Source organism: Choristoneura fumiferana, chromosome 27 (assembly GCF_025370935.1).
Source record: "Choristoneura fumiferana chromosome 27, NRCan_CFum_1, whole genome shotgun sequence".
Classification (NCBI taxonomy): Eukaryota; Metazoa; Arthropoda; class Insecta; order Lepidoptera; family Tortricidae; genus Choristoneura; species Choristoneura fumiferana.
In genome coordinates this window covers 362585-434601 of record NC_133498.1, presented here as the reverse complement: position 1 = coordinate 434601, position 72017 = coordinate 362585, and the positions used below count along the sequence as shown (strand labels likewise).

The following is a 72017-nucleotide window of genomic DNA, read 5'->3' as shown; positions in this document are numbered from 1 at the left end:
TGCGGATCGGAAATGGCGGGAAACAAACTTCTCGCTTTTTTTTTTTTCCTGCTAATTTGCTGTCACTGCTGTCAACTTTTTTTTTTAATTATCGATTAGGCCATTTTTTGTCTTTGATTGTCAAGGTGGCCAACATAACGCGTCTAATCAGTCTATCAGCGGCTCAACAACTAGCAGACTGCTAGCAAGCGTTTATGAATCATACTTCTTGACAACCGTCTAACAAGCTTAATCAGTCTGCTAAGTAACAGACCGATCAAACCTCAATTAAGGATTTTTTTATGAATAAGGCTGTTATTGTTTATAAACGCCGTTACTTACTTCACTTACCAACTACTTAATGTCTTTGACTCAAGGAAAACAACGTCTCTGGTCAATGGCATTTAAAAAAAAACGAAAGTGTTTGTCTATGCTCACGTCATCTCTCTATACAAAGCAATTTGAACTGAATTTCAATTCCGATAAAGTAGTTTATTAATTGTTATGAACAGTTGAGATTAATTCACGCGAAAATTTAAATTGGACGTCTAATTTAAAATTTAAACTTTCTATTGTGAGTAAGTCGTTGTACTTAGGAGCTGTGGAGTGCGGAAGTGTTTGTTTGTCTCTAACGTCAAAACGAAACAACTTTTTGATGTGATTTATGAAAATTCGTATGTATTTACTTAGTACCTAACCTACTAATATTATAACTGCGAAAGTTTGTGAGTGAGTGAGTGAGTATGTTTGTTACTCCTTCACGCTGAAACGGCTGGACGGATTTGGATGTATTTGGTATGTAAATAGCTGGACATCTGGAATAACACATAGGCTACTTTTTATTCCGGTATTCCCACGGGATAGGGATAAAGTCTTGAAAAAACATCCGCTGGGCATAGAGTCATGAAATTTGACATGATTGTTTTTAATGTAACGTCAAGAAAGCCACGATTTAATTTTTGGTAATTCCCACGGGATTTTTAAAAATCCCGAAATTTCAATTCAGCGGCTGGATCAAATGATTTACGCGTGCGAAGCTGCGAGTAAACACTAGTTTACCATATAGTTAAGCTCGTTTTTTTTCATTTTTTTTTATTCGACTGGATGACAAACAAGCAAGTGGGATTGCAGATGCGTTGCCAACCTAGAGGCCTAAGATGGGAATACCTCAAGTGCCAGTAATTTCACCAGCTGTCTTTCTCTCCACGCTGAAACACAACAATGTAAGCACTGCTGCTTCACGGCAGGACTAGCGAGCAAGATGGTGGTAACAATCCGGGCGGACCTTGCACAAGGTCCTACCACCTGCAAAAGTTTGCCAACTCGAGTTTAGGCGTGCTACTGAAAAATAGTCCGGACAATTAGATACTGATTTAAAAATATATATATACTTAGCATATTTTACAAATAAATTCTTGTGTAGGGTGCGTATCTGTTCGGTTCGCATAACTTTTGAAGGTCATAATGAAACTTAAGATTGGTTTTTTGGAATCTTTTTGTATTTTTTATTTCAATTCCAAATTTTTACTTGCCGAAAGATGGAGTGCCGAAAGTTTCTCGATGAGGGCTACGGTATAGATGTCGCTAGCGTCACTGCTTAAGTTGCTAAATAAAGAAACAAATAAGCTGAGATATGAGGTGCATAGGGGAAATTCGTGTCTGTACCGTTGACCAGCAGTGGTGTAGCGGTATAGCACGCGGTACGGAATACCGAGGACCCGGGTTCGATTCCCAGTGCTGGTCTTATTTTTCTGGTTTTTCTGTGTATCTTTATTTCAGTTTGTATTTTCATAATGTAACGTTTGTCATAACATTTTCCCTGCCGAAATAGCTTATTTTTCACAACTTTTTGTCATTTGTAAAAGTCTAAGGTTTGGTTAGGTTTGTTTTTAACAATTCAAAACAATTAACTCAGAGAAAAAAGAGTATACCTACTTAAGTAAATTATGATGAGTGGTAGGTACCTACATTTTATGTTAGGACAAACAATACATTATGACTACTTATTAAATTACTTTTGTACTACATAGCTATTAGCTAGTACCATTTTACACCAGGAAAATGCGATTATAAATAAATAAATATCATGTGACACTTGACACTTGACCTAGTCCCAAACTAAGCAAAGCTTGTACTATGGATACTAGACAACGGATAAACATACTTATATAGATAAATACATACATATTAAACATCCAAGACCCGAGAACAAACATTCATATTATTCATACAAATATCTGCCCCGGCCGGGAAACCAACCCGGGATCTCAAGCTTCGTAGTCGGTCTCTAATCACTTGGCCATCCGGTCGTCACTCTAACTATCACTACTACCTATATCGTCTATCTAACTTACATATATAATATAATTTCCACCCAGATCCGCCTCATAGTTTAGTATCTAGGTGTTGATAAACAGAAAGACTCGCATAGAAAAAATATTTACGCATTTCCGCAGAAGCGTTTAGTCAAGAACATAACTATGTTATTGTCCTCATATACTAATCGATTTTTAATTACCTATGAGGAAAAAAAAATACAATGGCAATAATTAATGAGACACTAAGAAGGACTTACTTAGGGCGGGCACATACACTCGGAAATCCGTTTCAGAACTTTATTTCGATTCGAAATATCGATTCGGGATATCGAACGCAGTAAATCCATACAAATCTATGGATTAACCATATATTATATAGACAGTAGTTTTCTGTTCGACCTTTTTCTGATTCGGAATTCCGCATGGTGGCTGTGCGCTCGGAATTGAAATAAACATATTTACTCGTAGCGTAGGGGGTAGGAAAACCTTCGTCAGTTATTAAATTGATTCCTTTACAAGTCATAGACTCTTAGTAGGTACGTTTTTAAAACAAAAGTACTAAGTAGACAAGTGCATATCAAACTTACTTGACATGATAACAAGGGTCAAAATAGTATACACCTCTAACATGTATCTAATTTCATATCGATACAAAACCTTTTAATAAACAACTTCGTAAAGTTTCAATCAAATAAGGTTCTATCTATTTAATTGTCAGTGTTTGTCAGTGCCAAAGTGGTAGTGGTAGGGTTGCTATGGTCACCTGATTATGTTGACAAGTTGACGCAGTATGTCCTACTCAATCGGTAAAGCAGATTATCGCTCATACTGAGCAAAGGAAAATAGATCTTAGAGTGACGACCCTTTTTTTACTCCGACGACTGTGATGTATTTACGGAATACCGAATCGATATTTCGAATCGAAATTCCGAAACGGAATTCCGAGTGTATATGACCGCCCTTAGGTAGTATTGAGTCATCCATACCTATTATACGTCCTACTGCTGGACATAGGCCTCTTCTCAGAAGGAGAGGGCTTGGGCCGTAGTTTTTACGCGGGCCAATGCGGATTGTAACTTCTCACACCATTGACTTGTTTCGCAGGTCAGTGTAGGATTCCTCACGATGTTTTCCTTTACAATCTATATAATTATACTTTTATCATGATCATTTTATTTGCAATAAACAGTATTGGCAGATTTTCATGTCTCAACAGGTTTGGTATGCGAATATATACCTAGAAAATGAACATGCATAGATTTATCATTACAAATTACTGTTTACTTACTAATGTATTTATTTTTTGTTCGAAATTCAAATTTATTCCAATAAAATTACATTATCTATTATTATGTATTTTAAATGATTAGTAAAGCGTAAAGTTGGCGGTAAATTCCAAATGTACTTAATTTAATTACATTTAAGATATTGAGTAATTAGTTGCAATTGTTTGCCAGTTTGCGATATCCTTAATTTACATTTAGGATCTGTCCTAATGTTAATTACTACGAGTTATTCCTTACGAAATCGTCTAATTGGTGAGATTAATTAGACTTTAGCCAAACTTGGGAAAATAGTTCTGGTGACCTTGTGCGTACGAGAGGACAAGGTCACCTCCCCCAGCACGCTTAGTATCTGCCGCTTACTTTTACACATTATTACGGAAAGTAATTAAATTTAATCATCTAAGTTTCTAAGTTAAAGACCAAGGTACACCAAAAGATTAAAAAAAATGTAAGTATAAATAGTATAATTAAGAGGAGTACTTATTATTTTACTTTAGATTAATTTTAGGTTTCGGCGTCGGCTCTTTTAACCATTCATTACGTTTTTATTCTTGTTTCTGTTGTCATGTCAATCGTTCAAAGGTTAACTGGAAGAGAACTCGATGAGATAAGTTCGCCATTTTTACGAACATATAAAATACTCTTCCTTCCTTAAAATATACCTTTTAATGTATTATAGGTACCGTAAGCTTAAGAGAGGTTCCAAAGACGCGCTTATTTATTTTTACGGATGGTTTTTGGCAAATTTAGTGTAAAATCTTCTGTAAAGGCAGTACCTATATGTCTGTGTATGAAATCTAGATGTGACCTTAAGGCGCGGAAGTACAAATAAAGTACGGGTGAATCAACGATGCAGATGGCTAGAATGGTCATGAAATACGAAAAATTCATACGTCCAATATGCATATACTAGTGCCTATCACAAATGTGAAAGTATCTCAGTTAGCTGTTTGTATGTTACCTCGTCTCCACGCTCAATCCGCCAAACTGATTTAGTTAAAATTCGGTAGGTGTGTAGATAAGTACCGAAGTACACAAGACAGTGTTAACCTGGGAAATTGCATAATGAGGGCTATCGCGAGTGAATTCGCCGCTAAGGCGCTAGTGTAGCGTGAGTCTCCGAAATGTCAAATCTCATAGTTTTGGGTGAGCTCGCGGGTTTATTTATAATAAAAATTTTTTGTGAATATTTGCATAACTGAAATTAATTATGGCAATTATGCGTTACGGGGCAATGAATGTCTGTGTTTTGAGACAGTTTTGTCTTCGGAAACCTTCCTTCCCTTTTTTCGAACAAAACGGACTATGCAACATCGTGGCATGCTCGATATTTATATGGTACGTTTTAAGGTGTATTAAATATGATTTTAATCTAAATTTGTTTTCACGCCCGTAATAACAGACTTTCAAAACCATACTTAAAAACTTCACGCAACAGTGCGCCATCTAGTGAGACAAAAAACGATAGCCCTCATTCCCGCGGGATAGCGAATAAACGAGTTATTAAAAATTATTAAACTTACCAACAGAAGTATCTTCAGATTTTGAATCCACATCCAATAATTTACTACCATCATAAACTTCACTTTGGTTAAACTTAGAATTAAATTCGTAATCACTAATATTTTTGGTATTATTTAAACTATTTTCTAATTCACTACCACTCACTAGACTCGGAGATAGATTGCAAAATAATAACAAAAACAATAATGTCATCCTAGCGTCCAATTTTAGGAGAATATGAAAACACGGAATGAACCACTTGATTATTTCTCTCAAATCCATTTTGAAATATTATTTTTCAATTTATTTTAACACTTTAACGTATTTCACACGCTTCTTTAAATTGTTAGTATTTAATTTCATCGACTCGTCCTTTCCCGCCAAAAGTCGTGACCAGACTGACAGTTCGAATAAAATGGCGTCCCATTTCTTCTTTCACTGGCCGCTACACACGGCAACGGCATAGACAACTAAAGACTGTAAGACTGACTTTCGCTTTTTACATTGGCATGCATGTCCGGACTCATTGTACGCATTTGTTTATTCAAAAAAAAAACCTGCCAAGTGCGTTTCGGGCAGCGAGCAGTGTAGAGTTCCGTAGTAGGTAATAAGCATCAAATATTTAGGTAGTATTAAGTTTTCACTGTCTAACCTACAAATGTCTTCTTTCTTTCTTCTTGCTTTCAAATCTGTGATTGTTTTATTTTTATAATTATTCGTTATTTTAACTTAAAAATTTTTAGCTGGTAGAGGTTTTTCATTGACTCTTGGCAATAATTAGCACTTCGAAGTATTGTATATTAATTTGCGAGCGGATCGGGGCAGGTCATACTTATATGGGCACGGAGAACAGGATAGCCGTTGGGGCCGAAAAGTTCTCGAGTGGATACCGCAACTAAGGTCTATAGGGGAGGCATATGTCGAACTGTGGACGTGTGCGGCTGATATGATGATTATAATGATAATTATGAGGATATCCATGCAAAATTATTGCTTTCTAGTGCTAACAGTATTTAAGTTAAGCCGCGGACGGACGGACACAGATGAGGGTTTCTAGCAAGGACTATGAAACCCTAAAAAAGCGTTACAAAATCACACAATATGTTTGCAATTTAAAACTAAAGTAGTTATTACCATAAATGTGAAGTAGAAAGTTAAACTTAGTTTCGTCTGAATATTTTTAGTATTGTTTTAAAAAAATGAAAACTACACTCGTCACTATATTATCATATTTGCTATTCCAAAGTAAAAATACTAGCTCAAAATGACGACGATTTTTGACTTTAAGCGCCTAAGGTCAAGATACAAATTAGAATGCGTATTAAATGTTTAGTTACAGCTTTTTAAATCTCATAATGATGTCATTGGTGCTCTTTGTTTGTATTCATTTCTTAATGGGAGTTTTAAACAATAGTTAACTACACGGTATTATTAAAGGGTTTTACTTGACCAGTTTGCCATAGTGCCTAACTGTGAAATTAAACTATTTGTTAATGGTCTGTGTGTGGTTTATACAAGGTAGGTATTTACGACGGGAGATGTCTTATCGTTTCTTTGCATTAAATTTAACTAACATTAGACTTTGTCTAGTAATGTATGTATTTATAGCACAGAGTTCTATTGACAGTACAAATTAATAAATTAAAATGTTTTAAATACTAGATTATACAGCGATTGGGCACTTCTCATATGGCATAATTTTGCTTGCCCGAAACTCACTAAGGATAACACGTTACTTATTTATATAGTTTTTTAGCAGAATAATGGGGTATCTATTTTAGGCAATTTACAGCTTTTTAAGTTATTTTAAATATAAACTGAAACGAATTAAATATTAAAACAAAATAAAATTAACCTAAACTTATAATATAACCTACAAACTAAGACCTAAACTACAACCTAAAAACCACCATTCCGCGTCGTACCCGGCTCAAAGGTGCCCATAATGCCAGCCGCATTTCCCCGCTGTATGGCCAGCGCCACCTGCTGAACCAGGTACGACCCCGAGCGGGGGTCGCAACCCCTGTCCCGCAGCCGCAGAATAATTACTTTTTATACCTAAAATTTACTTGGCATAAGACTCAGTTCGCATACTACACAAGGTGTTAGACTAAACAAGATTTATGCGATATGGATATGAATTTCGTTCAAACGAGGTCAATTCGATATGAATTCCAGCGATACCATACCTATTAAATGATATTGTAACGGATAACTCACGTCTTAAACCGAGTTTAGCTCGACATGTTTCGGACTATTTCGAAGCCCTTCCTCTCAGGAGCACGCGACCTGACCTGACCTGCACTGCTCGCTCTGTTGCGGCAGTCGCCGAGTCGCGTGCTCCTGAGGAAGGGCTTCGAAAAACCCGAAACATGTCGAGCTAAACTCGGTTTAAGACGTGAGTTATCCGTTACAATATCATTTAATATGAGTGAGTCTCACGGTAGTTTCATGTTCAAGATACCATACCTAATTATGTCAAACGATACCTACATGCAATGTATATTAAGAATGTCAAAAAATTACGCCAATAAAAGGTAAAACCCCCGACCCGAGCCGCAAGCAAGGGTTAATGGTTAAGACGAGGGATAAACTGGATTTATGAGAATGAGTTATGTCACTCTACCTTTCACTTAGTTTGCAAGGAAATAAAACAGCAATATTGCTAATATTGTGTATGCAGAAATTAGTTATATCGACTGGCGTAGCCCGATTTGAATAATAATTTTCTTTGTTTATTATTGTATATTTTTGATTCGCATTTGAAGCTTTTTCCAAGATCAAAATTATAACACCCTTCTTTTTACGTCAGGGGTTAAAAATAGAACATATTGAGTGACGGCAGGCTTGAGATTTTTTAAGAAATATTTATTGTTTTTAAATTTACCATAATTAAATACTTGGAATAGCCACCGCTATATGACGTACGCGGGTATTTTTAATCATTAAATCTATTAATTGGTGTCACTATAGTAAACATACGTGTCTAGTAAACTTCCGTAAAGTGATTCATGATTATAAATAAGTATTTAAGAAGAATTAAGAAGGTCGTTCACCTGGTGCAAATTATTTAGTGTAGAAACAACTTCTCATATCATATAATTAGTAGTCAATGGTAGGTACAATCGCCATCAAATAATTCGGAGTGGTTAGTAGTCAAAAATATCGGAGCATGCACTCTATTTTCAAGGCATTAGAGTTGATGTTTCGATATTATCAAACTGACCCTCAAATGTACCGCATTAATAGGTCATTTTGTATGTAGTGGGTCAAATTTTGTGTCGCTGAGTATATTTGCGCACGTTTTGTTGTGTGAGATGTTTGTGCCGATGACTGTACTGTGGCCGTGGGTGGTAATCACTCAACATCAGGTGAATCCGCATGCCCGTTTGTCAGTTTTCATATTATAAAAACCTTCTTTTCAAGAAATTGTTATCTGTTTAATAGTAGGTTGATGGTTAGTAGGTAGGCTAGGTTTAATAGTAAAGTTAGGTTTATGTAATAAAATATGTCCCAATCAATTTTTTTTAATGACGTGCGAAGAGAATTAAGATTATTCGCAAAATAAAAGTGAACTGTTTTCTGTTTTTTTTTGAAGATCTTAAAATAGAAAATAATAGCGTAGTTGGGAAAAAAAACCGGTCAAAAGCGTGTCGGACACGTCCAAAATAGGGTTCCGTAGCCACTACAAATAAATTAAGTACTTAATATTTTTCTAAGGATTTCGTATTTTGTACGGAATATTCCAAGTTTAGGTATATTTTATACCTTAGGCTGCTATTTACTCTTAAACTACTAATAATTCTCAAGAAAACTTAACCGTTATAGTTTTCCTTGTAAGTTTGATATACTTACTACCATCCTGAATTTTTAGGGGGGGGGACGCTCGATTTTAATAAAAATTTGCACTTTAAAGTCCCTGAATGCAAACAAATCACTGAATAGAAAAATCGTTTTAGCAACCCCCTAATGGTTTTAAAAGACCTATCCAACGATACACCACAACATAAGGTTGGATGAGAAAAAGAAAATCACCCCCACTTTACGTCTATGGGACGTACTTTAAATTTTTTATTTTTATTTTTTATTGTACCATTTTGTCGGCATAGTGAAACTATAAGGTTTTCGTTTTTGCCATTTAAGCTACGGAACCCTAAAAATGGGTAGGTTAGGGTTCCTTTAAAAAATTCTGTTTTTTTTTGGAAGCGATTGTGCGCTTATTTATTACATAAGCTGCTGCTTAATGAGCATGACCTCGTGATTTTATTTACCTATCGTTAGGTTGTTTGTGATAGTTGAGTCTGTGATTTTTTGTTTAGTTGAGTTTTTGCATGAAAATGAATAAATGTATGTGTCGCACGCGCGCAACTGTCTAGCACGTGTTGTAGCGGAGTAGAAAGAGAAAGGTGAAAAGCTGTACTTTATGTAATAAACTGTCAGTCCCATATCTGTTTGTAATGACCAGTATATCTTCGAATGTATAACGCCTCAAGATATATCTCGAGACGCGTCTGCACGCCAATCGCCGCGTGCGCAGCGATAAAGTACAGTTACTCGCTTTGTACTGCGAGTGTAGGTGGATTAGTACAGCTTCTACAAATGTGCGATAAAACGCTTGTTTATCCGGTTTGAAGGACCATGACTTAAAGGGTAGGTATAACAAAAAAGTAAAACCGACTCCAAAAAAAAAACAAAAAATGGGACCGACTACAAAACCCTTGAAAATATTTTTCTAGGTACCTACTAGCTCGAAGTCGGTGCCTCAGCACGAGCCAGCAGGATGGATTGAAACCCATAGTATGTAGCTGAGGTAGACGAGTATTGATTCCATTCCTATTCCATATTTTTTTGGAGTCGGTTTTACTTTTTTGTTAAAAAAAATCTTTAAGTATTTCTCACTTTTTAGTGATTCGTAGCCAAAGTATATCTCACAACGATTCCATTAAGCCCAAACACGACTTAGTTACGTTGTTTTATAACAGAGTTCCGTTGCCTACCTTCTGGCTTCAGCATCAGATCAGTTCGAAAGAATCATTAACTTAAAGCTTGTTCTTAGTCGCTTATCTAGGGTATATTAATCATGATCGTTTATAGTCAAACGAGCATTACTTAGCTTTGATGAGTTCCATTGGTCACCACGGTATTCTTCATCAGGTACAGGTTACCAAATGATACTTTCTCATTTTAATGCTAAAAATGCCAAAATCGCCATAGGTGTGCCTATAAAATTTGAGGTTTGTCCTCGATTTCCCTAGGATCCCATCATCAGATCTTGATTTGGTGACAATAAAACCACCTCAGAAGATTAAAAAAAAATTTTGAAAATCAGTCCACAATTGACTGAGAAATCGGTGAACATACATAAAAAAATACAAACATTGGAACATAGAACCTCCTCCTTTTTTTGAAGTCGGTTAAAAACTTGATATGACAACAAAATAATGTAACTCTTAACATAGAGCGTTTTCTTTTTAAATGTCTGCGCTGTATTTATCTGCTTTCCGATGACCGCTAGCTGTTCCAAGAAGGTAGTAATTTTACTTCGATCGAAGCGAGCGTCGGTCTTATTAACAAACTTTTAAGTATTTCTTGCAATGTTCGTTTGTTTGTATGTTTGTTAACATACTTAATGTGGCGAATTAGCCACGTAGCAGTTTCACAGCAAATGCTGCGGGCCCCGCGCATCAATGATTTCTGATCGTAAAAATATTAATTTATTTCATTCTTCTATTTAGAAGCGAGAAAATATTTTCAAATCAATGTAAGTACAATACTATCACCACAAAACAAACACGAAACCTCCGCCAAGGAAAGAGATGGTATCAAAATGATCGATTATATAAAAAAATTAAACCGCCGAAAAAACTGAAAAGCAAAAAATAATAAACCTTTTTTTATTTAACCTTATTTCTTTAACCTTAATCTAGGTAGGTACCAGTTTTTTTCGGCGGTTTAATTTTTTTTATAAGATTTTATTTTATTTTTTGGCCACCCTTGGGGTAGTTTTTTTTTCAAATTTATGTAATACCAACTTCAAGGTCACGGTATACCCTATCCTATAAAAAATAATTGTTAAAATCGAGCCACTCTGTAAAAAGTTATGCCTTGGTCATACTTACAGCACAATCAGTGACTGAACAATCAACCATCACCTGTTTTCCTACCCTTAGGGTAGGAATATTTTTTCCAAATTTAAATGGGACCACCCTCGGAGTATACCTACGCTTTCAAATAAAAAAAATGATCAAAATCGGACTTCTCTGTAAAAAGTTATGCGTGGTTATACATAAAAAAAATATTATACGCGTCGACTTGAAAACCTCCTCCGCTTTTTTTTTCGTCGGTTAAATAACTAGCGGACCCGGCAGACGTTGTCCTGCCCCGAAAAGCAGCACTACATTAAATACGATAACTCACCGACAGCAGCGCCATCTACCGCGTGGAATTGTATTTTCAAGCCATCCAGGAACCTATTGAAATATACACACAAAAATTCATCTGAATCGGTCCAACCGTTTATGAGGAATTAGGTGACAAACAAACGTACCTACAGAAGAATTATATATATTAAGACTAGCTGTTGCCCGCGACTCCGCCCGCGTAGAAGTATGAAAAATAGTTTAAATCCTATTCTCAAACCTACCGAATATACACAAAAAAAAAACATAAAATCTGTCAAGCCGTTTCGAAGGAGTTTGATCACAAACATTTTTGACCCGAGAATTTTATATATTAGAAAGATATACAATATATGATGTATTAATATATGATGATGATGACCAAGAACATAAAGCTAGTCATCTAGTACTTAAGTAAGTCTGAGGATAGCAACGGTACGTCCTAGATTCTAGATACTTAACACGTGCAATGCCCTGCGCAGGCGTCGAACCTGTTGGGGGCTGGTTCGTGACATAAGACGACAAAGACTTAACAGGCACACTAGTCCTATAATTATATTTCGTCGCTTAATTCTTCAGATATAAATTAACCAGGTAGTCCTTTAAACCTACAAGACAGCATTGCACGTTTCTTTATAGAAAAAATAAAAAGTAAAACACCGATTCATATCCTTGCCTTGCTCTATTGCTTAGTCTGTGGTTCATTCTTTTTCCGTGCAAGACAGCGAAGCGGGCGCATAATAGGCCCTCCGTACGTTTTTTACAATGCCGAAGAGACTTTCAGATAGAGAATCTCAAAAAATCCTGAAATATCAACAGAAGATAAGGAAAATTCAGAAATCTTCTTCAGAGGATTCATCCGGTAAGTATTGCAAAGTGCTCGACGACCTAAACTATAACCTCGTATGACGCCATTGATCACCTTGTTCAAAACCGAACATAAACACGCCGGGGGGTTGACCGTGAGTCAACACGAAGGCAAAATAGCATGTAAGGCATACAGTTCGAAATGAATGTATGCTAAAATGCACCATAGCATAAGTACATAACCATCGGCCAAACATACCGATCGTATTGCGTGTAACAAAATGGCTTCCATTTTTAAGTTCAATTTTTTCTTTTGCATGTAAGAAATACTATTCGAAAGGAATGTATTCCAAAATGCACTCTATTTAACTCACTTTCCATACTTTCTTTGTAGATAGTGATGGCAATGACCTGGTAGAAGTCTTCGTTGAAGAACCGTATGAGGAACCGGAAATAGTACATGAGGCCGACCCAGGGGCGCCGACAATTTCAGTTTTAAAAGAGCCGGATCCGGAACCGCAATTGGACCCGGACCTGCTCACGGCACTCGGAGAAACGGTGGATGATAGCCCTCAATACGGGCCACATATCCATACAAATTTGGCGCAACGATGGCAGCCCATATTAAAAAAGGGTCTCCCAAAGGAAACCAAAGAAAAATTATTGAAAACTTATCTCATACCAGAGAACTGTACATTGCTGCAAGCCCCGAAGATAAATGCTGAAATTTCAGCGGCGGTGCTGGATGTGGTACGAAACCGAGATAAAAAGATAGAAGCTGCTCAGCAGCAACTGGGTGCTGGAATCACAGCTATCAACAAGGGACTTACTATCCTACTCACGAGCGAAGACAAAGTAACAGCTACAAAACATCTTAGCGATGCCTGTCGCATTTTATCAGACCTCCACTATATGGAAACGCAAACTAGGGCAAAATTGGTCACACCAGCTCTATCAAAGCAATTCCTAAATGTCATTCAAGACTGCGAAAGAGATGAGACCCTGTTTGGGGCCAAGCTACCAGAGAAGATTAAAGCCTCTAAGGCTATTGAGAAACAGGGATTACAAATTAAAAAGATTGTCAAAAGTACAACTGGAACAAGCAGCGCCCCGACAGCTCCACGCGCTGGCTATCAGGGAAACTGGACAGCCCCCTCGCGCTACCCGTCGAGCAGGGGGGGCGAGGAGGCCCGAGGCGAGCAGCACCGGCGCCGCCGCGCAGGCCGGCCGCCCTGCCGCAGTCGAGGCCGGCGGGCCAGAGCAAACCACGTGCAATGCAGCACTAAACAAGGTACATGCAGGTCGCATTCAATATTTTTACAATTGTTGGTACAACATGACATCTAACTCTTTAGTATTAAGCTGGGTCCTTAATGGATTTAGTATACCATTTATAAGCAAACCTTACCAAGGAAATACACCTATAAATTGTTTTAGTCAAGCAGAGAAAGCTGACATGCAATTAGCTATTCAAAACTTAAAAGACTTGGGAGCCATTACTATTTGCTCACCTTCAAGAGATCAATATTTATCAAAAATATTCTTGACTCCCAAACCCAACGGAGCCAAGAGATTTATTTTAAATTTAAAAAACCTGAATAAATTTGTTGAAAAAGCTCATTTCAAAATGGAAGACTACAGGACCGCGGCCAGGATCATACCAAAAGGTGGTTTTATGGCCACTATTGACTTAAAAGAAGCATATCTTCTTATACCAATAGCCAAACCTGACCGCAGGTACCTCCGCTTCCAATTTGAACATGAAAATTTACAACTTGTAACTTATGAATTCAATGCAATGCCTTATGGGTTGTCAGTAGCACCACGAACTTTTACTAAACTAATGAAAGAAGTAGTAACTCATTTGAGGTCACAAGGATTTAAATCAGTTTGTTATTTAGATGATTTATTATGTATAGGCAAAGACTATACAGAATGTGTGACAAATGTTCAACATACTGTAAGATTGCTGGAATGTTTGGGGTTCATCATAAATTACGATAAGAGCTCTCTCAAACCTCAACAGTGTAGTAAATTTTTAGGTTTTATATATAACTCGCAAGATATGACCATCTCTCTCCATGTGACAAACAACGAAAAATTCTTCAGTTAGTTCAAAAGTTCATGCTGCTCCCAGATTGTACCATTTGTGATTTCGCACAATTAATTGGTGTCTTAGTAGCGGCCTGCCCGGCAGCAAAGTATGGGTGGCTTTATACAAAGATATTAGAACGACAGAAATTTCTAGCATTACAAAAACACCATGATTATAAAGCGAAAATAAAACTCTCCAATTTAATATTAGAAGATCTGGTATGGTGGCAAAATCATATAAGTTCCATTTCTTGGTCAATGGTACCTCCAGACTATTCACTTGAGATATTCAGTGATGCTTCCCGCACTGGCTGGGGTGGTTTTTGTGCTGGAAATAGGGTAAATGGGGCATGGAAAACACAGGAAATGGAATATCACATTAATTTCCTAGAATTATTAGCCGTTTTCCTATGCTTAAAATGCTTTGCGGTTTACCATCTTAATTGTGCTATCCTATTACGTATTGATAATACAACAGCTATAAGCTACATTAACCGCATGGGCGGGGTACAGTTCCCTCACCTCAACAACCTAGCTAGGCAAATCTGGCAATGGTGTGAGATGAGAAACATTTGGCTCTTTGCGTCATACATAAACACTAGAGATAACACAGAAGCAGATGAAGAGTCCCGCAAACTAAACCCTGATACCGAATGGGAGCTAAGCGATCTTGCATTTCAGAAAATAATAGATCACTTTGGCCAACCTGAAGTGGACTTGTTTGCATCTCGGGCTAATGCCAAATGTCAAACATATGTGTCATGGAAAAGGGACCCCGAGGCCTTCTGCATAGATGCATTCACCATTAACTGGTCCCAAAAATTCTTTTACGCATTTCCTCCATTCTCAGTTATAATTAAATGTGTTCAGAAGATTCTTTATGATAAAGCCACAGGTATCATAGTGTTTCCAATATGGCCCTCACAGCCGTGGTATCCATTATTAAAATCCCTAGCAACCTCGGACATTTTATATATGCACCCAGATGAACACTGTGTTCAATCACATTACAGGAGCCGGCACCCGCTGCACGCGCGGCTTACCCTGGGTGCTGCAGTGCTCTCCGGCTCGCGTTCTCGCGGCTCGGCGTGCCGGCCGTCTCTCAGGAATTGATGATGGCCTCGCTTTCCAAAAACACTCTCCAACAGTACAACGTCACGCTTAAAGCCTGGTGGCATTATTGTTTAGAAAATAATCTTGATTTTTTTAATAGTAGCATTTCGCGGGTCATATCTTTCTTATCAGAGCAATTTAACAGAGGAGCTTCTTATGGTACTTTAAATAGCCACCGATCAGCAATTTCCTTATTTTTAGGAAATAATATTGGTTCAAATGCATATGTAAAACGCCTCTTAAAAGGGGCTTATAAGTTGCGACCCAGTTTGCCTAAATATAGTCACACATGGGATCCACAAAAATTATTAGATTATATTGCTGATTGGTACCCTAACACCAGCTTAACTGTAGAAAAAATCACCAAAAAATTGGTCATTTTACTCGCCCTCTGTACAGCCCATAGGGTTCAAACCCTGTCTCTGATAAAAATTAACAAAGTCAGCATCGGTCCAACGGGCGTGAAAATTATAATTACAGATATCATTAAGACATCGGCAGCTGGCAGAAGTCAACCCATCTTGTTTTTACCTTACTTTCGAGAAAAACCTAACATCTGCCCTGCAACCGTTCTTCGAGATTACATCGCGCTCACGCGCGACATAAGACCGGAGAACGCGCTCAATCTCCTATTGACTGTGAAGCGGCCCTTCAAGTGCGCCACAGCACAGACTATAGGCAGATGGATCAAGCAGGTGATGGCAGAGAGTGGTGTAGACGTGGCGGCGTTCGGCGCGCACAGCACGCGGCACGCCGCCACGTCAGCCGCGGCCGCCGCGGGGGTGTCCGTTGACACCATCAGGAAGACTGCCAGCTGGACAAACAATTCCCAAGCGTTTGCTAAATTTTATCACAGGCAGATTATAGATGAAGGCAGTTTCGCTAGGGCGGTCTGCCATATCTCAAATGACATAAACTTGTCATTGGAATAATTTTGTAAACTTTGATTAATAAGTGTTAATGCCAGGTCAGACAATTCTGACCTTTGTGAACATATGAGACTGATTAGTGATTAACCTTTGTTATGATGAGACTGATTACTGATTAAACTTTGTTATGTAAAACTGATTACATTAGAAATAAAACAAGTTTAGATATTACTTATATTTTATTTCCTAAACTAAAGCAGTGCAGAACTTCACTCTGAACATCTACCTGGTTAATTTATATCTGAAGAATTAAGCGACGAAATATAATATATGATCAAACGAACTTCACAAGTGAAATTCGATCAATATTATATGAGTCGCTTAATTCGAAGATATAAAGACCCACCCTCCCAGAAGCCCTGTTTGAAGTTCTGCAGAATACATAAACCAATAGTGAAATGAATTATCTATATATCTCTAAAAGAATGAACCACAGACTAAGCAATAGAGCAAGGCAAGGATATGAATCGGTGTTTTACTTTTTATTTTTTCTATAAAGAAACGTGCAATGCTGTCTTGTAGGTTTAAAGGACTACCTGGTTAATTTATATCTTCGAATTAAGCGACTCATATAATATTGATCGAATTTCACTTGTGAAGTTCGTTTGATCATATATTATTGTGGCAACTGTGGTAGCAACCAGCATAAGCACATGGGTATTAACTGTACCGTACCAAATTGATGATTTCCAACATGGAATGGAAATTGCTTTAAACATATTCTCAGAACGTCAAGTGTGGGTTGAACTAGTTTTGCAACATTTTAGAAAATAGGTATAAGTACTCGTTTTTAGGGTTCCGGAGGCAAAATGGCAAAAACGGAACCCTTATAGTTTCGCCATGTCTGTCTGTCCGTCTGTCCGTGCGCGGCTTTGCTCAGGGACTATCAATGCTAGAACGCTGTAATTTGAGTAAACTATGCCGACAAAATGGTACAATTAAAAATTGAAAAATATTTTTTTTTTAAGGTACCTCCCATAGACGTAGTGGGGGTGATTTTTTTTTCACACAACCCAATAGTGTGGGGTATCATTGGATAAATCTTTTAAAACCATTACGGTGTTGCTAAAATGATTTTTCGATTCAGTGATTTGTTTGCGAAATATTGAATTTTAAAGTGCAAATTTTCATTAAAATCCAAGGGCCCCCACCCCCCTTTCCCTCTAAATCTAAACCGCGGGTGAAAAATTTGAAAAAAATCAGGATGGTAGTAAGTAGGTATATCAAACTTTCAAGGAAAACTATAACGGCTAAGTTTGCTTGAGGATTATTAGTAGTTTATGAGTAAATAGCAGCCTAGGTATAAATATACCTAAACTTGGAGGATTCCGTATAAAATACGAAATCCTTAGAAAAATATTGCTTTTTTTTCGTAATGGCTACGGAAACCTATTTTGGACGTGTCCGACACGCTCTTGGCCGGTTTTTTTAGCTAGTTTTTAGCATTAGGAAGAAGGTAAGCGATCTTGACGTGTCTTTTTATTGAAAAACACTATTTAAAAATAAGTCACAGCAAATATGTAACCATTAGCAAGGAAATGTGATCATTTACATTATTTTGGTACAATTTGGAATACCTAGTTACTGATTTTTTTAAAACGTTTTTCAATAAAAAGTCTCGTCAAGATTGTTTACACTTTTTCTAATGCTAAAAAAACGAAGTAAGTATAGTAATGTTACTGAATGACTTAGTGACTGACAGATGGCAACAGTTTATATGTTTACATGTTTATATGAAGTTAATCCGAAATATGGGGGAGGCCTATGTCCAACAGTGGATATGATGATGGTGTCATGAGACCTGAAATACGTCCTGAGTAGTTTACAGTTTCAGAAAAAAAAAGTTCGTCCATTTGAAACAGTTGGGAAATGAATTACAATTTATTGGGAAAAATATTTTGTAAAAAAGTCAGGATCACTTAAAAAAAAAACAATATTTTTTTTCATAATCTATTGAGTCAAAAAACGTTTCGTTAGTTTGAAACTGAACCCTAAAGTTAGTCATCAGTTCAAGTGAAAGCGCAATGAATAACCAACGACCAAGTTCTACGTTATTTAGGAACGATTAGAAAAACGGTTTTCCTCGTGAATGTTTGTTAATTTAACATCCGTGTGCTATTATTAGCCATACGTATTAATTACGTATTTTTCTAAGGATTTCGTATTTTGTACGGAATCTTCCAAGTTTAGGTATATTTTATACCTTTTAGGCTGCTATTTACTCTTAAACTACTAATAATTCTCAAGAAAACTTAACCGTTATAATTTTTACCGGTTTAGATTTTAGAGGGGGGGTTTTAATGAAACTTTGCATTTTAAAGTTGAATATTCTGCAAAAAAACACAAGAGACCAAAAGACCTATCCAACGACACCTCACACTACAAGGTTGGATGAGAAAAAAAATCACCCCCCCACTTTACGTCTATGGGAGGTACCCTAAAAAAAAATTATTTTTTATTTTTTATGGTACCATTTTGTCGGCATAGTTTACATATATATTCGTGCAAAATTACAGCTTTCTATCATTGATAGTTCCTGAGCAAAGCCGCGGACGGACAGACAGACAGACATGGCGAAACTAGGGTTCCGTTTTTGCCACTTTGGCTACGGAACCCTAAAAAGCCGTGGCGGCCTAGTGGTTTGACCGGTGGCCTCTCAAGCAGTGGACCGTGCGTTGAAACCCCGGTCCGCGCGCTTTTCGAATTCATGTGCGAAATTATATTTGAAACCAGCACCAACTTGAAAAGCAATTAGTTTTTTTTTATTCGACTGGATGGCAAACTTGCTGGGTCTCCTGATGGTAAGAGATCACCACCGCCCATAAACATCTGCAACACCAGGGGTATTGCAGATGCGTTGCCAACCTAGTGCGTGTAAAGTTCCCAATCCGCACTGGGCCCGCGTGGGAACTACGGCCAAGCCCTCTCATTCTAAGAGGAAGCCTGTGCCCAGCAGTGGAACGTATACAGATATGATTATTAATTGTTTCAATGTAAAATTCGAAATTATAACTCTAAGCACCATGCAGTGAACAAATTGCCTAAGGCACGAAGAAAATTCAAAGTAATTTCTCTTTCAAAACCGCGTTAAATAATCGGAGGCGAGTAGCGTGAACGTTTCGTGATCTGATGACTATCTGTTTATTAATTAGGTACTAGCTTTTAGCTGCGACTTCGCACACTTAAACTATGATTGGTTATTTGGAGTCTTTTTGTATTTTTTATTTCAACTCCAAATTTGTTATTTTTACGGGTATCCCGTGAAACCAGTACGCAGCAGCAGCACGCAGCACGGATTGCTGAGGACCTGGGTTCGATTCCCAGCGCTGGTCTCTTTTTCTGGTTTTTCTGTGCATCCATGTCTCAGTTTGTATTTTCGATATGGTTTCACGGGATACCCGTAAAAATAACAAATTTGGAGTTGAAATAAAAAATACAAAAAGACTCCAAATAACCAATCATAATTTGATTGCTTAGTAGCGACATCTCTTGTCTGGGTGAGCGGTTGGTTCCGAAAGAATGTGACGTCTCTCGATGAGAGCGGAACATAGATGTCGCTAGTGCTGCTGCATAAGTAGCGTAGTAGAAATAAGCAACCTGAGATATGTATGCATAGGAAAAATTCGTGTCTAAATTCCTGTCCAGCGGTGGTGTAGGGGTTATAGCACGCAGCACGGATTGCTGAGGACCTGGGTTCGATTCCCAGCGCTGGTCTCTTTTTCTGGTTTTTCTGTGCATCCATGTCTCAGTTTGTATTTTCGACACTTAAACTACGTCTAGCAGTTGAATTAAAATTCCACGATTAGGCACATAAGTACGCCAAAATTCCCCTACTATGTGTGTCTGTGGCACCGTAGCTCTTAAACGGGTGGACCGATTTGAATTTCAGTTTTTAGGATGGTTCTTAGACAAAAATTGGTTCAGCCGTTCTTGAGATATTGAACTTTGAAGTGACAAAGTCGAGGGTTTCCCAACCTTTGTCGGTCAGGTTAGGTTATGGCATAATCTTGTATCGCATGGCACCGTTCGGCACAATTTCATCCCTACTAATATTATAAATGCGAAAGTAACTCTGTCTGTCTGTCACGCTTTCACGTCAAAACCACTGAACGATTTTGATGAAATTTGGTATATAGGTATTTTGAACCCAAGGATCAACATAGGATACCTTTTACTCCGGTAGAGGCGCCACCGCGCGATAACCTAGATCCGCGCAGACGAAGTCGCGGGCTTAAGCTAGTACCTTATAAATGCGAAAGTTTGTAAGTCTGTTTGTTGTTACCTCATCACGTCTAAACCGCTGGACCGATTTACATGAAATTCGGTATACAACTAGTTTGAGTCCCGGAGAAGGACATAGGATAACTTTTATCCCGAAAAATTGCTTAGTTCCCGCGGGATAGCGATAAATGAATTCTACGTGACCTGTGGTGTGGGTGCGAGTTTTGTGGGGTCGGATTCTGACACAATACCATACTTAGCCGTATATACTATACATCTGTCCCACAGCTGGGCAGACATCCTCATCTCCCTATCCAGATCTATATTTGGCCACTAGCTCAATTTCGCGACACACACACACATACACACTCAAAAACATATTAGTTAGCCTTGGTAATGGGCGGGCCACATCGCTCAAAGAACAGATACCGTTGGGGAAAGATCCTCGAGTCACCACGAACCGCCCACCAGGTGGACCGACGACATTGCGAGATTGCGGGCAACCGGTGGATGCAAGTGGCGAGTTGTACTATCCAACGTTATGAAATTCACGATGTAATTTTTTGGGAATCTGTATGGGAATTTAGACAAGTCCAGAAATTTTAATTCAACTGCAGAATCTAATGACATCGTGTGCAAAGCCGCGTGTAATGACTAGTACAGCCAAACAAACTAATTCATATAGATGCCAGAGTTGAACCATTTAACCTTTTCGACGGCAACGACTCATATATACGTCCATTACTTCAATGCAAAAGAAACCTTCGTTAAATTGTGTTAAGGTTCAATTTTAGGCATTGGCGTATGGGTGCTGTCTTTTGTATTTGACGTTGCGGCGAAAAGGTTAATAATCAAATTTCACTATAATTTCCTTGACAAAAGTATGTGATGTCAATATGACATTAGTAGCGCAAAGGTTCCACCCTAAATGATTTAGTCTGTCCGACTGTACATAATAAAACTAAAAACTCCAAATAACCATGTTTTATTATCATTATTTATAAATTACAACATGAAACATTAAAAAGTTTACAACTATACTAGAAAACCGTTATTTCGGATAAATTATTAAACTGTGATCTATTAAAATATCTGACATGCATAAAATGAACAAGTAATATTTTCGGATTTAATAAAATAAAACTATAAGGCACCTGTTTCACTGGAAGCGAAGCGACAAGCGGCCATAACTTTACTCGCTCGATCGACAGAACAATTTGTATAAACTTTTTATATATATTATGGTTTCGATGAGAGCGCACCCTAACTCGCTATTCGCTCGCTCGCAGCGAAACACTAGCTTAAGAAAAATGTAGCAATAATAAATACAGATTTGAATTTAATAAACGCCATGAAATTATTGTTTTTTTTTAATTTACTTTATTTAGTGTACCTACAGATACATTGCGTAATGTATTTGCATCGGGAAAAGTTGGATTTCAATCGGAATATGACGGCACTCGATGTGTGAATCAATTAAAATCTATATGTCAATAAAATTGAACCTTGATAATAATATGATGTTCATAAAGTCCACTCAGAAAAATTATCTATTTTGAGGTACGAGTTTTTTAAAGTAGTGACGATTTTCATCTAATACCTTTACACGAGCAATACGGTATTTGACAACTCCTGATTTTGCCATATCTTAATATTATTGTGAAAATATAGATATACAGACAGTGTTTAGCGAAGAGAAAATTTAAATCGTTGAAAATTGGATTTAGTGTTTTTTTTTTTAAATCTATATACCTGTCACTTTCTCAAACGCTTTTCTCTATGCAGCAAGTATGGCGGTACTGGCGTGTGACGTCACATGCCAGTATTTCTTTCTCTGTCTAATCTTGAATTTCAAACCTTTATAACTTTGTTATTTGTAAAGGTAGCTTAAAAATTGTTTTTCTATTCGATAACAGGCATTGTGTAAGTAGTTTTAATTTGTAAAACATATACAAAATAGTCAAATACCGTATTCTTGTATCTTGCATATATATTTCGGGGATCTCTGAAACAGCTCCAACGGATTCGATGAAATTTGGTATATGTGGGGGTTTTCAGGGATGAAAAATCGATCTAGCTTGGTCTTATCTCTGAGGAAACGCTATCGAGTTTTAGCCTGAGCGAAGCTCGGTCGCCCAGGTACTTTCCATTAATATGGAACTCTATTATTTAGTGTCAAATGTCAAAATGGAAAATACGAACTTTTACGATAAAATGGAAAACCATTATGCACATATAACTGTAATAATTATATGCTATCTATCCTATATGTATTTAAATATAATAGGGTATATCTACAAGTTTTTCAGTTAGAACAAAATCATCCAAAACAGGGGATCAGAGTATCTCTGATATTCGAAATTCGAATTTTTATCCTACCCTCTCACTCTTCTATTAAATGCTATTAGCGTGAGTAGGATGGCACGATACAAAGTTCGAATTGCAGTATAACTCCTGCAGTAACATAATAATATACAGAATGCTATGAACTGCTTGAGAAATTCGAAATAACTTTTGCAGAGATTTTTCCTCGGTTGTTTTAATTCAAGATGGCGTCACGTCTTCTTTTTGTACGCCAAAGACGCCTAAACTTAAAGAAATCTATAGAAAGGCATATTTGTATGAGACGTGTATGACAGTGTATGTATGACAAAACAGTGCAAGTCTTTGTCGAATCTTAACAATATTTGATTTTATTCCAAGTCATTGGTTTTCTTTTGTCATTGATATAATATTTTCTCTCGCATACATGTCGAAATCCAGCTCGAACATAAAAAAAATAGCTACTAATGGTTCTCACTAGTCGAGGTCACTTCACTACGCCTCCACCAGTGACCCAACGTGCAACCATAGCCACTGGTGGTTGGCACCTGTGGAGGCCACTAGTGGCTCAACGTGCGACCATAGCCACTCGTGGTCGTCACCAGTGGATGCCACTTTACGCTGTAACTAATGGCCCAACGTGCGACCATAGCCACTGGTAGTCGTCACTAGTCGAAACCACTTTACGCCACCACTAGTGGCTCAACGTGCGACCGTAGCCACTGGTAGTCGTCACTAGTCGAAACCACTTTACGCCACCACTAGTGGCTCAACGTGCGACCATAGATACTGGTCGGCGTCACTAGTCGAAACCATTTTACGCCGCCACTAGTGGCTCAACGTACGACCATAGATACTGGTCGGCGTCACTAGTCGAAACCACTTTACGCCACCACTAGTGGCTCAACGTACGACCATAGACACTGGTCGGCGTCACTAGTCGAAACCACTTTACGCCGCCACTAGTGGCTCAACGTAAGACCATAGATACTGGTCGGCGTCACTAGTCGAAAACCATTTTACGCCACCACTAGTGGCTCAACGTACGACCATAGATACTGGTCGGCGTCACTAGTCGAAACCACTTTACGCCACCACTAGTGGCTCAACGTGCGACCGTAGCCACTGGTAGTCGTCACTAGTCGAAACCACTTTACGCCACCACTAGTGGCTCAACGTGCGACCGTAGCCACTGGTCGGCGTCACTAGTCGAAACCACTTTACGCCGCCACTACTGACACAACATGCCACCATACCAGCCAGTAGCAGTTATAATTAATAGCCAGCCGAAGTATTACGTTTCGAACTAATCCGTGGTTCATGGTCAAGGAAAGCTCGAACAGAAAGCCAACAGTGTGATGATCATGAGGGTAGTGTTTTGTGTCCTTAACAAGGAACCATGGATTGTTTCCGTGTGATCTGTGTATTTACTTTTAATAATTATGTCTGTATTTCACGGTAGTTTTAATTCAAAGGCTGTGGCATCCACCAGTGGCCCAACGTGCGATAATAGCCATATGTGACCGCAACCAGTAGAAGCTACTAGTGACCGAATGTGCAACACACTAGTAACGATTTGTTCCCACTAATTACATTGCAATTATAGAAATAGTTTATTTACTAAAAACAATAATGTAACTATTAATTATTATTAGAATTGATAATGTGTCTGCACCTATTGCCACTCGTTCCACCAGGGGCGAAGCCGCGGACATACGCTAGTATGAAATGAAGTTATAATAAATAAGATATGGATCTGTCCAATTATTCAAATTTAATCTGGTTTTTATAAAATTTCACCAAATAGTTTTACGAGAATCAATAATGGAAGAAGTGGCAATAGGCCTCTGTGATGGCCACTGGGTACTGATGAGCAAATATGTGGTTACAACCACTAGTGATGCTATATGTGGACACAACCACTATTAACCCAAATGCTGTTGTACCCATTAGCGATCGAGTGTGTGGCCAAAACCACTAATGACCCAATATGCGGTGGTAACCATTAACCCAATATATGGACGCAACCACTGGTGGCCTAATGTGCCTTTGTAACCATATGTGACCGCAATATCCATAAGTGACCCCAATACCTGCACATAACCACTATTGACTGTAATGTGGCCACAAGAAATACAAGTGACCCGAAATGTGGCCATAGTCAAGACTGCCTCTTCCCAGTAAGCCCATTGCTTGTATATAAGAGTGACAAGGGTGCAGTTAATGTACAGTCGAACAAACTGAGTCATGTACCAGGAACCTTTGTCTTACTAATGTTCAGGGAGCGAAACTTTGATGCCGGTGACAGCCGTATGACGTCAAGCTTCATACAGAGTGTTTTTATCTAGATTATAGATAGGATGTTTTATTGACACTTGAGACGGCCAGTACTTGTTGTTTCTTTAAAAAAATATGGCTCTGTCCATCGGAGGACAATTTTGCCAGTGTCTAGTAGTTTTTGCCGTTGTACGGTAAAAAAAAATCTAGAAAACGAAATACGAGAGGTAATGGTGGATGAACGATGTCAGCGCAAAACCAGCCAGTACTTATTTATAAAAACACCCTATATGTCAATTTGCGTCACAATGACGTCACCGGCATCAAAGTTTCGCTGCCTGCTAATGTCATGTTGACATCCCATACTTTTAACAAAATCGGTGAAATTGATTATTAACAAATTAAAATGTACATGAATCAGTTAACTCGACTATACCTAGGGGGGATTTGGGAGGTTCAAACCCCCCCCCCACTCAAAATAAACATACTAGACGGTAACTTGGTTAAAAAAAGTTGAAATGTATTTTTTTTTAAATGAACCGACTCTCCCCCTTAAAAACGGGCCTGGTTACACCAAAGGAACAAGTGGCAACATTCATCACACGTAGTTCCTTCTGGCCCTTACGCCACCCTACATCTGCTGCGTAGAATTCCCATTCCAAGTATTATTATCATCATCGGGCGTGTCCCCCGTTATCCTGTGCACGTTGCCCCGCCGCCTGACCCCTGGTGGCCCCCCCTGCGTCCCCTGGGTCCCAGTGGGTCGGGAGGGGGACGCGGCCCGCGGCGGCGGGGAGAGCCGCGCCATTATCCAGTTGTAGAGCTGCTGGGACGGTTGTAGGATCATCGATGTGAATAGTTGGGTGAGGAATGCTGTGGAAACAAAAATCTGTTTAGTTGTACATTCAGGTTTCATTTGTGTTAAACCTACTATCTTACTACATATATTATAAATGCGAAAATTGGGTACGTTCCTGGGGTTTAAAAAAAACTTGTTAGTCCTTCAGTTACAAATTACAAAATGTTGGTAGTAGGCAGAAGTGTCTACTGACCGAGTAGCAGTACTGCTGCTAGCAGTAGTACAGTCGAGTTCATAAACTTGTGAGCAAAAATATGATCAAAAATATCTAAACACGCTTCTACGCCGTTAACAATAGAGTCGTGTTCAGATATTTTGATCACTTGTTTCCTCACAAGTTTATGAACTCAACTTTATCTACAACTAGCAGCAGTATTTGCTGCTGCTAGCTGTAGTGTCTACAAACCTAGCAGCAGTGTTTACTGCTGCTAGCAGCAGTGTCTATAGACCTAGCGGCAGTGTTTACTGCTGCTAGCAGTAATGTCTACAGACCTAGCAGTAGTGTTTACTGCTGCTAGCAGTAGTGTCTACAGACCTAGCAGCAGTGTTTACTGCTGCTAGCAGTAGTGTCTACAGACCTAGCAGCAATGTTACTGCTGCTAGCAGCAGTGTCTATAGACCTAGCGCAGTGTTTACTGCTGCTAGCAGTAATGTCTACAGACCTAGCAGTAGTGTTTACTGCTGCTAGCAGTAGTGTCTACAGACCTAGCAGCAGTGTTTACTGCTGCTAGCAGTAGTGTCTACAGACCTAGCAGCAATGTTTACTGCTGCTAGCAGCAGTGTCTATAGACCTAGCCGGCAGTGTTTGCTGCTAGCAGTAATGTCTACAGACCTAGCAGTAGTGTTTACTGCTGCTAGCAGTAGTGTCTACAGACCTAGCAGCAGTGTTTACTGCTGCTAGCAGTAGTGTCTACAGACCTAGCAGCAATGTTTACTGCTGCTAGCAGCAGTGTCTATAGACCTAGCGGCAGTGTTTACTGCTGCTAGCAGTAATGTCTACAGACCTAGCAGTAGTGTTTACTGCTGCTAGCAGTAATGTCTACAGACCTAGCAGTAGTGTTTACTGCTGCTAGCAGTAGTGTCTACAGACCTAGCAGCAATGTTTACTGCTGCTAGCAGCAGTGTCTATAGACCTAGCGGCAGTGTTTACTGCTGCTAGCAGTAATGTCTACAGACCTAGCAGTAATGTTTACTGCTGCTAGCAGCAGTGTCTATAGACCTAGCGGCAGTGTTTACTGCTGCTAGCAGTAATGTCTACAGACCTAGCAGTAGTGTTTACTGCTGCTAGCAGTAGTGTCTACAGACCTAGCGACAGTGTTTACTGCTGCTAGCAGTAGTGTCTACAGACCTAGCAGCAATGTTTACTGCCGCTAGCAGCAGTGTCTATAGACCTAGCGGCAGTGTTTACTGCTGCTAGCAGTAATGTCTACAGACCTAGCAGTAGTGTTTACTGCTGCTAGCAGCAGTGTCTACAGACCTAGTAGCAGTGTTTACTGCTGCAAGCAGTAGTGTCTACAGACCTAGCAGCAGTGTTTACTGCTGCAAGCAGTAGTGTCTACAGACCTAGCAGCAGTGACTGCTGCTTGGCAGTAGTGTCTAGTCTACAGACCTAACAGAAGTAGTACCTATCGAGCTCGCAGCGAATTTTGGCAAATAAATAAATAGTTGTACTGAACTGACCGAGCAGCCCCGCGGCGGCGGCGGGCCGCGCGACGGGCTGCGCGCGCGGCAGCACCAGCAGCGCGGCCGACGGCGCCAGCTGCAGCTGACGGAGCGTGCCCGATGGCGTCGCCCAGCTCGCGTCGCGGGAACGCCGTCCACAGCGAGAACTGGGACGACGACAGCTGGAAACAGACAACACGTGAGTGTTTCTCAATAAAGTGTCCCGTCATGAAATTGACAACAAATCAGTTTTGTCAAGAAATAAGGACGAGATCATAAAACATAAACTGCATAAAACATCCAAAATTTCTTGACGTCAGGTAAACGTCACGAAATCTTTTGAGAAAAATCAAAACTTTCTATTGGATCCAACAACAAAGATTATCTGACTTTTTATCACCTGTCGAAAAACTCATTCCCGTGTTGGTGTCGGCAACATACCTGTAGGTTGTCGGCGACGTAACGCTGCACGTCCCCTAAGCTCCCGTCGGCGTCGAAGTGCGCCGTGTGCGAAGACCCGTCGGGCAGCTTGAACTGGATGCGCGCGCGGCCGCCGCTGTCGCCCGCAGCTGTTAATAAAAAAAGGTTTTAGGGAACTATAACTAATTATGATTGGTTATTTGGAGTCTTTTTGTATTTTTTATTTCAACTCCAAATTTGTTACTTTTACGGGTATCCCGTGAAACCATATCGAAAATACAAACTGAAAAAAATTACGATTATTATTATTATTATTAATTAATTATTATTATTATTTTTACGGGATGACCGTAAAAGTAAAATTTGGAATTGAAATAAAAAATACAAAAAGATTCCAAAAAACCAATCTTATACAACTGAGACATGGATGCACAGAAAAACCAGAAAAAGAGACCAGCGCTGGGAATCGAACCCAGGTCCTCAGCAATCCGTGCTGCGTGCTATAACCCCTACACCACCGCTGGACAGGAATTTAGACACGAATTTTTCCTATGCATACATATCTCAGGTTGCTTATTTCTACTACGCTACTTATGCAGCAGCACTGGTCTCTTTTTCTGGTTTTTCTGTGCATCCATGTCTCAGTTTGTATTTTCGATATAACTAATTACTTCGCATATATTTTTGGAGTCTTTTTGTATTTTTATTTCAACTCCAAATTTGTTACTTTTACGGTCTTCCCGTGAAATACAACGAAAATAAACTGAAACATGGATATACAGAAAAAACCCAGAAAAAGAGACCAGAGCTGGGAACCGAACTCAGGTCCTCAGCATTCCGTGCTGCAACCTGTAACCCCTCCACCACCACTGGACAGTCTAGACACATATTTCTCCCGTGCACCACACATTTCAGCCTGCTTTCCCTTTCTTAGCCACTTAACCGCCACTTTAGCCGTTCCAAAAACAAATCTTAATTTGGTTGCTCAATAGCGAGTAGCGCCATCTCTTGTCCGGGTGAGCGGTTAGTTCCGAGGGAGTGTTGATGTTTCTCGATGAGAGCTAAAACATAGATGTCACTAGTGTCACTGCTTAAGTAGCTAAGAAAGGGAAAAGCAGGCTGAAATGTGTGGCGCATGAGAGAAATGTTTCTAGACTCCTGTCCAGTGGTGGTGTAGGAGTTACAGCATGCAGCATAGAATGCTCTTTTCCTGTTTTTTTTCCGTGTATCCATGTTTCAGTTTGTATTTTCGTTAATTACTTCGCTCACTCGCGACCTTATGACAGCTACGTTGTTTTAGTTCATTGATATGGACCTTCGCAAAGTAACGCCTGATTCAATAAATTATTTCAATATATCTCTCTCGCTCTCTGACTCTCTCTTTCTCTCTCACGCGGCACTCACTGAGCGGCGCGGCGACCCTCACCCTCCTCTCCGTCGCGGTCTTGCGCGATCTGTCTCTACCCTCTCTCTCTATTTTAGCGATTTAACTAAATGGGCAAGTAGTTGACTGAGGTTCTCCCCACATTAATTAACGCGGTACCGGTTAAAGAGACGTCTCCCCGTCGGTAAACTTCGTTTCGCGTCGGCCGAGCCGATCGACGTTTCGCGTCGGCCGAGCCGATCGACGTCTTTTTCGCCCTTATTGAGTGGATAAGTAGATTGTACAACAAGAGCATAAAACGAGCCGGTACGGCGAGGGTGGGTAGACATGTCAAGGGGAAAATGGGTTTAATGCTCGAATTTTACACTCTGCTTTTCACTTAGATTGCGAGGAAATTAAACAGTATCCAATGGAAACAATTGTTCACTTTCTGTGTACGGTCAAGGGGTTTAATTCATTGGCCATAATGGAACCATTTCACAGTAAACGTCATAATGACATCGCATTAATTAACAAGGAAAGTCGTATTGACTTTTCCTTTGAAAAGGTTCTGTAGCCCTAGAATTAAATTCCTTGACTGTACCTACGTTTTATTTTTCATGCACTGCTATATAATTATATTCTTTTAATTTTATTGATTTATCTTGATTATCAAATCGATTGATATTTAGTTTTACATAAAATAGAAAATTATCAAAAACATATAAAGAAACATTTTTGTTTGTGGCTGTTGACACCTGATTACCTTGGTCTTAGAAGAAGATTTTACTTTATGCACTAGAGCATAAAAAGTCTGTTTATGTCGCCTAGATCCAGCATAAACACGGACTTTAAAAGCATGAGAACTGAAACAGAGTCCTTTGATCGGCTAAAGTCGATTTTGCGTCGACAGATTTGGGGAGACCCTAACTCATCACATCATACTCTCTCTCTCTCTCTCACACCCTCCTTTCCTTTCTCTCTCTTTCAAATGTTTTTTCCTTGTCTGTCAAGTCACTTACTGGGCGGCGGCGGCACGTCGGGCGCGGCGGGCGGCGCGGCGTCCCTGGCCCTCCTCTCCGCGCGGTCCTGCGCGATCTGTTCCAAGATCCTCTGGCGCGCCAGGTTATTCTCCATCTTCTCCCGCTTCCGCTCCTCCTGTATCTGCTTCAGCTCCTGGTCGGCTTGCCATCTCTTCAGCTCGGCTACTCCTTGGCCGAGGCTGCGGCGCTCTTTCTCTTTCTCTTTCTCAAGCTGAAAATCAATATACAAATACAGCACTAGCTTTTACCCCGCGACTACGCTTCGTAAACCGTAAGGCTGTGTTTCCACCGGAGATGTGTGAGGATGCGTCGCGAGAAATGTGTGGCTGCGTGGTAAACCGCGACACAATCAAGGTAATCATCCCAGCCTATATACGTCCCACTGCTGGGCACAGGCCTCCTCTCAGAATGAGAGGGCTTGGGCAGTAGTTCCCACGCGGGCCCAGTGCGGATTGGGAACTTCACACACACCGTTGAATTGCTTCGCAGGTTTGTGCAGGTTTCCTCACGATGTTTTCCTTCACCGCAAAGCTCGTGGTAAATTTCAAATGTAATTACGCACATGAATTTCGAAAAACTCAGAGGTGCGAGCCGGGGTTTGAACCCGCGATCCTCTGCTTGAGAGGCCATAGGTCAAACCACTCGGCCACCACGGCTGTGTTAAATACTTGTGATGTATAGATATCATTTAATAACATTGTAAATCTGTTTAAAAAATATATACCTCGTTGAGTTTCTTGCCGGATTCTTCTCAACAAAGGTTTTTCCGAACCGGTGGTAGATTTTTATTAGACATTCATAAGTGCTTGTTATAGCCTAAATTGAATAAAGATATTTTGACTTTGACTTTGACTAATACGTATATTATAAAGGGTTCTTTGTAGAACTATGAATCCCCAAAAATGGTGGTCATACCTGTCGTTCCTGCTCTTCCTTTTCCCTCCTCTTGGCCTCTATCAGCTCCTTAGCTCTCGCCATCTTCTCTTCCACGCTGCCCGCGCTCTCGGTGGACTGCACTCCAGCTTGGTCGGGGGTTTCCTGGTAGAGGATAAATTACATAAATAATAAAAAAAAGGTCTTTTTAAACACGTTCACGATCCTCCCTCTTTCTGTCTCTCTTCCTCCCTCTCATACAACCAAACATACTTTCACTTTCACGTTTACAATCATTATTGGGATAAGCCTCTCTCTGAGTGAGTGAGTAACCGACTTAGTGAGCGTGTGACTAACTTTTAGACCATGTGACCTGCTTTATGTGTTCAGCATAAGTAAATGTTTGTGTGACTATGCCTAATCTACTAATCTTACGCTCCGTTTCCACCAGAGATGTGTGTGTTGCGAGAAATATCTTGTTCATGAAAAAATAGAAACGCTTCATTTACTTCACCTCGCTCCGCTCAGCTGTTTCCGTAGAGATGTGCTGTGCGAGGAGAGGTAAAAATGAATGAAGATCAGGTGAGATGGGGTCAATCACGGTCAGTTTCACGTAAAAAGAAAAGAAAAAGGGTTTCTATTGGTTCATGAAAAACAAATTCTCGCACATTTTTGATGGAAACTCTAGCCTTTTTGGAATACGGATTTTTCTGCGGTTGGGTCGGGCGCCGGGCAGACAGACAATACCTCGCGCTCATCCAACTTCCGTAAATTAGTGAGCTTGTGACCAACTGTGTGTGCTCTGAGTGAGTGACCAACTAAGTGAGCGCGTGACCACTATGTAAGAAGTGAGCGGGTGACCAACTTTGTGCTCTAAGTGAGCACCAGACCCAGTGAGAGCTGTGTTGGCTGAGCGAACGTCCAACTAAACGTCTATATGAGCGTACCTTGGGCATGTCTGGTTGCGGGTCGTGCGGGCTGCGGCTGATCACGGCGCCGGGCGGCCCGCACGCACACGTCCCCGTCTGGATCTTGGTGAGAGCGTGACCAACTGTATGTGCTCTGAATGAGTGGCCAACTCATTGAGTGCGTGACCAATTCTATGTAAGAAGTGAGCGAGTGACCACCTCTACACGCTCCGAGTGAGTAACCGACTTAGTGAGCACATGTCCACTTGTCTGTGGTCAGGGTTAGTGAGCGCATGATCAAGTGCTGTTACCTGGGGCCTGTCTGTCGTTGGGCCGGGCGGGCCGCGGCTGGTGCCGGCGCCGGGCGGGCCGCACGCCGCCCCGTGCTGTTACCTGGGGCCTGTCTGTCGTTGGCCGGGCGGGCCGCGGCTGGTGCCGGCGCCGGGCGGGCCGCACGCCGCCCCGTGCTGTTACCTGGGGCCTGTCTGTCGTTGGGCCGGGCGGGCCGCGGCTGGTGCCGCGCCGGGCGGGCCGCACGCCGCCCGTGCTGTTACCTGGGCCTGTCTGTCGTTGGGCCGGGCGGGCCGCGGCTGGTGCCGGCGCCGGGCGGGCCGCACGCCGCCCCGTGCTGTTACCTGGGGCCTGTCTGTCGTTGGGCGGGCGGCCGCGGCTGGTGCCGGCGCGGGCGGCCGCACGCCGCCCCGTGCTGTTACCTGGGGCCTGTCTGTCGTTGGCCGGGCGGGCCGCGGCTGGTGCCGGCGCCGGGCGGCCGCACGCCGCCGTGCTGTTACCTGGGGCCTGTCTGTCGTTGGGCCGGCGGGCCGCGGCTGGTGCCGGCGCCGGGCGGGCCGCACGCCGCCCCGTGCTGTACCTGGGGCCTGTCTGTCGTTGGCCGGGCGGCCGCGGCTGGTGCCGGCGCCGGGCGGGCCGCACGCCGCCGCCCGTGCTGTTACCTGGGGCCTGTCTGTCGTTGGGCCGGGCGGGCGCGGCTGGTGCCGGCGCCGGCGGGCCGCACGCCGCCCCGTGCTGTTACCTGGGGCTGTCTGTCGTTGGGCCGGGCGGGCCGCGGCTGGTGCCGGCGCCGGGCGGGCCGCACGCCGCCCCGTGCTGTTACCTGGGGCCTGTCTGTCGTTGGCCGGGCGGGCCGCGGCTGGTGCCGGCGCCGGGCGGGCCGCACGCCGCCCCGTGCTGTTACCTGGGGCCTGTCTGTCGTTGGGCCGGGCGGGCCGCGGCTGGTGCCGGCGCCGGGCGGGCCGCACGCCGCCCCGTGCTGTTACCTGGGGCCTGTCTGTCGTTGGGCGGGCGGGCCGCGGCTGGTGCCGGCGCCGGGCGGGCCGCACGCCGCCCCGTGCTGTTACCTGGGCCTGTCTGTCGTTGGGCCGGGCGGGCCGCGGCTGGTGCCGGCGCCGGGCGGGCCGCACGCCGCCCGTGCTGTTACCTGGGGCCTGTCTGTCGTTGGGCCGGGCGGGCCGCGGCTGGTGCCGGCGCCGGGCGGGCCGCACGCCGCCCCGTGCTGTTACCTGGGGCCTGTCTGTCGTTGGGCGGGCGGGCCGCGGCTGGTGCCGGCGCCGGGCGGGCCGCACGCCGCCCCGTGCTGTTACCTGGGGCTGTCTGTCGTTGGGCCGGGCGGGCCGCGGCTGGTGCCGGCGCCGGCGGGCCGCACGCCGCCCCGTGCTGTTACCTGGGGCCTGTCTGTCGTGGGCCGGCGGGCCGCGGCTGGTGCCGGCGCCGGGCGGGCCGCACGCCGCCCCGTGCTGTTACCTGGGGCCTGTCTGTCGTTGGGCCGGGCGGGCCGCGGCTGGTGCCGGCGCCGGGCGGGCCGCACGCCGCCCGTGCTGTTACCTGGGGCCTGTCTGTCGTTGGGCCGGCGGGGCCGCGGCTGGTGCCGGCGCCGGGCGGGCCGCACGCCGGCCCGTGCTGTTACCTGGGCCTGTCTGTCGTTGGGCCGGGCGGGCCGCGGCTGGTGCCGGCGCCGGGCGGGCCGCACGCCGCCCCGTGCTGTTACCTGGGGCCTGTCTGTCGTTGGGCCGGGCGGGCCGCGGCTGGTGCCGGCGCCGGGCGGGCCGCGCGGCCGCCGCACGCACACGTCCCCGTCGCACACCACCTCGTGCTCGTCCAGCTTCTGTATCTTGGCGGCCGAGCCGGCAGAAGTGTCTGCAGACAATACAGTCAACCAATGAGGCCTTCATGCGTGCATAATAGTTTTTCGAGTTTCGTACCCATAGGGTGCCAACGGAACCCTATTACTGAGACTCCGCTGTCTGTCTGTCCGTCTGTCTGTCTGTGCGTCTGTCACAGGGCTCTATCTTTTGAGCCGTAATAGCTAGGCACTTTAAATTTTCACAGATTATGTTTTACAGTGGCCGCAACAACAGCAAATACTAAAAATAAAATAAAGTTACAAATTAAAGGGGGTCGTCATACAAGAAACGTGTTTCATTCAGCGGTTTTTGGTTAAAGTTAACTGTAAAGCCTTACCTGGCTCTGGTTTGACTGCAGCAGAAGCGGCGGGGGCGGTGGTCGCAGCGGGGGCGGGGGCGGGGGCCGCGGGGGCGGAAGAAGCGGCCGGGGCGGCCTCGGCCTGCAGCAGGTTGGCTGTCTGCTGCTTGATGTTCTGGCCAGACGTTGAAGGCTGCATTGGCTTGTCTTTCTCTAAAAAAAGGTTTTATTTATTAAGCCTTATCAAGGCCATAAGTATCATCACTAGAACGACGCAAAATTCACAATAAAAGCATATAAATTAAAAAAAAATATTATACAGGTTCACCAAGGACTCCTTTGCAATCAAATAATCTATGTGTTGGATGAATGTGGCCATAGAGTCTACTAATTTACTGGCATGGCACAGAAGCACTCAAGCCTCAGGATAAAATTTAAAAAAAAACCTGGCCGAGAGCGTGTCGGACACGCCTAAGACAGGGCTACTATTTTTTCGGCATAGTTGCTAAGACAGACCTGGCAAAACTATAAGGGTCCGTTTTTGCCATTTCAGCTACGGAACCCTAAAACGAGTCAAAGACTCACGGTGCTCATTCAGTATGCGGTCAATCGTGGTGGTAGCATTATCCCCCAAGAATACTTGACCAAGGAACAGCTAGATACAGGCATCTATCAGTTGCTTGCAACTGCCTGCCTGATAATTTATATAATAATACTAATAATACTAATAATAATAAAAATATCACAGTTTTACCCCCTTTAGGGGTACCTCAGTTAAAGAACCAATAACTTACGATGCTCCTCTAGTATGCGGTCGATTCTCGTGGCCAGGTTGTCGGGCTGCACTCCCGCACAGACCACCTCCAGCGGAGTGCCATTGCGGCCGATGAAGAAGAGAGACGGCACCGGCACAAACTGGTCTGAGGCTCAAGTCAGGGAGTATATACTTTGCGGAGGTCTGTGGATGACTTTTTGCCAAGTTTCTTGTGGCGCTTACTTGGCAAAAACGGACGAAAGCGCTGGTAGTTTTAAAAAAATGTGTAAAAGTGCCTTTCGCGGCCTATTTGCTGAATAAACAATAATAATTTGAATTACAAATTAACATACATCTAACAGAAGTTAGTCTAACATCTGGTAGCATGGTGGACTATTGTGTTGGTTTGAAGATGAGCTTTGGTTGAGTTCAAAACGCTATACATACAAATATCTGTCCCGACTGTGGATCAAACCCGGGACTTAAAGCTTTATAGTCAAGTTCTCTAACCACTTGGCTATCTGATTGTAATCATTCAGCAATATTATCGTTATAAAACTGTTAAGGATACAGATCTGCGCAAAGTGTGTGTAGTTATTGGAGCCGCTCTTCAGCTTGATGGCCAGGAAGTTGCTGGGGTCAGCAAGCCTCTTCAGCACGGCGCCGTCGTCCAGGACCGTCGACATCTCTGTTGACAGGTCGTTGTCACCTGGAGGCAAGCCGAGATCTGAATTAGCTGAAGAAATGGTTGGAACCAGTAATAGGCAATGGGTGGTCCTGAGTTACGGGACAGAATAACATACACTTAAAAGTTGATTGACTCATTCTAAAAGTTTAAGTCAAAACTACATTAGTGATAACAAACAACTCTGTTAAAGTTGAACAGTCATCAGTAGACAATCAAAGTTATTACAATCAAAGAAACATGTTGATAAAAACTAGAAAATAAACTTGTATTGTAGGTGCTCAACCAAATTGATCCACCTAAAATGACGAAATACTGCCAAAAATCTAGAAAAATTATAACCTTATCATGTCTGTGCCCATTAAAACTTATGACGTGGTTTTAACGGATGAAGACACGTAAAAGTATTTATGCATGAAATTTATGCGAAGAAATTGCACAGTTACGTAAACAACTCAAAATTTGTCTCTTACCTTCAACGAAAACCACAAAAATTGCATTTTTCTGCTTCGAAAGCGTAACTGCCTCCGCTATGCTCCCACCGAACCAATGCATTCTGGATACACCTTAAACAGTTTTCTAGTACAGTTACAAACTGGCACAGATTTATTTTACTATTTTTTTTTACACAATTTTCAACAAATTCTTCGGACAAAAAACGAAAATATTACGTTGACATGACACTCCAAAAATTTTGACAGCACTGACGTTTTTTATTTTATTTTTGGTTCGCTCTTTCTCATTCTGTTGTTGCAATGATGTACAAACGTACAAAATAGAAAGATAAGATAAAATTAAAAATCCTCTAATCTTGATGGTATATTTAATTCGGTCGTATCCTACGTGTGAGTGAGATGGGCAAAAATATACAATTGTCTATGGTTGATTACATGTGACATTGCAAGAATGCTACTTGGCGCTAGATGGCGCACTGCCAGGACATTGGTTGATATATCTATTCAACACTAGAGGGCACTAACTGTCGGTCGGTATCTAACAAATAACAAAATACAACGTACAGTCAGCATCAAAAGTAGCTGGTTACTTTCGTACTTTGTCGTTTTACAGCCACGTACTTAGCGCGATATGAGATTGCCAAAATGTGTTAATGAGACAGAGTAAAAATGAACCAGCTACTTTTGATGCTGACCGTACAACGACCAACTTATTACTTAAATTTCCAGTTAACTTTTGAGCATTGACAGGACATAATTAAAAATAAATTAAATATAAAACATGTTTCTAATTCCCTAGTCAGCATTATATTGTAAACCTACAAACTCCTACAAAGATAAATAAGTAACAAGGACCATAATATGTATAAGTAGTAGTTTAAAACTAAAATTAAGTAATAAATGCAATGTAGTTATCTCTAATTTTATTGATAAAAAGTTATTTCTATTAATGTTGACTTGTTTGTTTTATTTTTAACCCCCGACGCAAAAAGAGGGGTGTTATAAGTTTGACCACTATGTGTGTTTTTTTTTTTTATTCCTCTTAATGGCGGCCATAAGCTTGGCCAATGTCAGTTAATTAAAGATAAATAATATTCTTCTTATGCATGTTGTACGGTGATTGTAGTTTTTGCAACTTGATAGCAAAATTCCAGAAAACACGCCGAGACCACTTGCGCATTAAAAAATGTCAGACACGAGAGCAATATAGAATTTGTGATCACTGTCACTGTTAAGGTTAATCGTCGCATAAAACACTTATCAAAATTATACTTCAACTAGCCAAAGAAGCAGAAATACCAAAATTAGATATCGTCTACATCCGCCATGTTCGAATGCTACAAATCGAATCCCACTATGTGTGTCTACGGGAGTTTTCAGAAAAAAAATGTACCCGTTTTGCCTTAATTTATTAGTTAGTTTTGTGACGGTCGCGGTCTAAGTCAAAATATATATATTTTTTTTTAATGGCTCTTCCTGCTGTTTAGCAAAATGTATTTTGCCAATGTCGCTGTAGACACATTACAATATAATTAAATGATATCTATACATCACAAGATATTTTAACACAAAAATCTAGGCCAGGCCCCCCTGAAAAATAACCCAAGATACACCAAATGGTTGAGTTTTCTTTTAGTAGATTACATACATAGAATCACGCCTCTTTCCCAACGGGGTAGGCAGAGACTACATCCTTCCACTTGCTACGATTCTGGCATACAACTCTCGCTTCCTCTACATTCATCAATCTTTTCATGCATGCACGTCGGTTTAGAGTACTCCTGACCCGACCTTTCTTCAGAACGTCCCCGATTTGATCGTGGTATTCAGTGAAAATGTACTTCTTAATTTCTTTTGAGAGATAAAGTTCAATAAACACAACTTGCTCCTGTCAATTGCGTTGCTTCGTTCAAATCCCTATCCCTACTAATATATTTTCTGTCTGTCTGTTACCTTTTCACGCTTCAACCGCTGAACCGATTTAAACGAAACTCGGTAGGTATGGAGATAGTTGGACTCCCGAGGATGGACTTAGGCTTATTTTTACATGCTTTTATTTAGTTTCACCTGTCCCGTTGTCTGTTTGTCTGTATGTCTGTCTGTCTGTAATCAAATCTTACTAGTTAAATTCGACCAACTTCCAGTGGTTGGATTGACTTGAAATTTGGTATACTATATAAATTGCGTGACAATACAATAATCTGGTAGTGACATCCTGGTGGTCCGGCAGGAACGTCTCCGCAGGACGGAACTCTTTAACGGTTAATGGCATCGACTTGAAATTTGGTATGCAAATGTAGTTTGGGTGACAATGCAAACAGTCAGCAGAAAAGCTTGTAGGTACCCCTATTAAAAAATATTTTTTTACCAAAAACTTATTATCCCGTAAAAATGCGTAGCACCCGCAGGATAGCCATGATAGAAATAGAAATAGAAATAGAAATAGAGACATTTATCACGTTCACAAAGACACACAAATACAACAACTAAAAACAACAACAGCAAACACAAATAAAACAAAAAAAAGAAATACAAAAATTAAATATATGATTTTGTGTCCTCGCAAAATGAAACGGCCGCTGACTCAGCATTATGCTGACGTTAAACGCCTGCAGCGCTGATATTCTGTCAACCCGTCTGTGACTCTGATGTCACTCACTCATGATGATGATGCCAAATGACCACGTAGCTCTCAAATGGATGGACTGGTTTCGATGCGATTTTTTACGTGATAACAAGGTTCCTAGCGTCCAGAGTTGATAAACATACCATTATTATACGTGTTATTAATTAAAAATTAAATTATGAAAAGTCCGCCCCGGGCGGCAAAATACCATAAAAATTTAATAGTATGTGTGAAGTTCCCAATCCGCAATGGGCTCGCGTGGGAACTACGGCCCAAGTATTCTCATTCTGAGAGGAGGCTGTTCCCAGCAGTGCCACGTGTATAGGCTGGGATGATGATGATAATTCTATAACGAAAAAAAAATGTCGCACCTACAATTCGGACCGATTAGAATGAGTACCCTAATAAGAGTGCGGCAAAATTTTCTTCCGCCACGGGGGGCTGATACCCACGTCTTAAAGTATAATCGTTTGCATGGCATAAAACAATAATGCCAACAGACGTATCTGTCAACTTCAAAGTTTGACTTTAGCGAAATATTCATATTTTGGTAAAAACTTGTTTAAAGATTGATAGACCACTTACTTATTTGGCTGATGGTTTGAATCCAGTGTCACAAAATCTTTATTTCACGGAACCCTACAAACAAAACAGTAAGATAAACAAGAAATAAAACTGGCTCAATCTATATTATGTTAGGCAAACAGCAGGGCCACTACGAAACTCGAAACTCGAAGTTCCTATCTTACCGTCCCTCTCGCTCTCGTATTAAATAGTATAAGCGTCAGAGGGACCGCACGACACGAACTTCGAGTTTCGAGTTTCGTAGTAGCCCTGCAGCAACGAGCATTACGAGTAACACACATGTCAACATCTCCAATTAGAACCGGTATCCTGTCTATTTTTAAAATGCAATTAACCAATTTGTCTCCTTCAGCCTGGCCACACCACGCTCGACTAACATTATTTTATAGCCCTGGCAACATTTTAGCGTCTTTGAAAATGGAACTGAAAATTGCGTTGCGCGCTCAATGAGGCGAGAAATGCGGTGACGGTTTCGCGCCTTTTGATTTCTAAAAATGGCTGCCGTTTGACAGCTGACAACGGATGGCTGTTTAGTCGGTTTAGTATTGTTTTATTGCGCGTTTTAGTTTTATTAGCGGACTTTGCGTGTGTTTATTTTAATTTGGGAATCTTGTCTGCTTCCTTGAGTTTACTTTGTCGCAAGAAGAGACAAAAGAGACTCGAGCCCATTTACTACTCTAGGTAGAGCAGTAGGTATTTAGTTACTAGAGATGGGCCGAACATGGGTTTCACCGAATACCAATATTCTGCCGAATGTTCGGTAAAAGTTTTACCGAACCGAATATTCGGCATAATTGATTCTTAAGTAGAAACTAGAAATATGATTCATTTATGTTGAAATATTTTATCATGCAGCTCTTGATTAAAACAAAAAACTTGCTTAAATTTTTGCTATTTTTTTCTGAAGCTTAATATCAAAAGAGCTACATACCTACTTATATTTTGTTTTTAATTAATAACCAAAAATAATTTCAAAAATAAAAATGGCTGCGACTTATTTTTCAAGTGTTTTTAATAAAAAGACACGTCAAGATCGCTTACCTTCTTTCTAATGCTAAAAAAAATGAAGTATAATGGTTTATGAGTTTATAACCTCTTTTTTCTTTCTACTTCAGTTCAGTAATTAACGTAGGGTGACCACGTCACGTACCTATCCATTCGATTTAGGCTGACTATTAATATATTCAACTCCTGGTCATCGATTAAAAATCAACGTGTATCGTCTGTTTGTAGTAGCATGGTGTTAGGCTAAGGGCTAAACTAATTAAAAAAAATAAAACAAAAATGAACTTACTTTATATCTATCAAACGAAATAAATAAATATCATGGAACGCCGCAAGGAACTGCCGCACACGCTGCAGACAAACGGACGCTCGCCCGTGTGACATCTGTAATAAAATAGTAGATTGTACAACAAGAGCATAAAACGAGCCATTTTTCCCGAGGCGTTCATATAGAGGTGGACACGTCGAGGGGCAAATGGGTTTAATGCTCGAGTTTTACACTCTGCTTTTCACTTCTATTGAGAGGAAATGAAATAGCAACAGTGGAAACAATTGTTCACTTTCTATGTAAGTACTTTTTATTTTTCATGCATTATTATATAATTATATTTTTTTAGTTTTGTATAAATTAAAAATTATTGAAAAAAATATATAGAAACTTCCTGCTTTTTACAATAGATTTTACAATACAATAAAATACAAATAAATAAATAAATAAATATCATGGGACACCTGACACCAATTGACCTAGTCCAAAACTAAGCAAAGCCTGTAATAATTAATATGTTTCATTGTTTACAAATTTTCTATTTATGTAGTCTTATGTATAGTAATAAAACTGTGTAGTATATCTTTGTAGCGGTCCGAGGGTCACCAACGGTGCTGGCTGAAAATCAGCGCTGGGGTGTTTATTATTAACGCTTCAGCATTATGCTGAGCCAGTGTCCGATTCACAACCGCAATGACACATACTTTCCTACGTGTTGTCTATTTGTACTTAATACTATTGTTGTGTCTTGTGTTGTGAATAAATGTATTTTCTTTCTTTCTTTCTTTCTTTCTTAATATGGATACTAGGCAATGGATAAACATACTTATATAGATGGATACACTTAAATACATATTAAACATCCAAGACCCGAGAACAAACGTTCATATTATTCATACAAATATCTGTCCCGGCTGATGATCCAATCCGGGTTCTTAAGCTTCGTAGTCAGGTTCTCTACCCACTTTGCCATCCGGTCTTCAAATAATTAAAAATAATATAAAATCAAATAATTAATAATAACTTTAGACCCAGGATTTGGTAGTAAAAAATTACAAATCATCGTCATACCAAATCACAAATGTATGAAATTAGAGTTCCTACTAGAGCTATGTAAGTATTCACAGCGGTCATATTAAATATATGGACCCGGATAACTCACGTCTAAAACCGAGTTTAGCCCGACAAGTTTCGGGCGCGTTGCGTTGCGGTTCCCCTTTGGCATGCTAAGTAAACAACCTCCCTTTGGCATGCTAAGTAATCAACCCACTTGCTGAGCAGCCCATCTGGTTGCTCGCCCTCTCTCCGGTAAGCTGTAAAAGCCGTCTGAGGCTAACAGCAACAGTCCATCCGAAAATTAAAAAAAAAAAAAAAGCGTTGCGGTTCGTTGTGTTGCGTTGCGTTGCGTGTTGCGTAGTTAATGCTGGGTGGGATTCTATTTTGATGGGTTATGAGGTTAGAGTTGCGTCAAGGTGAGAAGGGTAATTCTCTCATTTCGTGCAAATCGCATGTCCATCTAAATTAAAACAAAACTACGTACTCTACAACAACCAAATATTTTTTAAATATATTTTTAATTATTAACCAAATATTACGTTTTAGCTGAGTATAATATTTTTTTATAGCCTAAATCTCATTACCATCACCGTGCAAGGGGCGAATTTCAGTAAATTAAATTTAATAATAAAATAACGTGATGTTTCACGGAGTGCTGTTCTTATAGTATGTTTAAAGTACATATCAAGGATTAAAAATGTAAAGTTAAAAAAAAATATAGCGTTTGTTGTTTACATACACTGAACATAGATAATTTTGTACAAAAAAAATTGTCATTACCATAAGTTCTATTTGATTTAAGAAAAACAGCTCGTGAACACTTGAAGTGTTATGCCTCGCCCCTTCCGCGCGTGTCGGAATTTGACTCCTAGTTGACCAGTAGACAGCAAATAGAGCAGACGCTGGCAGATTTTGGAAAAAATAATGTTGACTGTCGGAATTTCACCTTTGGTACGCATTTTGTTTCATTACCATTTGCGCTTTTTGGTGATAAGTATTGAAAGTGTCATTGTATTATAAATACTAAAATGATTACCATTAGGTTTGAATACTTTCATGGTGACACTAGGTACGTATTGACTTTACTAAAGAAGTAAATCGATGAAAACCAATAAAATATCTTTACCATTCCCGTCATTACCATCATTTACCATTGACCACCAGGAAAATGGTAATGATAATAAAAAATGGTAATGTTTTGTTTTCCAAACAATATAATACGTTTGCTTAGTGGAGTAAATTAAGGTTGAATTAATTTTAAATGATTTTGTTTTGTTTAGTTAATTGCGTTTTAAAGTTGTGTTTTAAAAAATCTTGATCTGACGTGGATTTTTATTTGTTTCTGATAGCAATTTTTCATCACCGACACATGATAATGAAACATTTCATTTGTCATTACCATAATTTAATGAAATAAAAAAAAAACACATTTCTGCTAATTTTAAGTATAATCAACTGGGAATTAAATTACATATGATCTTTTATCGCAAAACTTCTAACAAGCGCGCAAATAAAAGAAATAAATATTTTCTCGCAAATTTTTGCGTTTTGCACGAAATGAGAGAAATGCCCAGAAGTGAGCAGGGTCGCAGAAGTAAGCCACAAGCGTTCCTGTGGCCCTGCTGCTATGCGGCGAGGTGGAAATTCCGGGGAGTTTTTAGAGGGTAGGCCGAGGCCTTCTGCTCCGGGAGTCCCACATACCCGTCCCGGTCCCCCTGCCGGGCGGAATGCGTAACTGCATTTTCTCCCCGAAAAAAAAAGGCGAGAAGTGAGTAAACCACGCGTAACAGAAGCTCCGCGAGGAGGAGCTCTATCGACTCAATTTCCATTAATTTTAATTTTTTTGGTTATAAATGAAATTATTCGGTAGCAGATAAATTTAAATTAAACTTTTGGTGTAGGTACTAAATTTTTACATTTATTTTTGGCGGTAAGATTTTTTGGCGCTAAATTTTATAGCATTTAAATTTTATAGCATAATCCGTTATACACTAACTAAGCTAGATATTATAGAGTTCTGTAGTACTACAAAAGTAGACCTTTTAGTTTCGGCATGTCCGTCCGTCCTACTGTCCGTCCACGGCTTAGCCTAAAGACTAACCAGCGTTAGTGCTAAAAAGCTATAATTTAATTTTTTATAAGTATGTTAATCACCCTGACAAAGTGGTAAAAAATTCCCTCCCCCCCTGCACAAGCTAAACTTTTGGTTGGCTTTTTTTTAATGGTAAATTTAGCGTTGCATATATGTATTAGCATTATAAAGAATTTAAAAGCAAAACTGTCATGGCTAAGGAGTCTTTTTAATTTAACGAGTAATAGGCGATCAAAATTTATATTGAATATTTGCCACGACTTACTAGGGAACCCTATTCAACGCGTGGCCCGACACACTCTTAGCTGTTTTTTTTTTTAAAGACAGGTCTCGGTGTTGCTAGCACATTAAATTGCTTCCCTCTTTTCGCTCATTCGCGTGATTTACGACAAAACTTCTGAAGTGGTTCATTGAAAAAAGATTGAAAATAAATCGCAGCGGCATCTAAATCATTTAGCTTTATGGACTGTTTTGTGTAAAATATGTTAATACGTCTGTGTGGCACATCTATTTATTTATGAGAGAGAGAGAGAGAGAGAACATTTATTTACACATATTCGATACACATAAAAATACATTAGATGGAGAAAAAAAAATCGAATAGTATAAAGTAGTTTATAATTATGAATCATCATCAATTCATGATAAAGCTGTTATGTAAAGCTTTGCCGTTGTCTGTCAGCTATTAACTTACAAAAGAAAAAAAAACAGCCATAAAGCAACCTCCAGAAGCGTAAAGTTTCCCGCGCAAAAAACAAACGTCAAATCTCCCGCCCTTTCCGATCCATCACAGGCGGTTCGAGACACCAAACAAAACGCTCGTTAAGCTTTGATGATTCTGTTAATTGTTATTTGGCACCAAATTAGATTTGAAACAGTTTAGTGACGTGTGAATTGATTGCGTCTTGTCTATGGTATTTTAATTTGAATACTTGTTGGCACATGTGGCAGGATGTAGAATTGTATTTGTGACAGTGTATTTAGTACCGGGTTGTGATCTAAGTAACGAAGTTGCCACACATCACCATATCAGCCGTAGGATGGTAGGACGTCCATTGTGTGTGTGTTGGACATAGGACTCCCATAGACCTCCAGTTGCTTCGGTTGGAAGCGGCCTGCATCCACCTTAGGTAACGTTTCCACCAAAGATGTGCGAGGATGTGTTGCGAGGAATGTGTTTTTCAAGAAGCAATAGACAAATTTTAACGTTGCCCGTTTAAAAAAACCGGTCAAGAGCGTGTCGTACACGCCCGAAATAGGGTTCCGTCGCCATTTCGTATTTTGTAAGGAATATCCCACGTCTAGGTATGTTTATACCTTAGGGTGCTTAAACTACTAATAATTCTCAAGAAAACTTAACTGTTATAATATGTTTTCTTGTAAGTTTGATATATACCTATACTTATTACCATCCTGAATTTTTTCAAATTTATCCACCCGCCAGTTTAGATTTTAGGGGGGGGGGGGACGCTAATGAAAATATGCACTTTAAAGTTGAATATTTTGCAAAACAAATCACTGAATCGTAAAATCGTGTCAGCAACCCTAATGGTTTTAAAAGACCTATCCAACGATACCCGACACTACAAGATTGGATGAAACTATAAGGGTTCCGTTTTTGCCATTTGGCTACGGAACCCTAAAATAGAACCAATAGAATCGCTTCATTTACATTTACCTATCCACGCACAGCACATCTCGTGTGTAAACGGAGCCCTAACCACCCAACAAACATTTTACAGGTGGCCACAACGTGCCATTTTGACTTTTGGTTGTATAAGCTGGTCGTAAACACGTCGTTATCACATCGATATGACCGAGAAAAGGCCCATTTTATACGAATCTATGTCGTAATATAGTCACGTAGCAGTCCTATAAGTCACTGTATCAGTCGTGTAGTGGTCGTATAGAAATCGTGAGACATGGTGTCATGACCAATGTTCATGGAGTTATGGTGTTTATTACCGCTTTTTTACCGCATTTTATCGAATAAAAGTGTTTATCGTGACTTTAATATGGGGTTCTGTTGTAAAGTTATCAGATAAATGTAGTAAATTCAAACTTAAAAACTGCGACGGACAATTACTTTAATCATAGCAAAGTAGAACAGCCATTTTTATATTTTAGTTATCTTCTGTGACATCTTCGAAACTCACGTACGATTAAGTAAGTACATTTATCTGTTGGGAAATTAACGCTATCGAGTAATATGCCCTAGTCTTCTCAATATAATGAACGCGCCTTATAAATTCTGTAAATTAAGCTATATCTTTTCAATGTTTTTAATGAACGTTTTAATAATTACCTTTAAACGTCTTAGGGTTTAAGATACAACCGTAATACAATATCTAAACGACTTTGCATTCTGTGAACTTTTCTTTTGTCAGCCATTTTAACGAAATTAGGGTTAGGTGAAATTTTATAAATTTCAAATATTATTATCAACGTTACAAAGAAAAGCTGTGTCACTAAAGTTATATACGTAATAAATAGTAGCATAAAAGTGTTCAAATCGGCTTATTATAATCTTAAAAAGTGTAATTTATCACTTTATACGATCGTCACGTAAAAGTAGTAGTCCTCGGAATCTAATACGACAAATGTTAGTGTAAAAGACGTATAGACGTTATCAAGATGACAACTGGTTATACCACTAAAAGTTGTATAATAGTCATGTAAAACAGTCGTATAGAAGTTTATGCGATGTTCATATTGGACTACAAATTAACTTAGAATTGTATAAGAGTGCAATTTATGACTTTTACACGATCGTCACGTAAAAGTAGTTCTTATGACCATAACACAATAAAGTTGGTGTTAAAGTCGTATAGACTTTACTAAGCCAACATCTCCGGTTATACCGCTAAAAGTTGTGTAAATGTCATATAAAACGTCGCATAGAAGTCTATACGATGTCAATATCCGACTAAAATCGACTCAACATTTTATAAGAGTGCAATATATTACTCTTATGCGATCCTCACGTAATAGTAGTTTTCGCGGCTCTAATACGATAAATACCGGTGTAAAAGTCATATAGACGTTATTACGACGACAGCACTAGTTATACAACTAAAAGTTGTGTAACAGTCATATAAACGGTCGTATAGAAGTCTATACGATGTCTATATACGACTACAAATTGACTCTAAATTTTATAAGAGTGCAATATATTACTCTTACACGATCGTCACGTAATAGTAGTTTTCGCGGCTCTAATACGATAAATACCGGTGTAAAAGTCATATAGACGTTATTAAGACGACAGCACTAGTTATACGACTAAAAGTTGTGTATTGGTGATATAAAACAGTCGTATAGAAGTTTAAACGATTTCTATATACGACTACAAGTTGTATAATGATAAGAGACCCATAGTCATATTACACGCTAAATTTACTTCTAAACGATGTTTATAGCATTATGAGTCGCATAACTTACACAAATACGACTAAATGTTTGTTGGCAAGTCATACGTCTGTCTCGTTGGTGGACGTCTACGCAGCTTTCTCCTACGCTTATTGACAAAAGAAACCTGTCCAATATTTATAATGTAATAACGAATTCCGAAAAACTTAGTGCGAGCCCGGGTTTGAATCCACGATCCTTTGCGAGGCCATTAGGTAAAATTACAACAGACATTTTGATAAAAAGTACAGTTAAAGTTTCAACGGATATCAATCTCAATCGAATTAATTTTGACAAAACAATTCACTAAATAAACAAAATAAGTATCAAAAATACTCAAGCGCAATCGATCAAAACTGTTTCTATTCATCACAAACCATTCCAAAAGGAACCTTATTACTAACACGGTACGACACCCTATAAAAACTAACGCATTGTTACACCGCAACTATGTTCAAAGAGCATTATGTCATTTAAGCATTTTTTATTTTAGATTCTGTTGGAATAAGTTATGATTTATTTTGCAATGCAGGTGTTGTGAGTTAAGTCTTTTAGTATGTAAAGTGGTGTGTGAGGGAGGCTCCCCATACAAGCGCGCGTTTTGCTACGGAACCGCTTGTTAACAAATTATACGTTTTGAGTGTTTATATGGGAAGTTAGGAATGGATAGAGCTGGCACAAATTTTTCACTCTGAGGGGCTTACCAAATTCGAAAATCGAAGTTCGTGTCGTGCCGTCCCTCTGTCGCTTATACTATTTAATAGTAGAGTGAGAGGGACGGTACGGTGGCGATATGAACTTCGATTTCCGAATTTCGGAGTAAGGCCCTCAGGGTCCTTAGTCGCCTTTTACACCAACGGAAAAAGATTGGCCCGTCCTATTCTAAAAGCACGGCACGGGCGCCATATAAATAAAATTGTTTTTTTAGAATCTTTTTGTATTTTTTATTTCAATTCCAAATTTTTACTTTTACGGTCAACCCGTAAAACCTAAATTGAAAATACAAACTGAAATATAGATGCACAGAAAAACCAGAAAAATAAGACCAGCACTGGGAATCGAACCCAGGTCCTCGGTATTCCGTACCGCGTGCTCTATAATTACACCACTGCTGGCCATATAAATAGCCGTGGGGCGTTTTGAGCCCCATATGCTTCCTTATTTTCCTCCAAATAACTAATTTGTTGCGTACAACGTTCATCTTTACAGAAATACTTAGCTGTGATGCTACGATTTGGACCAACGCCTAATCGGTACGCAAATGGCTGCCAAATTATAAAGTTGCACGTAAACTGAATAACGTTTAAACTGCGAGTATTAAAATGTAAGGTGCTGTTTCACCATCCATTTATCCGTCAGTTAAAATTAATCAATGGGTGGTGAAACAGGCCCCAAATAAACTAAAACAATGAGGGTTTTCCGACACGCGAAATATCGCTAGATGGCGTTAGATCGTGAGGTCCGTTTGACGTTTGCGTCATGTTTGTGATTGGTATATGCCAATCGCAAGCAAGACTGAAACGTCAAACGGACCTCACCTCCACACTGTAAGAACACACAAACCCAAATATCACCTGTGCCACCACCACACTACGCTGACGCGTTACGCGCTCAATCAGAGCAACACAACCGTTCCCTTAGTACCTTTCCGTTAATTTCTTATCTTCTGTATATACTGTCCTTATTTATGTAGAAGTGGTGGACTAAGCTACGTACTTGGAAGGCTAGTACAGTCGCCATCAATAAATATATCAGCAAATGGCAGAGTGCTCAAAAATATTTGAGCATCTACCTACTCTAATGCCTTGACAATAGAGTCGTGCTCAGATATTTATGAGCACCTACGATACGATACGATAGGTGTATCTGATAGCAGAAGAAGTTTTGATTTTGTCTATTTTAATAAATATTTGTTGATTATCGACGTTTGTTTTGATACAACACTGCCACATCCTTAACATATTCTCTCACTCCCAGACCAACACCGCATCAACTCAAAATAATACACCATTTTAATGTAGACCTTCCAGAAATTCGATTTAAGTCTAAATTAAAATGGTGTAGGTAAGTATTATTTTGAGTTGATGCGGTGTTGGTCTGGGATTTCGTTTTCTGTGCGGTACGGGAAATAATTGGCCGTAAATTGAAGTTTTCGTAAAATGGTCATATTTTCTAAACTATAATTCTGAGCCATGGGCGACGGCCAGCTTTTAAAAATAGACTATATAATCTAACTTGTATCGAAAAATTTGGTCTGTAAAGTGATTTTTCATAAAGTTACAGCCATTCAAAGTACACACTATGAACGGGAAAATACTAGCCGTAACGTACTAAACTTTAATACGACTAAATTTAATATTTCCCGTAACGCATCAGGGGAAAGTCCACTAAAATCATTGCCGCACTCAACGTGTATATGTATAATAATAATTAACTAAGTAACTCTACTGGTTTCTGTATAAATCTAAGATTTTTATTGTAGGTAATTAGCCATATTGTACCGTTTGTACCCAAATAAACATTAAAACATAATTGCCCTATTCAATACAAAATTCGAAAACAATGTCTGTCTGTCTATTACTTTTTTGCGCTTAAACCGCTAAGTTGATTTTGATGAATTTTGGTATAAACATAGTTAAGATGCAACAGGCAACAGCTAGTAGGTATTAGGTATCTTACAATTTTAGAACAGTTTTGGCAGGTCTGTCTCTTCCTTACACTATCAAACTAAAGGGCATTCAATTAATAGTGCTATGGCAAATAACTCATATCGCTCCGCCCACGGTTCGCCCTCTAATTGATGTCCAATGTTGGGCCCAGCGCTGGGACCAATGTTGGGTCCAATGTTTACGAGATAACAGCTTCACCTTTTTTAACATTCATACTTTTTAAGATCTTATCACAACATTTAGCGCAATAAAGACTGAGTTTGAGTTTGAGTTAACCCCCAAGTGCCCCCAACGCAAAAAGAGGGGTGTTATATGTTTGAGTGTCAGCACCAACGTGCACGCACCACAAACAAATTTAATGGTGTGTGTAAAGGTAAAGTTCCCAATCTGTACTAGAACCACGTGGGAACTAGAGGCCAATCCCTCACGTGAGAGGAGGCCTGTGCCTCACAGTGGGACGTATATACGCCGAGATGATGATCTCGTGTGTTAGTCTGTCTGTAGCATCATAGTTCCTAAACCGATGGACCGATTTTGATGCAAGTAGTTTTTTTTAATCGAAGGTTAGTTTAATCAAGATACTGAGTTCTTAAGCCTAGTTTAGACTAGCAAGCAAAATCTTGCAAGTTGCGATTCCATAAGCGAACGAGTTTGAAGCGGTCAATCGAGCACCGCTGCGCAATGTAATAGAACTTGCACGATTTTTCTTGCAAGTCTAAACTGGGCTTTAGCTAAGTTTCATTCGAATCGGTTCGGCCATTTTTGAGATTACGCGTGTGGTGTCGGGTTACAATTACACCTCTCCATTTCTTCCGTGGATGTTGTAAAAGGCGACTGAGGATATAGGTTAAGGTATACCGTAGGCGACAGGCTAGCAACCTGTCACTATTTTTTTTTTATTCGACTGGATGGCAAACGAGCAAGTGGGTCTCCTGATGGTAAGAGATCACCACCTCCCATAAACATCTGCAACACCAGGGGTATTGCAGATGCGTTGCCAACCTAGAGGCCTAAGATGGGATACCTCAAGTGCCAGTAATTTCACCGGCTGTCTTACTCTCCACGCCGAAACACAACAGTGCAAACACTGCTGTTTCACGGCAGGATTAGCGAGCAAGATGGTGGTAGCAATCCGGGCGGACCTTGCACAAGGTCCTACCACCTGCAAAAACTATTGTATCGTTTTTGTCAAACTTAAAACCTAAAATTGCTAAAAGTGGCTCCGAAGCGGTAACGTTTCGTGTGCTCGCCTATCCCATTTGGCGTGATGGCCACAGGCGTGATGTTTGTGTGTGTGTGTGTGTGTAACGCCTTTTTGTAACAGCATCTATTTATACTTGTTTGTATTTTTCTAGCCTGTGCATTTGTTAATTGTTGTTGTATATAAATGTTTTTTTCCATTCGTTCCTTCTTTCTTTAAAGATTTCTTGTCCAAACCAAATATTGGTCAAAATTACAACCCCTGTCCACGCCGCCATAATTGCTACTCAATGCTTGCTCGAATATTAATTCGATAATATACTGTAATTGGAGTACAATTTGTGTACAAATTCGTTGTAATTGTACGTTATTTTTGTTTGTTTTTAAATTTGTGTGAGCAGATGTTTTGTTTAGTGTTTTGGTACCTAATTTGTGAATTGTCTTTGTTTCATTTTCATACACACATCCCAGGTCTATTCCGAAGTTCGAAAATCGAAGATAGTATCGTACTGTCCCTCTCGCTCTTGTATTAAATAAATAGTAGGTATAAGTGTCAGAGGGACCGAACGACACGAACTGCGATTTTTGAATTTCGTAGTAGCCATGCAGACTAGATATATCAACAGTGACACATTTAGGTGACGGACAGACGATTACAGTCGCATTTATATATAAGTATGGAGTCTGGATACGGAGTTCTCGAGTGGCGACCACGAACCGGAAGAAGCGTTGGTAGACCCCCATTACTAGGACTGACGACATTAGACATGGGTAATCTCAACTCCGCGAAGTGATCTCACTCACTAGATCCAGCTCCGGTGTCGGTACCGAATCCGCTTATTGAATCCGACTCCTTTATTGACTCCGGTTCTTTGGAGCGATTATTAATTTATCTATGGCCGATGCGGCCCGGCTCAGTTCGGTAGGTACCAAGGTCAAGGTACTGAACTGAAGTACCGATTCGTTTCGTCCTTTTAATGTTGAAAATTCTAAATTGTCTATTTTTTAAAGAACTATGAGCTACTTTAAGAACCTACTAGTTTTCTGTTTGACTATTTGAAGCTTGAAAACAGTGTTAAATATGCGTCGCCCGCTCCGGTCATATTACATTGTGTTTTCATTCTATCTCATTTCTTTCCAATATAACCGAGCAAGAAGTCCGTCCGTACCGACGTAGGTACCGGCTCACTCAGCGCCCGACTAAACGTAATAAGATCCGATCCGATCCGATCGAGCCGAGAGTGAAAGCGGAGCGAGTGAGTGTGACGGCGATCACGAGCCGCTCGACCGGCCGGACTTGGTCGGAGTTAGTAACTCCAGAGTCAATAAGATTTGAAAGGAGTCATTAAGAGATTCGAATCCGCTTGAGGATCTGACTCTTTGGATCTTCAGATCCGGACTTACCCATCTCTAGACGACATCGTAAGACAGGTACGGGCAATCTGATGCAAGTGGCGAGTTGTCGTTAATTGTGGCGTTCTAAGGGAGAGGCCTTTTTTCAGCAGTGGTCGTCTTCCGGCTGATGATGATGATGATGATGGATATGGACTAGTATGGATTACATCAAAGCATTGCTATCATCTCAAAAGATCCCCCATCTTAGAAATAACTCACAATTACACCCGTTCTTTAAAATCAAACCTTGCCACGTTTCTTGAAAGTTCAAAGTAAAACCCGCGACAAACTCCAAAGCGTTTAAGTAACCACGACATTAAATAAAGAGGGGAAGTCTCCTCGAACCGTTAATGGATCGTGTCGTGCGTGAAACGGAACGCGGCCACGCCCCTTCCGGCGCGCTGTCATTTTGACAGTTGGTGATTACTTTTTCGAGGAGTTTGGAGCTGTTGTGGTTTTAAGTAGCCAGCCAGTAGTTTCATATGATAAAATTACCATAATAATAAATAGGATATGGCATACAGGAGTTATCAAAAATCAACCGTATTTAATTTTTACTTGTAAATAACAATACTTACTGAATGACGTAAAATATCACAGTGACAAGGTTCTGTGGTGGCCTCAGACCTCAGAATCACATTGGTTGACTGTATAAAACCCTCAGAAAAAGTAAAATATACATAAAGCCCTGCTGGCCTAGTGGTTTGACGTATAGCCTCTCAAGCAGAGGATCGTGGGTTCAACCCCCGGCTCGCACCTCTGAGTTTTTCGAAATTCATGTGCGAAATTACATTTCAAATTTGCCAGAGCTTTACGGCGACGGTGAAGGAAAACATCGCGAGGAAACCTGCACAACCTGCGAAGCAATTCAATGGCGTGAGTGAATTTCCCAATCCGCACTGGGCCCGCGTGGGAACTACGGCCCTAGCTCTGTCATTCTGATAGGAGGCCTGTGCCCAGCAGTGGGACTTATATAACTGGGATAATGATGATGATAAAACCCTAAAAACACAAAACAATTCACGATTTTTTTTATTGTAACGTTCTCGTGGAATGAACTTCTCTCCGCTATTTGGGGTAGCGTCGTCACGCCACTTACCTAGCACTTACCCACAGATTATGACATATCTTTTGTCTAATTATGTCCCCCTACAGTTCAAAGTCGTCTTAACTTCCTTAGTTTATCTTTATCTGTTTATCGATTAAAGAGTTTGTTGTTTGTTGTAAAATAAAAAGTAACTTAAAACCAAAAAAAAAAAAGTTTGATTAAGTAGTTTTATCAAATTATTGACTTAGACCATTTATCTAAGATTATTAAAGAACAAACGTGATTTTTTTGCCCTTTTTAAATAATTAAATGAAATAAAATAAATATTTAAGGGGGGCTCCCATCAACAAACTTGTTTTTTTTTCCGTTTTTTGCTAATGTCCAATGTTGTACTATAGATAATGGTACGGAACCCTTCGTGCGCGAGTCCGATTCGCACTAGGCCGGTTTTATAACTATCTCTTAAAATACCTACCCCAATGTATCATCAGCTAACTAATAAGTTTATTCTGGGTGTACGTAGGGGTGTACTAAGTGCTAACTAGTAAACGTCTATTTTAGACTAATTTGGTCAATTAAGCTGCCGATGACATGACAAGTGAAAATAGAAATGACACTTTAATTAAATAATAAAGCCATAAAAGCCATAGACTCGCGCTCTGAGAATCAATCTGAGCTGTACTTTCCACGCGGGCCCATTTTGGACTGGGATCTTCACACTTTCACACCACACACACACCTATAGAAATTCTTCACAGCTGTTACTTTCAAATGTAATTTGGCACACGAATTAAAAAAAAGGTTTGATTTGAACCCGCGATTCTATGCTGAAAGGCGGATACCTACATAAGTAGGTTAACACTAGGCTAAATAGTAATTTTACGTCTTTTTATATAATTATTTCCGACTGTAAAAATACTAATAAGTCAGTAAAAACATAAAAACAAAAAATTAACATAAAAAATATCAAACAATCAAGCTGACACTTTGTGCAGTGACTCGAACGTCATTGTTTGGCGCCCTTCTAGCTGTCAGAAACGTCAAAAGCCCGCCATTTTGAAGAAATCGGGCGCGAATCGAAATCGAAACAACAACTTTATTATGGCAACAAAAATTTTAGAAACATTGCTAAATGACGTTTGTGGCTCGAATAATAAGACTCACTATAGTATTTAATTGAAAGCAAAGTTACAGTGGTATTTTAAATTAATTCACAAATTTAATTTTACAGCTTTGTGTAATCGATTTTATAGTAAAATAAGACTTATAGTGATACTCTTTGGGTTTGATGTAGTTGTGGATGATGGTAAAGTACAAATGGTAGTTTTATGTTATGAAGATTAGTGACGGACGTTAAGTGCACTCAACTAGTGATGCGACATGACGCGAATTCGATACGATAGGGTGAGATATGAACGAATGTAACTGTTTGGTACTATTTTAATACGTTCGTTGTAATTTAAAAAGGTTTGTGGCGTTTTGTTTAAATTTGAATTGTTGATATTTTAATAAAAAAAATGCTTTCTTCACTTAAAATTATTCTGGAGTTTTATGAAAAGTATTTTTGTTGATAAGGTATGGACTTAATAAAATTACGTAAGTAATAAGTATAAGTAAGAGTAATAATTAAACACTTTTGTGTAAATAATTATATTTTTTTAAAAGAAACAAAACTAAAATCTTAATTTTATCTTTATTTGTCTACACTTAAGTAAAATTACAATTATAAATTTTATTCTTTAGATAGAGTGTAGGTACGTAACATACGTAATTTATTTTCCTAGCCAATTAAAAAGTATAGTAGGTAAAGTTGTAAAACGTAAACTAACTTCTCACATTTTTCAATTAGGTGTACAATTTTAACTAGGTCTACATTTGTTCATGAATCGGTGGAGAGTTGCAGTCAGTACCACATTCACATAATTTCATTAAACTTAGCATATAAAAAACTTTTCTGACTTAACGTAGTTAACTTTTATTTTATTTATTTTTAACCTTATTACATTCTCATATCAAATTAGAAACGATTCAATAAACAAAATAAATTCAACTAAACTCATCCCGGATCAGATGTCAACGGCTGAACGTGTGCCGTGCCATCGTTTTGTCGCTAATGAAAGGAAATTAAAAAAAAACTGTTCTCATTTCAAAACTCGACCGACCAATGAGAGCTGCGAAACGTGATTGCGGGGCGTGACAGCGCTCATTACTTACGCTCAAACACACAAAGAGGGATTGAAGATGTTATACCTATCTCGTTCTTTCGCTTGGTTTGGACTGTGTGGAATAAGGACGGGAGATTGATTATGGAAAGCAATTTGGACGGATCGTTGATTCACAGCGTGTTTTAATATTTAATTTTATGGTCATATTAATGTTGTTATGAATAAGTTGATTCTATTATGGGGATTTATGGGGGGTTGATAATGGTTTTAAGTAATGGAGGGATGAGGTTTGTTTGAGCTGTGTGTGATTTCGGAGAGTTAGAGATGGATAATTTGTTGTTAAATAAATTAGGTAGTGTGGTAATCTTAGACACTTGGACAAATGACTTTCTAGTTTTATGAAGTAGGTAGGTATTAGAAATGGCGTAAGTAGATACTTACGTACTTTGATATTCTTGTCACAAAAATGTGTAGGTACTATCTGGGGGCACGGCAGTGCCCCCGCCAAGTCGAGCAAAACAAAAACAAAGGCACGGCCGTACCATACTTTTCTCGAAGCCATTCAGGCCATTTTCAACATAATAAATATAAAACATGTAGGTATTTCCATATAGTACATAAAATCCAATACAAGGCTCTTCAAGGCTAGAGGCCTTCTGGCCTTCAAGGCTTACTTGAGATTGAGATACACCTTTGGCCTCAAATGCATGTTTCGTCAGGTGACAACAGGGGTCAATCACGGGTGAGTTATACGTATAAAAAGTACAAGTAGGTAGGTACTTGACTTGACCCAGTAAGTGCTGTAATATTGTTCATGACACTTCATACCTATATTATCTAGATATCTAATCTAACCTCAGAAAAAAGATTATCGCATTGACTTTAAACTTGTAACTTGTAATTGATAATAACATCATTACCTACGAGTATATATGTAATATTGAACCTTATAGTGGTAGGTACACTTAAACATTTGACAAAATTTAACGTGTTTTTCAAAGATGACAGCTTTGAAATAAACGCATCGTTTTGCCACTAACTTGGCTAGTTTTAAAAATTGTAGGAGTAAGTAGGTAGTCTATACAGGTAGGTAGGATTTCAAATTTATACTTGACTACGTATCTAGACGCACACATAATGATCTATTGTTCTTACTTGACTTTAAAAACATATATTCCGTCCACAGAGACAATTTGAGAAGCTAATTCAGTGCTTATAGGTATGTATGTCTATTTAAAGAATCGGACATACTAGAGCCTTAAATACACCACACCTTTGTCGTGATAGCTACGCAGTGATGCCAGATTACCTGATAAAGCAGTAGATCTACCTGTTTTGAGAACTATCTACTGACTTGTTTTTAAAAATTCAAGAAATCTACCTGCTTTTTTAATCTCATGGATAAATCCAAGCTACTAAATATACGAAAATAAATTTCGTCTATGCAAAACGTGTCTGTTAGTGGTTTTTGCCTACTCTGTGGCAAATTCGTCTTCATTTACTTGCTGCTGATGTCATCTGTCACGTTACTGTCACCTGCGAACTGCGAAATTGGCTGTCAAGAGTCAATGCTGCCATGAAAAAAAAACTCACAAGTCTTCAGGGCCACCTACTACGAATCTTGAAACTCGAAGTTCGTGTCGTGCGGTCCCTCTGACACTTATACTATTTAATACGAGAGCGAGAGGGACCGCACGACACGAACTTCGAGTTTCGTGTTTCGTAGTAGGCCTGCTTGTGTAGAGTCAAAACAAAAACAAATGTCGAAAGTTTAAAGTTGAAGAAGTTAACGTTCATTTCCAATTTTCCAGTGTTTGCAAAAATTGTGCCATTCTATACCTAGTGAATTAGGTATAGAATATATTCTAAACACGACAGTGGTAAGTTGAAAGCATTTTCTTTTGGTAAGACTATTACATGAAATTACCACGAAATTACCGACAACGAACTTTTACTGTCTACTGATTTTTTCCTGAATCAACTGTTTTTTTTTCAAATTTATACTACTTACTCTGGCAACACTGTGGCTGCGTCAAAATCGCATAAATATATAATTACTAGTTTTTGCCTGCGGCTCCGCCCGCGTGGTATTCGGTTATCGCGCGCTCCCTCCCTCACCCTCCTCCTCCCTCTCCGCACCTCCCTTACGGAACTGTGCATTTTTCCGGGATAAAAAGTAGCCCATGTCACTCTCGGGCCCATAAACTATCTCTATGCTAAAAATCACGTCGATCCGTCGCTCTATTACGGCGTGAAAGACGGACAAACACACAAACACACTTTCGCATTTCTAACATTAATATGGATATGGATTTCATCGAGACCTAATAGCAGTTGGACTGACGTCAAAAACGCAATACAGTTAGGTGACAGTTGCGATGAGCACTTTAGTAAAAGTTTATTTGTCACATCAAACATCATGGCGTGTGACGTCACATGCCAGTATGTCTTTCTCTGTCTAATCTTGAATTAAAAACTATTATAACTTTGTTATTTGTAAAGGTAGCTTAAAAATTGTTACTCTATTCGATAACAGGCATTGTGAATTTTTATTTTATAAAACATATGCAAAATAGTCAAATACCGTATTATAAGTAGTAATAGTAATTAAGTCCCGAAATATATTAGCTATGAGTGAGAATCGTGACAGTATAAAAGACTATACATTTAGTTGTGTCAAAAACGCATAGCGTAGATACACGTATTTTTAAGCTCGTATGGGCGATCCTTTAGATGAGTTTTGCGTGAAAATAATGCAAGGCCAGACTTCGAGCTGTGATTTAGTGCTTATGATACAGACACCTGTCAGTCGGGCATCTTTAATGGCTATTGAAAGGAAGATAAATGGGTTAAGGAAAAACCATGTGTGTAAAATAAAATCAGTATAAGTAACAATTTAGGAAGAGAATTCAGGGCGATGGTGATGATGATGATGATTTTAATGATGATCGAAATAGATATCATTTTAGGTACCTATTTTATTTAATAATTATTGTCTGGAATTATGGAACAAATGAAATACTTTAACTTTGACTTTGGAGATCATGGGGGAAGCCCCTATGTCCAAAAATGGGCGACCCATGGTTGATATGATGGTAATGATTATTAATACTGCCCAAATAACGACTTTAACACGCTTATGTGCTATAATGTGCTAACAAATAAGGTACCAATATTTTTAGAGCTGATAGTACTCGGCTCTGTATAAAACCCTTGATAAAACGTAAACAAAGTTAATGTTTTTGGATTAATATGGGAAACAATTTGCTACGTAAAATAAGCCTGTTAATGATAACAAGGAACTCTTGAGCCTTACAAAATGTCAATACAGTCATAAAAAAGTTATTTCCACAAATTGCCGTAACCAAAAAACCTATAAGTTCCGATTGTCTTAGAAACTTGGAATTTGGAATAAATGTATCTCTTATTATATCACCACAAGAAGTAAAGGCTGAAAGAGAAAAATCATATTTTTTTCTATTTGTCTGGCTGAGTTAGTAGCCATCAAAAATAACCCCATACTGCGTACATTTTACATAAGAGAAGGAGTTACGGCTCCACGTCACTGAAATACATAAATTTAAACATAATCCTTCTATAATCTCGACGCAAATTAATTGTCAACAAAATCACTCATTTAATTGTAAATAGCTATAATCTTTTTAAACAAAGATCAGAAACCGGCCATAAGTTATCTCGGCTGGAATAGCCGCAATCAATTTGAGCTAAGGGGGGTGCGTGGGAGGGGGCAAATTGTTCGCTAATGATTGCGAGCGGAGGCCCGTTTAGACGAGGCAGCAGACTCGTAAGAACTTGCCTGACTTGATTGTAGTTTCTATAATTCCCCCAAAATGAGGAGTGATGCGGTACAATTTTAATTTGGTAATTTACTAAGCTGAATCAGGCGTTACTTTGCAGAGGTCCTTATCAATGAAATATAGTTCATGAGCCACCATGGAACCATTTCACAGTAAACGTCATAGTGACATCGCAATAATTAACAAGGAAAGTCGTAATGACTTTTTCTTTGATAATATTCCATGGTGGCTCTAATTCATTAAATATAAATATAAAGTCCTTAACCGTACAATTAGGTAATTTTGTCACCCGCGACCTAACGATAGTTACGAAATGCAACAAATGTGTGTTCAAGCAGCTCCTCCACCTCCACACTGTAAAAACACACACAAACCCAACTATTACCAGCACCACACTACACTGTCGCGTTTAACTCAATCAGAACTCATCCCCAGAGAAACACAACCATGCCACCAGATGTTAGACGTTGAAAACATCAATTGATAATCCATTCCATTGTAAAGGTTGCCTGGAAGTGATCGCTCTGAAGCGATAAGGCCGCCTCTTGCTTTTTTTTATTCGACTGGATGGCAAACGAGCAAGTGGGTCTCCTGATGGTAAGAGATCGCCACCGCCCATAAACATCTGCAACACCAGGGGTATTGCAGATACGTTGCCAACCTAGAGGCCCAAGATGGGATACCTCAAGTGCCAGTAATTTCACCGGCTGTCTTACTCTCCACGCCAAAACACAACAGTACCACCACTCAGTGCTCAGTGCTTACCTCAGAAACTCTCTGTGTATATACCTGTTTTCTGTACTGCTTGCTATGTCTTGGTGTGCAATAAAGAGTCATTGTATTGTATTGTATTGATAAGTACAATTTCATAAGGTTTTTGAAGTCGACAGCTTTCGTTGACAAATATATCTAGTGATTCTAGTCCTTTGACTGTTGTCTCTTGATAATAATTATAAAACTATTTTTTTCTGGCAACTTGGCCCAAACAACAACAGACTAACAAACATAAAAACTGTACAGGTGGAAAAACTGCGTGACTCCGTTGCATCACAGTCTTTGACATCGCATTCGTCTGCGGCATGGTGGCAGGAACCGTCGGAACGCGCCTTTCGGCCAATAGGCAGCACTCGCGATGGTCCCCATCAGCAGCCGCAGCACGCGCACCATAAACGAGCTGAAGTGAACCTAATGGCGCGACTGCAGCTGAGACACCTTCAATGGGTATCCACTGTTAGACATAGAAAGAAAGAAAAAACATTTATTGCTCATAAAAAGCCACATATTAATGAGAGAGAGAGAGATTTACACATATTCGATACACAGTAAAAACATGTTAGGAAGAAATAATAATTTAAAAAAAACATCGAATAGTATAAATTGGGCCCACAGCATAATGTTGCGGCAAGCCACAACGCTGTTTTTCAGTGGGACCCATTAAAACTAAACCCATAAAATAAAGACATATACACACTAGGCTGTGACGAAACGAACGCCAGCGGAAGGTAGTTCGCAAACAAAGTTATATTCCGGAAGAATGTATGGCAACACTTGCTCAGTTTAACCATTTTCTAACAATTAAACCAGAGAAGACATGCTCAGCTATGACTATGAGGCAAATGGCTCAGCATGCGCGGCGAGGACTATGCTTAACCGCGCTGATTTTCAGCCTGCACCTTTACACAACGTACAGACATTACACGAGAGGGGTACGACTTAGGTCTCCCCCCCTTGCTTCAGTTGGAACCCGCGGCTTTAACCAGGTCATCCGTCTATCTCGTTGATGAATGTCCTACGCTGCGCTTGTAGCTAAAAAATACTTAAATGTTATGTCGAACGCAAATATCGAACCTGTAATGTTTACGTAGTAGGTATAACTATAATGTCTCCTCTCTCTCTTCTTCAGCCCATAGCCACCCAATGCTGAGTGTAGGCATCCTGCATTGCTCGCCACTGATCTCGGTCCAGTGCTCTCCTCATCCAGCACCTTCCCGCCACTTTGACCAGGTCGTCGGTCCACCTCATCTCCTGTCTACCAACGTTTCTCCGCCTCTCGCCTTCCCCCATCTTCCATCACTCCTGCGGCATATGTGTCCAGCCCACTTCCACTTCCTTTGAGTGATTACCTTGGCTATATCGGTGAGCTTTGTTCGTCTCCGAATCTTCGTATTTCGGAATCTGTCACGGAGAGATATGCCCAACATCGCCCGCTCCATCGCCCTATAATGTAAACCTGTGCAAATCGTAAAAGTTTACAACATCACCTTTATGAACTCCCAAGATCCTCAGCTGAACGGAGCACAGAACGAACCCACTAAGCGCTGACAGCGGCAAAACAGCCTGATCACCACCAATTACCAGCGTATAGTATGTCTACAAACAACTCGTCCGTCCCGCTCTAGCACACTTTAATAGCTCGCATCTTACTCTATCTAGCGAAGTACAAAATTGCTCTTAATCATTTCGTTCGCACTACCCAAAGGCTATAATTCTTCCACAGATACGAAAGAAAATCTACTTTAAACTATAGTTGCGACGGCTTTCAGTTGAATAGTACAAATAGCTTGCTGTCTTAAAAGAAAATATCACAAGAGTCACTTTTAAATCTGTAAAACAAGGTTTATTTTGCATCAAATCTGTTCTTGTTATAGGATGTTTGCGTTACTTGAGGCGTGATAATGACACTGGTATTAAGGCGATCGTAATAGAGCTGATATTCGCTCAGCGGCGAACATTAATAAAATAAAATTATCCGACTACACCCCGTATGGGGGCGTGGCTGTAGCCAAGCGAGTAGCGCCGCGGTCGCGCAACGAACGGACGTGTCCGATATTTCTAAAACACGGGCACATCACTAGTCGCGTTCGAATTGTAAATTATTTTTTGAATGGCGATGTTCGATTGTTTGGTGTAAAAAATGACATTACGCGATTATATTTTTCAAGAAAATTTATAGTGCGTTGAAGTGTTTTAGTTACAAAAACACATTGAATTTGTGATCATTTTTACACGACAAAAACGGCGTTTACGAATTTACTTGGCAAGAAATGGACCAGTTTTTTAGTGCATAAATAACGTTAAGTTTTTTAAGAACGTGTATGCTTGAGCATCTGAAAAATGGACCCTCAAACAGCGGAAACACAGACAAAAAAACCAAAACCATTTTCCATAGAGTCAATAATTGGTACCAGTCGCAAATCACCAGAAATCGACATAGAAAACAATTTGTCTGAACACTCAAGGAATTCGGAAGAAGATGAGAACGAAGAACTGAATAGGATGCGGTATTATTTTAACACGCCTTTTTTACAAAATGGTGTGTCGATACCTTTTTTATTGGGGTACGGGGAGCCGTGGCTGTCCAGGGTCTTGGCGCCTTTGCCTCCGTCTGATGCGAGGGAAGAAAAAAGAGAGAGTCCTGTCAGTGTGGGAAGCGAAGAGAGCGATGCGGGAGAGGAAAACACGCAAGGTAATTGCAAAATTACAACTTCGTATTTTGTCATCCCGGTGACGCTTATGTTATTTAATACAATACAAGAGTGAGAGGGACAGTACGATACGAACTTCGGTTTTCAAATTTCGTAGTAGTCCCCCTGTTGATTTCTTCTGGCACCTCATCGCTTGAAAGAAAGATTTGTGGATGCTATTAGAGCATTAGAATCTTGGGCTAAATGTGCTGTACCTATACCTAGATAAATTATAGACCAGCTTGCTGTGATTATGTTTCAGACAAATGAGGGTAGTTTGAAAAACTCGCGCATCTAAGATAAAAAATAGATATCAAATCGAGGACATTCTGAAGAAAGGCCGGGTCAGGAGTACTCTAAATCGACGTGTATAGCATGAAAAGATTGATGAATGTATAGAGGAAGCGCGAGAGTTGTATGCCAGGATCATAGCAAGTGGAAGGACGCAGTCTCTGCCTACCCCGTTGGGGAAGAGGCATGATTTTATGTACATACGTGTATTTAATAATTTTTATACAGCAAACAATCGGTTATATTTGACGAACCTAAGATAACTTAACCTAAAATGTACCTACATAACCTAACCTAACTACGGTAGTACTATTAGTTATTCTGTGACCTAACCTAACCAACAAAAAGTTGGAAACACTTTGTCACTTCAAAGTTCAATATCACAAAAACGGCTGAACCGATTTTGATGAAACATGTCTAAGAACCATCGCTAGAAAACCTGATTTCAAATAAAAAAACTCATTCAAATCGATCCACCCGTTTAAGAGCTACGGTGCCACAGACAGACACACACACAGACATACAGACACACACGCGGTCAAACTTATGACACCCCTCTTTTTGCGTCAGGGGTGTTAACAAAATGATATTAGGTAGAAATAAAATCGTAAAAGTTAAATCGGACCGCGGCAAGGTTTCTATTTAGGTACCTACTTACTTACATATCTAACGCTCGCTGGCCGCATTACCCCTTTATTAAAAAGACACAAAAAATCCTCATAAATGTTATAAACTTATTTAAAAGTCAACGCGTGTACATCACCCCCGACAACCAATCGAGATTGAGTGCACTAAAATCCTTTATAACATGAGTTTTTAAGATGGCCGTGGTAGATAAGTATGACGCTTGATAAAAAAACCTAAATTGCGACAAATTCTCAAGTTTTTTAAAAGGAAATGAGACTTTTTCTCGGGACTTCTAACCCGACGGGCTGTGACAAGGTCGCACCACCCGATCTGTTTGCAGCCATCTCTTACACAATACATATACGTAACAGTTTAGTTGTGTTTTAGTTGTGTGTATTGTGTCTCTTACCTCGTAAGTCCTGACTTTTTTATCATACATAGTTCTACAGACCGAGCCGAGAATTCAGATTTTTGTGATTTTGGAAATTACTTGAATAAATTTAGGTAAAGTTCGAAAAATTAAATTAAATTGAAAATGTTATACTCCACGAAGTACATTCGGCAGTTATTCTTACAGCTGATTTGTACTTTGTGAAGCACACGAAGATACGAGGTTAATAAAATTGGCGTTATGATTGTTCATGAGTGAGTTCGTACTCCCGACGATTAAAAATGATTATTGGTTTTAATACTAAAATAAATTGTAATTGGGTCTTTTAGAAAAAAGTGTACCTAACATACCCTCTTTTTTTTAAATTTTGGAAGAAATATGGTTTTTCCTACTCAGAATCAAGAGCACAATCGATCACGATCGTTTAAAAAAACGTCCCAAAAAAATAACAGTTTTGCGACGTTTTTTCATACTGAGGCGTGACAAAAATGACTCATAAAATTTTGTATGGAAAAACGGGGACATTTTTTTAAACGATCGGAATCGATTGTGCTCGATTCTGAGTAGGAAAAACCATATTTTTTCCGAAATTTCAAAAAAGAAAGGGTACACTTTTTTTTAAAACGCCCAATTAACTAAATAGTGGTGGCGGTAAAAAGCCGTGATGGCCTAGTGGTCTGATCAGAGTCTCTCAAGCAGAGGATCTTGGGCTCGAGCCCAGCCTAGCACCTTCGAGTTTATCGGAATTTATGTGATTTTACCACGACATTATAAATTGAATAAAGATATTTTGACTTTGACTTTGATGATGCAACAGTGGTGGTGCATCGCTCGAAGAACAGATAACCGTTTGAGGAGAAAGATCCTCAAGTGGCGAACAATCGAAAGACGAAGCGCTGGCAGGCCTCCCACTAGATGGACTTTTTTTTTTATTCCGAGCAAGTGGGTCTCCTGGTGGTAAGAGATCACCACCGCCCATAAACATCTGCAACACCAGTTGCCAACCAGAGGCCTAAGATGGGATACCTCAAGTGCCAGTAATTTCACCGGCTGTCTTACTCTCCACGCCGAAACAACAGTGCAAGCACTGCTGCTGCACGGCAGGATTAGCGAGCAAGATGGTGGTAGCAATCCGGGCGGACCTTGCACAAGGTCCTACCACCTGCAAGACCGTGGACCGTGGACCCTGGACTGACGGCATCCTAAGACTTATTAAGGGCGTAACTATTGCGATGTCAGTCCAAGAGTGTTGGCATCTGCAACTGGCGAGTTTTTAACCGACTTCAACAAAGAAGGAGGTTCTATGTTCCAATGTTTGTTTTTTTTTTTCATTGTAACGTTCTAAGGGGGAGCCATTTGTTCAACAGTCATCGACTTTCGGCTGATGATAATGACAATCGAAATGCTATGAAATCGGATTAATATTGTTGCTACGCTTTCTATCCGTCCGCCTGTCTGTTTATTACACAGGGAAGTATCTCAAGAACCACAATAGACAAACAGCTTTTCATTAACATCGCTGCTTGCCGAACTCATTTTTGTGGGTTGCTTTACATTACTTATTCCAGGACTTGTGTTTTCACTTGAATTATTCAACGAGTAATAATATTATTCGGTAGTTATATTATAACTCTTGTCTACTTGCAGTTAGAACCACACATTGAGCTAGCTTGACTCCGACGTTGTCAAAAATAAATAATCTTCTTCTCCCGATTTTAAAAAGTTTTGACAACAATAAATATTCTTAAGTCTTGTCGTGTAAAATTAAAAAAAATACAGACAGCTGTCACTGTCAAATTAGTATGGCATTTCGCGCCAAAGGGACAAACATTCGGGACATGATTTCACGCTACAGATGCGTTCGAGTAGCGTGAAATTTTCTAACAATTCAAAGAAGCGTTCAAAATTGGGTAGGTACCTATTGGATTTATGGTGCAGCTTGTTGACTGTTTGTGATGCGTATCTATAATAACAATACCTACTAAAGTTTTCCTAGATTTTGGTGTCTAGGTATTTTGAAATTGGAATATTTTGAAATGCATTCATGTCATTCTGCCATCTCCTTTTCGGTCTTCGTTTGCTCCAAATACAAAGCATTAATTAATGATTGATAAGACATGGCAACGCGCGCTTTTGCTTCAATCAAAAACATGAACAAATACGAGTTAAAACTCGCATTGGAGAGGTTCCGTACTTTTTTAGACAATACGAAAATTTTCTATGTTACAATATTGTTTCATGACAAACACACTCCTCAACTCTTCGCATGGACCTCGCTTTCTATTCTTCTCATTATTACATCTGTTCTATGTATGTAGGTATAATAAATAAATAATAAATATCATGAGACATTATATTGACCTAGTCCCAAACTAAGCAAAACTTGTGCTATGGAGTGTTTATAAGTGTATGGAGTGTTTATAAACACTTATACAGATACATACATACAGATGCAAGAAACATGCAAGAAGAGAGTTTATTTATTTTTAAATTGTTGCCATACACAACTTTTTTAAGACATTATCACATTAACAGAGTAGGTGGGAGTTGGGAGACACACTTTCTTAACATCCTCCACCACCAGAAAAAAATATAGGTATACATACTTTTTTTTTTATTAGCCTATTTGTGTGTCCCACTGCTGGGCAAAGGCCTCTCCTCTCTTGCTCCACTCCTGCCTATCAAAGGCGAGCTCCCGCCATTCCACATTATAGGCATCTAAGTCGTCCCTCCATCTCCTCTTCGGTCTGCCTCTATTACGGTATCCATACATACTTATGTTGATACATATTGTTATTTTTTTCAATCTCTTAATCAAAATCTTGTCTTAAGATATTATTAACTTTTTTTAATCAATGTTCCAATTTATAATCCTGGTATGTGATCCTTTTCGCAGTCAGATGTATTAGTAATAAGTGTGGCTACACAGACACAGAGGTTTTCTCATTTAATAATTGCGTGTGGGTAATCTACGTTTGGCTCTGCAAAACCCACCCAAGTCAACCGATTATACATGTTGTGTGAAATAGCAATGTTCCCTTGTTTAATTTCGTACATAAATAGGCTCATGTCATTTTAAAAATTGCTTTAGATCCTCTGCCACGGTACACCTACATAATCTCAACAAGTAGAAACTGTTTTGGCTTATGAATTAATTCTATCAACTGATTATTACTCTATTTATGTTATACCTATGTTTCCCATTGCAATTAAAAAAGAACTGAATGTGGGTTTGTTAGAGTTAGAGACGACAGAGACTTACTTACAGCATGTATTTTTGATACTTCCTCAAACTGTAACCAGACGAAGATTTAAGTGCTGTGAACCGATACCAAAGCAAAATTGCCAAAGCGTCTTCAAAGCAAATTTGAAGACGCGTGAATCTTTAAGATCTTTTTTTAAGGAAACAGATATCCTAACCCTGCCGTCGCTTTATGTTTTTGAAATAATCATGTATATTAGGAAAAACATATGTGATTTTCCCACTAACGTCGATAAGCCAAAGGCTACTAGAAACACAAGGGAAGCTTAAAGTTCCATCTTACAGACTGGCTAAAACCAAAAAGTCTTTTCTGGGAAATTGCATACGTTTTTATAATAAAATTCCAAAAAATATTATAAATGAAACGGATACAAAATTCAGATCTATTGTCAAGAAGACATTAATATCAAAGGCGTATTATAAAGTTAATGATTATATCATGGACAGGGATATTTGGAAATAATTCCGATCCGCATTAGCGATCCCTTCAAATAGCGAACCTACTGTGTTAAAAATAAAGCTGTGTTAAAAATAAAGTTGTGTTAAATACGTATATCATTTAATAATATTGTAAATCTGTTTTAAAAATATATATATATACCTCGTTGAGTTTCTTGCCGGATTCTTCTCAGCAGAGGTTTTTCCGAACCGGTGGTAGATTTTTTTGACATTCATAAGTGCTTGTTGTAGCCTAAATTGAATAAAGATATTTTGACTTTGACTTTGACTTTGACAAATTGTTAATTTAAAATTAACTATCAGAGCGTAATTAATTTTTGAAATATTTTCGAGCAGCAATGTAATGCGTACTATAATTTGATACGAGAGAGAAGCGTTCTGTGACAGCTGTCACGTCAACAAGTGCGACGTTTTGAATGAAAACAAAGAGGTATCACGTAGTAATACATTGCGTGCTAATTAATTTTGTAAGGAAAATAATAAGTCATTTTTTTTACTAAAACATAATAAAATGTGGTTATTAGGGCCTTCACTAACTAACCTTAAAGTTTGAGGTAGTATCAAAAATACACGCTGTATAACAGTTGAAAACAGCACTCTTTATTTGATGAAAACGTGATACATACTTAAACGCACAAAACGTTTACCAAAACGCCTACGTGCCACACTGAATTCGCAAATATACCAAATTCCACTGAAAACCAGTGTGAAAATCCAGACGTGACCGCCATTTTGCGCAGTGATGTCCATCTAACGTATATAACCGATAAATTACCGATTCATATCGAACTGCATCGTTCACACGCGATTTAACTTCGCCGCTTTTTCGAATTCGAAATTTAAAATTCTGAACGCGACAGCGTCTGGCTTTTATGCGTCTAGAAACTGCTTAGGAAACAGTTTGAATTCGACTTTATTTTGAGTGAGTAAAGTGTGATGTTGGTTTAATTTTCTTTGACGTTAAGGTTGCGATCACATTACCATTCTTTGGGTGCGTTCGATAACTGTCAATCGTCGCTGCGTCGGCCATAAGAAATAATATTTTGCGAAAGGGGATTCGATTTTATGTCGGTTTTCCGTGTAAATTTTACAAATTGAATATCAGTTTAAAGCGATACGAATCAGTTAAGTGGTTTATGTGCTTGTTTTTGGTATATTCAGTGACAGAGTGTTTTTATCAGTTATTTTATTAGACAAGCTTTTACGTCTGTGTACATTTTTCCTCGTAAACAAAACAATATACCTAACTGGTAATGTGTTACGCTGATCGAGACTTATGGTTTTCTGAATATTTAAATTGATTATAAGTAAATAATGCGTTCGTCAATTTTTTATATGACTTTACTTAGTTTTAATTTCGACTCAAATGGCCCAAAAAATAACTTCAACGTTTATACAGCGCTCCACTTGGGCTAGTAGAACCCTCAATCTCGCCCTATGACGTCATAATGCCGATATCGATGACGTCACATCCACACTGACAGTGGGCGGGGCGCTGACGCTGCCGCTCTTTATTGTCCATCGTCGCAGATTGCCTCGGACTCTGGATTGACGAAAAAATAAAAAAGTCCGTTGAATAAAAAAGTTTGAGGGTGGAATATTGAAATAGTGATGCGAAAATTATCGTTTTTTTGTATAGCAGGTCCAGAATCCAGAGCAGCGCTGCTTTTCGAAACAAGCTATTAAATAACCAAATCAGCTTATAAAAGTTGAAAAACTCCCGACATTGTCATTTTATAGTTCAATGTCTCAAACACGGCTAAACAGCTTTTTATTAAACATAGCTACGAACCACCGCAAATAAACTTCATCATAACCTTATTTACTTATTATTGTTAGCCTGTTCTATCCCACTGCTTAGCAAAGGTCTCCCCTGATACTTCCACTGCCCTCTGTCTTATACCTACACAGAGGCCAGACCTTCAAGAAGTAGTCCAGTTCATCCCACCATCGCCATCTAGGTCTGCCAGGTCGCCTTTTCGAGTTGGTGGGCGTCCGCTCTGTGGTTATCTTGGCCCACAACTCGTCCAGACACAAACATATCAGCAGCCCAGTCCCACTTCACCATAGACGCCGTTCGACCTCGATCAGTAGTCATGGATCATGGATCGCTACGCTTTCAGAACCTGATCCACAAGTTACTATCCTAACCTAAACTAAAATGAACTAAAACAATTTCTTTACTCATCCGCGACCTTACCTTACCAGACCTTACCAGATGTTAGACTTAGATATTAGACAGATGGTAGCATGGTGTACGGTTGTGTTGCTCTGAAGATGAGCTCTGGTTGAGTTCGAAACGCGTCAGTGTATTGTGGTGGTGGTGATAGATGGGTTTGTGTGATTTGTGTGTGTTCTTACATTGTGGAGGTGGAGGAACTGCATGAACACGCATATCTTGCATAAACTTAGCTATCATAAGGTCGCGGGTGAGCAAAGAAATACTTTTAGTTCATTAATATGGACCTCCGCAAAGTAACGCCTGATTCAATAAATTATCTGACCTAAAATCTCCTAGAAATTTGGCTAAAATTACAAATATCGTAATTTTTAATGGTACAATCGAATTAAAAACTATAACTATATTTACAATTCACCCAAATCGTGTCCCTGCGGAAGTGTCCATAACACTGACTGCATTTCCGCGCTGGATTGTGATCCCATCTTAATCTCCTTAAAGTCAGTAAAAAAAGCTTTACTAAAAAACCTTTCATTCGCTCGGACCCCAAAAACAAATTGTCACTTCGTCACCCTCTAAAACCAAAACGCTGACCGAGCCTCACCCGGCACTTCCACAATCCCGATCTCGTTTTACTGCAATTTAATCAGCCATTTAGTTTTATTAGCTTACTTTTATTTGGTTTTAATGGAGCTGCCTTAAAAAAAGATTTAGGGCAAACTGAAAAAAGTGGGCATTCATCGTAACGGTTCTATTCGCGCGATTTTTAAGAATGTTAGTTTCAGATTTTTTTGTCGTCATCATCACCATCATCCCAGCCTATGCATTACGTCCCACTGCTCGGCCTCTTCTCATGTTTTGTACCTTACTGTTTTTTGATCTAATTAGTGACAAATACATAATAAAAAATGTAATGGCTGTTTTTTTGCTTTAATAATTTAACATTCCATTATTTTTTCGCTCAATTCCAATCGGTAATTAATCTCAGTCATTATTTCTTACTTTAACTCTTTTTTTCTATCATTGGCGTGCTTTCTTGATTAGATATTAAATGCCTGCCTATGGGTTGTCTAAAATGTTCACCAATTGCCCACATCTCTCATTCGTGCTGCACTCACCGCTTTAAGGCAGTCTTCTTTTGTAAACAAATGTCCAGGCAATCCAGGCACTGGAAGTGGATCAAAGTCAATCAGCAAAATTTGATTAAATATAGACAGACACAGACACCCGATTAGGTAAAAGTAAATAAAAGGTTGTAGCTTGTTCAGTTTGACGAGCACAATCTGTTTTAATTATTTGCT

At 39.8% G+C, this 72017-nt stretch overlaps 3 protein-coding genes across 3 annotated transcripts in view; 2 read left to right on the top strand and 1 right to left on the bottom strand.

The window, feature by feature from the left end:
* The first annotated feature begins 12240 nt into the window (after positions 1-12240).
* On the top strand, positions 12241-15738 carry LOC141443600 (uncharacterized). The gene is made up of 3 exons (XM_074108932.1): positions 12241-12346; positions 12686-13582; positions 15399-15738. The coding sequence occupies exons 1-3, from the start codon at positions 12250-12252 to the stop codon at positions 15548-15550; spliced, it is 1146 nt and encodes a 381-aa protein (XP_073965033.1). The 5' UTR covers positions 12241-12249; the 3' UTR covers positions 15551-15738.
* Positions 15739-21617: 5879 nt separating this feature from the next.
* Positions 21618-37021, bottom strand: LOC141443211 (uncharacterized). The gene is given in 13 exon segments (XM_074108421.1): positions 21618-26120; positions 27787-27889; positions 27891-27950; positions 28210-28337; positions 30574-30805; positions 31510-31632; positions 32687-32761; positions 33167-33969; positions 34137-34529; positions 34854-35027; positions 35609-35734; positions 36140-36277; positions 36727-37021. Coding segments are annotated over 13 exon segments (2679 nt in total). The 5' UTR covers positions 36809-37021; the 3' UTR covers positions 21618-25878.
* Positions 37022-62845: 25824 nt separating this feature from the next.
* The window catches only part of LOC141443345 (uncharacterized), a 12508-nt gene continuing 3336 nt past the window's right edge, over positions 62846-72017 (top strand). Inside the window, exon 1 of the mRNA XM_074108586.1 lies at positions 62846-63509. Coding sequence (XP_073964687.1) covers positions 63158-63509 — 352 coding nt within the window. The 5' untranslated portion in view covers positions 62846-63157. The remainder of the gene's footprint in view (positions 63510-72017) is intronic.

What these genes read in the sequence shown, in the direction of transcription:
- LOC141443600 (XM_074108932.1), top strand. Translation starts at nt 12,250, where the DNA reads ATGCCGAAGAGACTTTCAGATAGAGAATCTCAAAAAATCCTGAAATAT. An exon ending in TTCTTCAGAGGATTCATCCG is followed by an intron (nt 12,347 to 12,685) that starts GTAAGTATTGCA and finishes CTTTCTTTGTAG; the next exon opens with ATAGTGATGGCAATGACCTG. An exon ending in GCAATGCAGCACTAAACAAG is followed by an intron (nt 13,583 to 15,398) that starts GTACATGCAGGT and finishes ATCACATTACAG; the next exon opens with GAGCCGGCACCCGCTGCACG.